We start from the raw sequence: 72,089 nt of genomic DNA, 5'->3' as shown, positions 1-72,089 counted from the left end.
GAAAAATGTGGGATAGACAGCATCACCACCAGATGGATTTGTAACTGGCTGACAAACCATACTCAATGAGTAGTTCTTAATGATACTACATCTACAAGGAGGGAAATAAGCAAGGTTCTGTCTTAGGCCCAGTAGTCTTCAATATCTTCATAAATGACTTAGATGAGGAAATAGAAGGGGAATTCATCAAATTTGCAGATGACAGTAAGTGGACAGGAATAGCCAACACCCCAGAAGACAAGGTCAGAATCCAAAAAGAGCTTGGCAGACTTGAACAATGGGCCCTATCCAACAAAATGATATTTAATATGGAGAAAAGCAAGGTTTTACACTTGGGCAGGAAAAACCAATGGTACAAGTACAGATCGGGTGAAACCTGGCTCAAAAACAGTAACTGTGAGAGGGACCCTGGAGTCCTAGTGGACAATCACTTAAGCATGAGTCAGCAGTATGCAGCAGCAATCAAAAAAGCTAATACAACCCTTGCTTGTATAAACAGAGGCATAGAATCAAAATCACATGAAGTATTAGTACCACTTTCTAAAGCCTTAGTAAGGCCACATCTGGAATACTGCATCCAGTTTTGGTTACCACATTACAAAAAAGATGTTGAGACTTTGAAAAAAGTGCAAAGAAGAACAACTAAGATGATTAAAAGCTTGGAGATTAAAATATATGAAGAATGGTTGCAGGATTTGGGAATGGCCAATCTAGAGAAAAGAAGGACTAGGGGGGACATGAAAGCATTATTCCACTATCTGAGAGGCTGCCATAAGGAGGAGGGGGCTCAATTTATTTTCCAAAGCACCAGAAGGCAAGACAAGAAACAACAGATGGAAACTAATCAAGGAGAGAAGAAACCTGGAATTAAGGAGAAACTTCCTAACAGTGAGGACAATTAAGCCATGGGACAGCTTGCCTTCAGACATTGTGGGTGCTTCACCACTCGAGGTTTTAAAGAAGAGACTGGACAGTCGCTTGTATGAAATAATATAGGGACTAGAAGTCGCTTGTATGAAATAATATAGGGACTAGAAGACCTCCAAGGTCCCTTCCAGCTCTATTCTATTCTGATTGATTGCTTTCTCTAAAGCTTGATAAACCAAGGATATATAGAACTCTGGCAAAATTATATAATGTTGAAAATTACATTACATTACTTTTTTATAATATATAAATATCTCCTTTTCCTTTTTTTCCTTCTCACAAAACCTTTAAGAAAGGATACATGGTAGATGTTGACTTTGTTGCTAAGTTTATGTAAATTGAAGTGCTTATATGTATGCTATAGATAAAATTTGAACTATTTGTCAGAAAAGTGAACATTGAATAATGTATTATTAGTACAAAATGAAGTGCCAATCTGAATTAAAGAATTTCTTCCAAAGTAATTTGCCACCTGATTTTCTTTATTCAAAGCATGGAAAACTAGGGAAGTGTTTATAAGAGATCTATTCATTCTAGAACATAGAAAGAAAGCTATTCAAAAATGGAACAATGTGTTGATGAACAATTTGAAAAAAAAATGAATCAAAACACAAGCATAACCCAATGCTATTTCAAAAAAAAAAAAATTAAGGTTAGTCATATTCACTTAGATCTTCTGGAAGCAAGAGAAAAAGAAAGAAAATAAATTTTTTATTAAACATGTTTAAAAGGTAATAAAACAGACAGATTGTTGGCTTAATAACTGAGAATGGGAGAAAAGAGCTATTAATTTAATCTGTATAGCCAGAGATATATCTCATCTGCAGATGGGATGAGAAATCAACTTGTTAAATATTTATTACTATAAGATTCTGAAGAAAATCTTCATAAAGTCAATTAACTCAGGTAATTAAACAAATAAAACAGAATCATACATTATCTTCATCATGGCAAGCAATTTTTATATCTGATTTATAAAGAAGGGGGTGATCCAGAATTACAGAAACCTATATATTTACCGCAAGACTAAATAGGACTAAATAGTCCTCTATATGAATAATAAGCTCTGATCAAATACTATTTATCCAAGAGAGATCTATAAAGGGCAACATATAATGCATCTTGAATGCATTTGATGGTACCAGCCAAAAAATAAGATAAAGCAGAGACTATTTTCTTAATAGAGTAAAAAACCTTTGGACTGGCTCTTTAATTCTGTCATCATTCAAGAAGATGAACTATGGTCCATTATCATTGATTGGAGATAATTTCACTTTTTCAAGTGTTCAGATCTGCTGTATCACAAATGGAACAAGACAAGGGTGCCCTCTTTTCTTCTCCTTGTTACTGGCTCTAGAACTATTTGGAAGAAAGGTTCAGCAGAATAGTAAAATTTCTAGAATGAAATGGCAAATAAGAATATAGCAGTGACATTGTACTTAACAGTTCTCTAAAGGATTCTCCACATTTGTTAATGGAATATAAACAACAACACATTATGGACATTCACATTATCAGCAGCACATTCAGTAAAAATAAAACATTTACTTACTTATTTAGAAAATTTATATGGCTGCCCACTCACTCTAGTGACTGGGAAGCTTACAAAAATATGATTAAATTGAATTTATACAAAGACAAACAATACGTCAAATAAGTAACAGGTGTAACATTAGATCTAAACCAATTATATCCTCAAGAATTAATTTACTAGAAATAATAAGCATTTGTTTGAAAGAACTAATTATTTGCAGATTTGGAAGAGCATTCAGATAGGCATACTCAAATGGAAAATAGTAAGCCTACCTTAGCTAGAAAGAATAACAGTAAAAATTATTATTAAAGGTTAATTTCCTATTACAAATAATCCAAAAAGAATTACTGAAAAATTCAGGAATGAACAGCAAAGCCAAGCAATTAAATCTAATTAAATAAACACCCAGGAATTAAACATAGGATTTTACAAGTGGGTGAGATAAATTGTACCAAATCTGTAAGGCTGGTTATTTGAGCTGGATTACAGACTGGATTATACCGCCATATGATTGTGTCATTCAAAGAAGTAGGACTTAGAGAAGGCCTACATAAATATCTTTGGATCAATAGGAAAAGAATAACTACCAGTATTAAAAAAAAACTCTATTAGAAGCAGTTTATAAAAAGTATGGGACACACAAACACACACATGCAGGCACACAAACATAAATCCAGATAGGTTTACCTCTTATTTATAAGAATTTATATGTAAATTGGTACTAAAATGCAATTCAGAAACTGAACAAGTTAAATGCATGTAGTTTAAACAGGACTGTTCACTTGCTTGGGAATAAATGGAAATAAATATCAAATTCATACAAATCTTAGTGAATTTTCACAAGAAATTTGATTAAATGATTATTATCCCTAAATAATTCAGAAAATTATTTAAAATGTAAAAATATTTGTTTCACTATACCTCCGTCCACAAGAAAACCAATAATTTTAAATTTCCATTTTAGGGAAAGTTGTTGAGAAGGTCACTGGACTGCAGCTGCAGGGAACCCTGGAGAAAACAAATTATCTAAATCCATTTTAGTCAGGTTTTGTGTCACAATTTAGTATGGAAATAAGCTTCGTCATACACGGAATGATATGGAAGAGCTGGGATAGAGATGGTTCATCCTTGGCCCCTTGACCATAATATCTTCTGAATCAGCTGCAGTAAATGGGGGGAAACAGTTTTATAGTAGTTTATAGCCTACCTTTGGGGCTGGTTTCAACCAAAGTGGTTGGGCATTGGCTAAAAGAAAGAGTATCAATATTTTTAAAAAAGAAATCAATTTTCCAGTGCGACAAAGCATCTAAATAGCAAACTGATAGTTCGCAGAACAGATGTATAGAAAAAGGCTAATTCGTGCATATAATCTTATGCTTTGTTTAGTAATTCAATGGCTTCTTTTTCTTAATTAAATGTAAAGAAGGACACAATTTCATGAGGCATAAGCTACATCAAGTGATGAAGAAAAAGAAATACTGCGTAACTAGAACTGCAATTAATATTTACAGTAAGTTTGCAAGTATATTTGTTAAAATACTTTGCTAACATCTAGGAAAAAAATCTCTCTCTGAAATATTCCTTTCTGTTTGATTAAAGCAGACCACTGTCTAAAATATTTTAACAAGCAAGTTATAGTCATGTTCATAAAATGTATTTGTTGTTATTAAGTTACTTTTTCCTTTATGTTCACTTAAAACAGAAAAAAAGAGGGGCTTCTATTTTTCTCAGATAAAGCTGTTCCGAAGAAGAAACCATTATGATATATCTTATCAGGCAATTATGGGAAATAAGTCAGAAAAGCTGAGACTATTCAAATATCATTCTCAAGTTCCAAAAATCAATCACCAGCATTGCTTAGAAAATAAAAAGAAACTTTCCAGACCCAGGAGACAGGGAATGAAGAAGAGCTCTTTCTAGAAAACTTCAATGGCTTTTCATGAAAGCAATATTGACTCTCAATTACCTAGAGACAGAGTATTGTTAAAAGGAACAAAGAAGTGACACCTGGAGAATATCTTTCTCTAAATAGCACTTTTGATTTACTTACATGCTATCTGATATTGTGACCTGGATGGTTGATTTAATCTAAACTTCAAAACACATATACCTCAATAACTCCAGGAAAAAAAAGTGCTAGAAAAGAAGCATTTTGCAATTTTTAGTATGCAAAATCTATAGCGTGATCATGCAGATCCATATTCATTGGCCAACAATTGATATAAGCCAAGCATACCTATAGAACTTTAAGAATTGGCCTAGCTTCATTATTGAATTATGTAGAGCACCGTAGAAAGAACTATGTAGTTGTAAAATTTAACAGCCAAAATGCTTCATTATGAATGGAGACAGGAAAGGAATGTTTTGTGGAATATATGCAGATAACTGAAATCTAGGACAGTAACTAAAAAAGAAAGAAATAATTTTGTATCAATACATTCTCTTTCTTCTGAGCAATATGTGCTTATGATTCTAAATATGTGTAAAACATGAGCAAAATGCACTTTGTAATATTTGTGTTTGACTCACATTCTATTCTGGCTTTGGTAACTGGTTTTTGTAGTTAGTCAGCCTTGCTTCATTATTTGATGGCTTCCTCCCAAAAGTCATGTTCCGTTTTGGCAAGATGCTACATATTGGCTGCCATCCTTTCTGTTTCATCTATCAAAAACAATGTATTCCTGCAGCTCTTGAAGCTCAAATTAGATTCCTGAATAGGATGTTGAAAATCAGGATTGCTATGAGCAGCTTTCCCCAAAATACTATTCCATTTTTGCTAAATGGAACAGTTAAGCGAGTAAGCTGAACAGACATTAAACAAACTGTGTTATAATATTCTGCCTTGCATCTGTTTTTTTATAAACATCTATCATTTCCATTTCTAGAACACATGCTGTTTTTAGGGAGATGTGAATGTTATTTTACATTTGAATTTTGTAACAAGCCTTAAATGAATACTTACTGTCTAGTCCTAGCAATGAGTTTATTTTTAACTTTATCAAAGAAAAAAAAAATCTCTATTCACATTTATTTACCTCAATTCTTCAGATTCTTTAATTCATTGAATTTCTCTGCAGCACTCTTATCTTTTGGCTTATTTTTAATGTCAATTGATTAATAAACTGATCGCTGTCCCAAAGGTGCTTTTCAAAGGGCAACTGGACTTTCTTTGTTTTTCCTTGAAGATGTTTCACTTCTCATCCAAAAAGCTTCTTCTGTTCTTTAAACTTCCTGAATGAGAGGCGAAACATCTTCGAGGAGAAACAAAGAAAGTCCAGTTGCCTTTTAAAAAGCATCTTTGGGACAACCATGACCAGGATGATTGAGATTCTCCATAGACATCAAACCAATTATTGCCTTGGTCAATGTTGACTTTGATTTTATACAGATTTAGATATACATTTATATATGGTGGCAATGTGACTGTGACATTGTCACCCCATTGATCACCAGGATTGAGTTGGCTGATCTGGTTGGCTAGATGCACGTCCCCTTCCTCCCTTAACATTCCATCCCTCCCAAAACTGCATTTTTGGTGGAAGAAGTCAACCATCCCAAATAAAAGGAGTGTACTGATCTTCAGTTTAACAGTATATGATAGCTCTGCTCCCCTGCTAAAGAAACGCCACAGAAACTCAAAGTCCACATGTTGTTCTAATTATTTTCTCCACTAAAATCTCTTTAATACATCTTTTATTATTTGCTTATTTATATAAATATTCCATACCAGTATTACTTGGTTATCTTCATCTTGACAAGACTTCCCTTTTTTGAAGTGAACCTTCTAATCTAGCATATCTTCTCTATCATTTCTCTATCACTGTGTAGTATTCATATCAACGTCTTGAATTTGATGAAAAGTTTCTTGATTAAAATTATATGTTAAACTTTATTTTTATGATTTTTAATAATTTCTCAGTTAACCTGACCTTTCACCTTCCTTTTTATCAATCCTTTCTGTTAAAACAAGTGTTGCCTTTTTAAATAAATTTTGACTGTACTTCCTTGGAAATTTTCCAATTAACAATATGTTAAATTTGATGGCACTTGGTCAGTGCATAAAGTCTACAGCTATAGAAGCAGAAATCAGTGATGGTCATGTTCTGTCTATATCCTTACACTATTATTTGCACATCTAAGAATTATTACATCTAATACTTCATCTTTGGTAACCATTCTGGTAAGATACAAAAATTAAATAATCAACTTACTCTGATTTTTCACCATTTTTCTATAACTTAACTTCATTTTCCCGAAAAACACAGTTTAGTCTAATACATTTATTTACAGATCTGTGCTCATTAATGCATCATATAATCTATTTAACATTCCTTTCAAATGATTTAGGATCTTAACCAACAAACTAATATTATCTAAGTATTAAAATGCATAATAATTTATGTCCCCAATCAGCAAAACACTGATTTCACAAGAAGCGTTTTACACAATTTCCATATTTTTAGTAAAAAAAAAAAAATACCTGTCATTCTTTCCAAGTACACCATGTCAACAAAACAGATATCACGAGCCTCACTGAAAGACAGCACTGAAACACATAGCACATAGCAGCACAAAGACAGGCACTAAGCACCAGATCTATAGAAGCAGGGGTCTACTAGACAGGATCCAAGGTGCAGTCTATGCCTCAGAAACTGTCCGGCAGGGTATAAAATTGCAGGCAGGAACAGCATACACTGAACAGAGTAACCAAATAGTTGTCATCATGTATAGGAGCATCTGTAAATTGAAATGGGAGATTCCACAGAAGCTCTTGGTAAATAACAGGCTAAGATTTCCAGATCCATTCAGGTACTGCCTAGTCAACCAGATATCATGGTAGTAGATAAGGACCAGAAGATAGCAGTAGTGATAGATATAGTTATGTCAGCTGACAACAGTATCAGGAAGAAGAAGTATGAGAAGCTATAGAAGTACAGGGCCCAAAGGATGAACTAGAAAGCATGCAGAAAGTAAAGGCCAAAGTGGTTCCAGTGTAATAGGAGCAGTCAGGACTATGATGTCTAGGCTAGGAGAGTAGTTCCAACACATCACTGGAATATGATGTTCTCTGTTCACTAAAAACAACTAAAACACTGTGCAGGACTTTCAAATTACCAGGCCTTTGTCTATGTAAGTTCTCAGTCATCCAGGTCATCCCAAACGTGCTTTTTTTTCTCACAAGGCAACTGGACTTTCTTTGAAGACGTTTTGCTTCTCATCCAAGAAGCTTCTTCAGCTCTGGCTGGATGGTGGTGAATGGAAGGATTTATACTCCTTGCAGACAGCTGGTCATTTGCATTCTTTTAGCAAGTTGTTGGAGCCCCTGGAGGCTTTAAAAAAAAGTACCATGCCTTTGGTAGAGGACCTGAGAGGACCTATAGGAAAGATTACACACATAAACATGTATGTAAATGTGCAGCGTATATACACAGTATATAGTTTATAATAATTTAAAGAAAGATACAAAAGATATCATATATGTGATGCTCTTTCCAACTGGGTGAATTTACAGCTACTTTTCTTAATAACCTGCTGCTTCTCTTATTTATTTGCTTATACATTTTAATTAACATGTTAATTATCATGAATTTTAATTATTTTTATTCAGACATTTTATCTGTGATTTTAATGCATTGTAAGCCATCTGAGAAAACTTGTTGAAGAATGATTCTCACATTTTAAAAATGCATGCATATGAATTAATAAAACATGATGTGTATACTGATAATGAGCCTTAATGAAGATGTAATGTAAAAACTTTTAAGTTCACACTGTCTACCTTGCATTATTTATTTGTTTGTATAATATTATTTTCTATCAAAGGCCTCAAAACAGAATACCCAATTCTCTCCCCTCCTATTCTCAGTAATCTATGAAATATTGTAAATAAGAATGGTAAGTGGTCCAGATGTATTCTGGAAATATACTAACTGAATATTCAGTCTTGATCTCTCCAGTTCTAACACAATCTGTTATATTCACTATTAGGAATTCTTTTTGAAATACATGTGCTTTGGCTTACAAGTTTAGACTAAGTAATAATACTCATATAATTCATCTTCCTATTAAAATGCAATTAATCATCCAAGGACCTAGGTTTCTACATGTCCTGAATGTTTTAGCCCCAGAAATCTCTAAATTTATTACCAATGTGCAATTTTTAATGTGACAGAAGAAGAAATTTTTAAATAAATCAACTATATTCTATCAAAATGAAAATAAGTAGTTATGTTGGCCACTATTTTTTGAAGAATGTGATCTCTAACACAGATAGTACTCAAGTTACAACCATTTGTTTAACAATTACTTGAAGTTACATTAGGGATGGAAAAAATGACTTATGACTAGTCCTCACACCTACAACTACCACAACCTTCCTGTGATCGTGTATATAATCATGAGTCAGACATTTAGCAACCATCATGCATTTAGAATGGTTATAGATCATGTGATCAACATTTATGACCTTCCCAGTTATGCTAATTTGGAGCAGCTTGTGAACATACCTGCACACTGCTGATATGGTGACATTCAATATTCTAACTTTAATATTCTTGTAATATGATGGCTTAATAAATTTACTACTTTTATGCTTATAGTAGTGTTGACAAAGCATTCCTGCCTCTAGATTTATAATGATTTGAAAACGTGCTGCTACAAGAACAAAATGGTACTATTATTAACAAACCAAGAGCAGCTCTGTATAAATCACAAAGATTTATTTCTTTAATGATATTATATATTACTTTCTCTCTCTGCCACTTAACAATATAAATCTGTATTACTACTCTTAATCTGTCAGAACCATCTGTCCTTCTGGAAGAACCAAGGAACAGCACTACTGCAAAATATCTGCACTTGGGAAATATAACAATTCCTAACGTATTATAACATATTAACTTAAAAACAAATTCTCCTTACATACTTTTATTTTTTAAAAAAGTATCCATTAATTGCATATTATAGCACACTGGCTCAATAGCAGAAAGAATGAAAACAAATTGTTATATTAAGGAAGGAAGTTTGAAAACCAATCTTCCCATACTTTCTCCGTTACCCAAACTGCTATTATTATATATTAAACAGATTTCTTGATTTTTTTTGTTCAGCAGGCAAAATTTAATCCAGAAACAGCATCATGATCTCAAAATTACTGTGTTTCAGTTACAGGCAGTCCTTGATTTATGACCACAACTGAGCCCAAAATTTTTGTTGTTAAGGAGACATTTAAGTGAGTTTGGCCCCATTTTACGAGGTTTTTTGCCACAGTTGTAAAGTGAATCACTGCAGTTGATAAATTAGTAATCTGGTTGTTAGGTGAATCTAGCTTGCTTTTTCTGTCCAAGTTCAGTAATTATGTATCCTTCAGAATTTTATGACCATATAGGATTGTCTGCAAAAAAGATACTTTCTTAATTTCAAATTCCTTGTGATATACAATATTAAAATCCAATTCACTGTCCCATCTTTGTTATGATGACCTTGGGCTTGTAAACAAGTGAATTGTACTCTAAACAGAATATTGCAAATTCATTTGAGTCAATCCAAGTGGTGATGAAAATGCATAATGATCAGCTAGACATATCAGGAGGAGTGTGACTCTCAGGAAATTATAATTTTACTAAGACAAAAACAAAAAAAATAAGGATGGATTGATGGATGGAGTATAACCATATTTATTTTATGGTTATTTTCATTTTAAAAAATGCAAGTCAATCTCATCTCTTTTGACTTCATGACAAATTCATATAGTTTTCTTGGCAACAGTGTAGAAGTGGTTTCCATTGCCTTTTTCAAAATGAGATGAATTTCTGGTGATTCTACCCATGTAGTTTTCTTTGCTGTGTCATAGAAAAGGTTTGCCATTGCCTTCAGAAATGTGTTTGTGTTTCCTTGAGCAATCAACAGCCTATAATTTCAGGGTAATGCCCCATCCAAATGCTAATCAAGGCCAACCCTATTCAGTTTCCATCACAAAGGCACTGCCAGCTATTAAATATATAAAGATACCCTGGACTTCTGCTTAACTCTGGTGACTTCATGCAGTTTTAGAGCACAGTTTAGAAGTAATGTACCATTCCATACTTCCAAGGTATTCATTTACTTACTTACTTACTTACTTACTTACTTACTTACTTACTTACTTACTTCATCAAGTCTACAGTCCTGAGATTTTCCGAAGGTCTTATCGAAGTATTAACAAAGCCTGTCCCTGTTTAGCATACAAGCCCAGACATGTTACTACCTGCTAAAATTCAATTCACTTTAAATTACTTTAAATCATTTTAATTTTTGTTTCAACATCAGTCCTTGTTTTGTGTTCTTTTGCGCCTTTACTCCTTTAATTTGGAGATTACCATTCAAAGTTTAAGTAAGCACTCAGGCCAAAAATGTTACTTACTCTTGAGTTAAAGTCAATCATATTACTTGACTCCTATTCAAAATGAAAGATTTAAAATGTATCAGATGATAAGTCTAGCCCATGACATCCATGACTGAAAAAGAAGGGGGATTGTCATTTAAAGATGACAAAAGTTTCAGATTTAGGCTGCGCCACATGATTCATATTATCCAAATATTAAATGATCACAAGACTTTTGATGTAGAAATTACAATTATGTAATAAATATAAAAAATAGCCAAGAAAACAAACACATGACTCCACTGAATAAATCAACCCAAAATTCTCATTCAAGGCACAAATTACCAGGCTCAAATTATCCTATTTAGGAGAAAGTTACCTACTAATGGTAATTGGGATCTGGAATTCTGTTACTAATGATGTTGTAAGGCATGGTGTCACATGACCACACCAACTTACAACCGCAGTTCCATAAATCCCATGCAGTTACAATGTCCCATGATTGCCCTTTCTACTTTCTGCCAGGTCCCATATTGACTTTGCTTGTGGGAAACCACAATGAAGTTCACAAATGGCAATTATATGATTGATAGTGCCACTGTGACATCATAACTGATCCAGTTACCAAGTGCCTGACTTGTGATCGCATGACTACAGAGACATTGTGACCTCCTCAGCTATCCATCATAAGTATTTTTGTTCAGTGCCATTGTAACTTTGAACATTTACATTATGAGTGGACATTAAATCAGGACAACATATATGTGATACCTAGCTCTTTGGAGAAGGGTTTAATTCTGGGAAAGATGGAAAGAAAGAGAAGGGGATAACCAGTAGCAAAATGAATGGACTCATTTAAAGCAGCAAATGCTGTACTACTGGAAGGTCTGAAGGACCGGGTTAGCAATAGGCAGGGAAAAAATTCTATCCTTATGATTGCTGAGAGTCAGTGCCAACTTGATGGTAAATAGTTAATCAGTCAATATGCTAAAATCTTCATTTACACTCTTCAAATCTTAAGATAATAGTTGCAGACTCTGTACATTGCTGGAGCTTCTGAGACATGTAATCACCAAACTGGAAGATATTAATCTACGGCTGTTAAACAAAGACAACACACCAATGTTTTCTGATATTATTTTCCAAATTACTTTATTAATCATATTTTACATGCCATCAGACCTATACCCTGAAGTGCAAGTACATGTTTCTGAGGTATTGAAATTGGAGAAAACCATGCACAAGTTTCATGTAAAAAAAAATACAGTGCTTATCAGGTAAGATATTGGATGGATATTTGGAACTCAGAATTAAGTAACATGACAGTTTTTTTAATATTAAGATATTCAAATAACCCTGACATTTTCTGTACATTCACACAGCCATACACAACATTGTTTAGAGCAGTGTGCACAGTACAGTTATATAGTTTGTTCACTGTAATGCTGAGTACAGCTCCAAATTGTTAGCATAAAATTAACACCCAAATTGCATCCTATCATGCTATGCTGTGTTCTGCATTATGTAGCCTATGACTGGCATACACTGTCAATCAATATTTTGATTTATGGTACAGATTATCTCTAACTTTCCATTCTTTGATGCCTGATATTAAAAACTAAACCATTGGATAATAAAGCAGCAAAATCCAGAAGTTTTGAGACTCTATTTCTCTAACTTTAATTGGCTGAGAATTCTTGAAATTATAGTCCTAAAACTTTTGAAAACTTCCAGGTTCGGAAAGACATGTCTAAAGTGTATCAGAGTAGTTTGAGGTGTAAAGCAAAAACAGTAATAATATTTGGCTTTGACCAGTTGTTTTCAAATTCTTTTTCCTCAGTCAGTGATCTGCTCATATTAAAAAGCCTGTTTCTCTGCATGTAAAACGTGAAAAATTAATTTACCCATGAGACAAAATCCACTTCAGATAGTTTAGAACAGTATTTTCCAAACCTCAGAACTTAAAGATATGTGGCTTTCAAGTTCTAGAATTTTCCAGCCAGTGTGCTGAGTTGAAGTCCACACATCTTAAAGTTGCCAATTTTAAAAAACACTGTTTTAGAACAAAAAAGAGTCATATAGATTAAGCAATTAAAATCAAATATTTCAGATCATAATTCAGAAATAATCTTTGGATTTATTTCTAGGATTGGTATTAGAAACAGCAATTGCTAAGAAATAGGTAGCCTGTCAGAGTGCAACAAGACTGAGAGTGACAGTACGCTAGTCTTGCTACACCAATGGCTACAAGCCACCATGTAAAATTACTCACAATGCAGCAAATTACAGTAATGCTTTGCTAGATTCTCACTGTGGGAATTTTAAATGGGAGATCCTAGTTTGTTGCTACTAGCACCAGTTGTCCATGAATGTAATCAACTTAGTTACATTCCACTAATAACTACCACTGATCCAGGAAATAGAAACAGAACACCTTCTATTTCTGTTTTGGTTGATATGACCTACATTTAGATCTGATTTTTATCAAATATGCAGAGTAGAACTGGATGATAACATACCTCAAATTTGTTTCAGCTGTAATGTTAAAGGTAAATAAAGCTGCTATCAGTCAATTTAATGAAAAAATTAGGATTATGAACTAATAGCACTATAACAAGTATTTATGTGAAAATTCATTAAACTTAGGATATTAATGTAGGGATCCATTAATTAATAAAAGTTCAAGCAGGCCATTTCATTAGTGCAATGTGCAGACTGATTTTTTTAAGCTTAATTTGCTGAACATGTGGAGGTTTGTCCAAACTGTTGTTTTATAAATGTATGCAAATCATTCCTTCACAATTTGGAAGTAAAAGAAATTTGAAACTATATGAAAGGTTTTGTAGAGCAATAAGCTGTGCTATAAACCAATTTAACAAGCTGTAACCCAAAGTTTCATACTTAACCAAAAGTACATCCTGTATACAAAAGTTTAAATTACCTTACTGTAAATCAAAATGAAAATCATAAATCTTGCAGACACTTTTGCTTTCCTTTCTTAAGTAGTAGTAAGTTTGGACAGCCTTTTCTATAGATTGTTCCATTAATAAGCAGGAAAATATTGAACCTAAGTGAAAATCTATTTTCACCATCTTAGAGATAGAATGTAGAAGGGAGAGGAAGAACACACAACTAAGTAATGTTCATCAAATAAGAAGTGAAATACCATTTTTTTTGTTCAAAATCATTCTATTAGCTATTTTATGTTTCACATTATCCTGCCCTTGGAACATCTCTAGGAGAGGAGAGGAGAGGGGAGGAGAGGGGAGGGGAGGGGAGGGGAGGGGAGGGGAGGGGAGGAGAGGAGAGGAGAGGAGAGGGGAGGGGAGGGGAGACACAGTTTCTACTGGCTTCCTGCAGTTGACTATTTAATTTAATTCTTTGTAGCTGATCATATTAAAACAGAAAAGAAGAAACCAGTTTAAAAATAGGGAAACAATTTTAAACAATTCTAAAGAAAAAAGAAACAAAGAATAAGAGAGGGATGTCCATGCCCTGTCCTGCCCTCACATATCTAAAACAATGAAGAGTTTCAATCTATATTATTGAGTTTTGAATTTGCAATATAAAGTATTTAGTTTAGGCAGGGTAGAGTCAAAATATTCATTATTCTATAACAGATGCTATGATGAAACAAAGCAAAAGTTTATCTTTACAACATTCAATCTCATTTTCCAAACTATTATAATCATAACCACTTTTTCTTTTGGGTATTCTCTAGTGTTTTGTGTTGCCCAATATGAATTCAAAATTATATGTCTATAAATATATAAAAATCAAAAATATATGCCTCTAGAGATATGAATAGAAAGTTTTGACATACAGTGTATAATCTTGTAGAAAGTAAGTACAGAAACTGTCTTTTTTGAAAAGGATAATTGAAATATGAAAGTTTCATAGCATTCTGGTTTATATAGATGTATAGATTTAGACAAGGATTTTGCTTTGTTTAACCTTTATGATTCAGTTTCTATTATCAATTATCCCATTGGCAAAACATCAAAATACCTATTATTTCACATACATGGTACATCAATGACAGAAAACAGCTACAATGTTAATTCTATTACTTTTTATTTATATAAAATCCTAACATTACTAGAAAGAATAACTGGAATCTGATAACAATAAAGTGATACCTTGGTGACACTTCAAGGCAAATACATTTTATGGCAATTGGAGAATGTTCAAATTATTTGTTCCTTCTAGTTGAAAACTGGATTTCTTAGACCACTCAAAATAAAGTTACTGCTATGCCCTTTTCTGTAGAAAAGAAGGAAGGACAGTACACAAGAAATGGTGCTGATAATTCCTAGAATTACTATTCCTGAAATCAATGCACTGGTGACTGAATTCAGCTGGAAAGAGAATCCATTTGAGCTTCCTACAAAGGAAAGAAATAGAGAAGAAAGATTTAAAATATTTCACAAGCTCTGAGAAAAATCCAGCTAAAGTTATTTGACTTCTCAATATTCATAGTTAAAGAATCAATGGGCAAAAATAACCTTATGCAGGAACAGTTATAGAGATTTCAGGTGAAAAGAGTCAGAATCAAAATAAAATACATAATTTGTGAGATGGGAAGTATATAAATTTAAAACTAAATTAAAACAAAATAAAACAAAACAAAATAAAACCAAGAAAGTGAGTTCTCGAAGTGTGTTCTCAAAGAAATTATAAACCTCATTTTCTCTCTGGAATTGGCAGACTTTATTCTCTTCCACTGATTTAGGTGAAACAGATTTTTTTTTAAAGATAATGGCGGTAAATCAGTGAAAAAGTACCCAAGCATTTCCCATTCAGCCTTGCCTTCAGCAGAATTCTGGGTTGAGCAGCAGTTCTACTTTATTGATCTCAGCTCAGTGCCTTCTTTCTTAATATTAGGGCACAGCAACATTTCCACATCATTTTTTTTCTCACCAGCTTCCATGGAATTCAGCTAGTGATATATCTAATCATGACATATTATGTCTAATCACAATAATATTAACAGAACTATGACTGGCTTTTTAAATATCATGTGCTTTTTAAAAGATGGGATCTACTAAGTTTTTAATTGGATGTTTAACATTTTCTATCATTTAAATTAGCAGAAAATGTTGCAATTTATCAGCCTATATACAAAGTATTTGACTAGTAATTAGGATAACATTCAAATATTTCTTTTAAAATTAGGGGAAATTTATTGCTATTGCTATAACTTACCAAGCTGTGAATTGTTGGTTGGGATTTCCTCTGTTTGAAATACAAAAGTAGATTCATTTTAGTTTGAAGGTATTCATTTTCTTGTGTTCAGACAAAATCATTGATATTTTAAACAGGAATGACTGATCTAACACCTCAAGTCTAAATTCACAGTTAAGAAGATATTTATCAAAACAAAAATTTATGCCAGGTTTCAAAACAGAAAACTCTATCTATAAGGTAAAAGTTATAGCCATTTTACTATTATAACATTCAAAGTACAGCACACTGTAAAATACACTGGAATGAAATAGGAAAATAAAAATGTGGGCTTTTTAGTTGCTTTATTGCCCCTACATAATTCATATGGTGATGGCTTTAGGGATGATGAGTCACTGAAATGAAGATCCAGCTATATTTATGCAGGTTCTCTGCAGGATTCTGATCTTGCATAATCTGTTTTCTGAATCTATGAGATCTATGCAGGCAGTCCCAAGTTGAGAACAGCCAATTTACAGACAACTCATGCTCTCAAACTGATGAATCTATGAAGCTGCACAATTTAAATCTATTACTCAAAGCAAAACGAAGTCCTTGCTTCTAAAAGCAAAGCTATCCATGTTGCTTTACATCTCTTGTTCCTCTAGTGCAGTGTTTCCCAAACTTGACAATTTTAAGGCATGTGGACTTCAACTCCCAGAATTCCACAGCCAGCAATTAAAATTGTCAAGTTTGGGAAACACTGCTCTAGTGGTTTTAGAGGCTTCAACTCAAGTCATGCTTGAGTCCTGCAAAAACCCTTTTCTAATTATGACAATTGTCAAACAAGTTTACATAAAGAAACTTGTTCCAGAGAAATACTTCAATCTTCTCCTTCATGAGCAGCTGTCAGTCAAAACTGCCTTACATAGACATAGTAGTCATATGAGAATTAAACAATCAAATACAAGTGTAGAATCAATTCTTGAATAAGAAACCATTCTTGAACAGGAAATTATCCACATTATATTTTAGAAATCACGTAGGATGGTTGTCCTTACCAGTTCTCGTAATTATGGGGCCAGCAGATATTACTGCACTTCCAGAAATGCTCTGAGAGATCCAAGTGGTTCGCTTCACCACATCTCTTTTTTTTCTATTACTGCAGGTCTAGAAGTTTCAATCAAAGTAATTATGATTCAGAGCAGGTAGAAACAATGTTTTTCTTTGGTGTTCCATTTTAACTTTGCATAGAAACTAAAAGCAAAACCCTCTTGCTTAAAAGAATCTTCCTTGCAACAAAACATTTGAAAACTGTTGAATATACAGTAGTTTATTCTTGATTATTTCTTAACATATTCTGAACTTCTTTTATTGTATAATGGTTATATATTGCATTGTCTTCCCTTATTGTCCTTGTGGAATCTCATCTAAGAGTTTTTCAAATTACTCCTCATTTGGTTGGTGAATAGCAGATTAAATTCTGGCTACTGAATGCTTCTTTCACTAATTCTTTACTGAAGAGTCTCCATCCAGCACACACTCCCATAAAACATAAGTAGGAAATTATTTCCATAATCTTACACTTGAATGTTCTCCTCTGTATGTTCCAGGCTTTGCTGAGCTGTTGCCAAACTCTTCAGAACACAATTACCCTCTTTATAACTTACATTCTTCTACATATTCAGAAACTCTATTTTGAAGAGTTGGTCAGCACTTCAGCAGAACATGGAAGGAAACAATGAAAACTTAAAAGATTAGAGAAATATTTGCTAGCTATGGAATGTATCATTCAAACAATATTTTTTCTCAGTTGGAATACTTACAAAATAAAAAAAATAGTTGGTCAGTGATGAACATTTGAAAATATACAATACAAAAGTAGAATCAAAAGTTTGAGATACCATATTAGCACAACATGGAATCTTTGTAATAAAAATGCAATATACCCTATTATAACAGTTGTTAATTACCTGGATTACTGAGGAAAGGATATAAAACAGAGAGGGATGAGGTTCCAACAGACCAACAATTAAGCTTAAGAAAGGGGAAAGGAAGTTCTGGCTCTGTGAAAGGAAACTCTTGATTTTTGCCCTCCAGGCAGTCCTATGATCATTTTAAGTAAAAGCACCTTTAGATAAATAAACCTAAGCTAGGTGCAAAAGAGTAGCTAAAAGTTTTAATGTGAATATCTTTTATACAAAGATAAGGAAGGGTAAAAATATTTCAAAAACTACAATATGAATCCAAATTGAAACACTATTTTATCAACAGCATGTTTGTTATTTGATTCACTATGAAGACACTCAATCCACATATAAATAGAACAATTTAATTTAAACAGAATAGCTTCAATCTGGGAAAAAAGTGGGGAAAATAATAATAGGAAGGATATTGCATACCTTTCTAAATGAATATATATTTCTTACAGCACAAGAGGAAAGAAGAGTAAGTGAAAACCATTTTCCCATCCTACTTTAGGCAACTCAAACACTCCTTGTATTCTGAACATTGCTCAGTGGTCTCTGGATGTGACTGATTATACTTAATTTTCCAGCACTTCAGGAATTTGTATAAAGCCTCTCCTCACATTAATGTTTTTATTTTAGATTCAATTTTGCTCACCATAAGGTTATTGAAAGATGAATCTCAATTTTAGGTAATCATATTATATATTGACTTTCACATCACTGTTTGATAGTTTATAATTAATAATTTCCCAAGTCCTACCTGTATGTTAAATGAATAATGTATCTGAAAGTGGAAGGAATCAGCTATGAACAACAAGGTTCACCAAAGCTAACAGAAATCAGTTTGATTAATTCATCTTAGTGTAACCACCACATTGAAGACTCATCTATCATTGAGGGTATGAATTTTATTACACACTAAGTCAACTACTTTTTAAAAAGATCATCTATTAGCATCCCCTAATGTTAAACCTTCCAGTTGCAACACTACCCAAACTCTCTGAAACATACTGGAACAAGAAAGGGGCAGTCATCCGCTCTGCACAACTTTGTCACACAGTGTAGAAAAACCGCAGACATTTTCTGGTTCTTATGTTTCACAAAGCGGAACACCTCAAAAGAAAATCGGCCCATCTGACTCTTCCCATTTTCAATTATAGTTGTCTGAGGGTCTTTGTCACAACTGAAAAGGAAATAAATGAAACTAGTAACTTTCACTGCTTGAGAAATACCTTTAAAAAAGAATAGCATTTCATCAACAATACCATATTTTAGAAATTGTTGGCATTTCTTTCTATATACCATCTGAGGATACAAGATACAGCAAGATGCAAGAACATCTGCCTCTGAGAAAAACCTGCATTGGATATTACCTAGAGTTTTCACATAAGGAAAACCGATTTCCATGACAACGTATATATTACACATTTAAATAAATGAATAACCTTTCTTTTGAACATACCCTATTTGTATTGTCTTGTTGACTATTTCAAAAGTTTAACGTCAAAGATATTGCAGATATAAATGTGCCATATGAGACTAGTTCTCTCACTACAGCAACTCATCCTTAGGCCAAATATAAACTCAGAATATGAACAAAATTAATTTGCTTCATATTTAAATATGAATTGACATAATACATATTTACAGGACTTACATGTATAGTAAATAAGAATACACTACATTTTTCACATTTCCCTACATCTTACAATCAAAATTTCCACTTAAAACTTGCATTCAAAACTACATGTATTAAATGTTTGTCCCAAAATTCTTAGATTCCTTTTTATCAGGAAAATTGTGTCAGAATCACACATGAATTTTCAATATAGTACTTCAATACCTATATAAGATTTCTTTACATCTTTATGAAGATTGTTTTTAAAAAAAAAATGGGAAAGTGTTCACTTTTCAGAAAGCAAGAAAGCTAGATTCAGTAATTTATAAAACACAGTTGTTCAATTTCTCATAGCTGTTTGGTAATTCTTGTTATCCATAAATATTTCCATGATACAGACAAATTCTTATTGAACATAAGAACAACTGTTTCAGCTCTAGTAATATATGTCAAAAATATGACCAGATTTACTGACAAATCAGAACAGACCAGTAGATAGAATGTTGGGTTTGTAAGGAAACTGTGTGCTTATCACAATGCCTATTCAACTGTCCACTTAACTCTGAAGCAAAAATAGCACTATTTATTTTCATATATAAATTTTATCTGCATGCCACATACCTGTATATGTGTGTTTTTGATTGAACATGTACATTCAGTAATATGCAAGAATAATTATAATAAACCACATCAATCTGTGCTGAACTGTTGGAAAGAATAGTGGTAATCATGCATGCAGACTGTATCAATCTGAGTCTTAAATACCATTTTAAAATGCGAAATGAAACAAATAAAGTTCCAAGAATAGTTACTGCAGAAAGTCTTTCTTCATTTCTTTCTTTTTCCTTCACTGTTTGGTGTTAAGCATTCAAATGAGTTTTATCATGGACAAAGTATTAATACCGCTTTATAATACCCTAGTGAGACCACACCTGGAATACTGCAACCAGTTTTGGTCACCATACTACAAAAAAGATGTTGAGATCTTGGAAAAAGTTCAGAGAAGAGCAACTAAGATGATCCAAGGCCTAGAGACTAAAACATACGAAGAATGGCTGCAGGACTTGGGTTTGGCTAGTCTAAAGAAAAGAAGAAATAAGGGTGACATGATAGCAATATTCCAATATTTGAGAAGTGGTCAGAAAGCCCCAAAGGGCAGGACAAGAAACAATAGTTGGAAACTGATCAAAGAGAGAAGCAACCTGTAATTAAGGAGAAAGTTCCTAACTGTGAGGACAATTAATCAGTGGAACAGCTTACCTTCAGAAATGGTGGGCGCTCCATCACTGGAGGTTTTTAAGAAGAGACTGGACAGTCACTTGTCTGAGATGGTATAGGTTCTCCTGCTTGAGCGGGGGCTGGACTAGAAGACCTCCAAGGTTCCTTCCAGCTCTATTCTATTCTATTCTATTCTATTTAATGGGGTGTATTGGGGTGTATGGGGTGTTCAGGGAGGGGTAGTACCTCTGGTGTAGAGCATGTTGTGCCTTTTAGGGCAGCTCGTACACATTTGGTCCCCACCTGACATTCAGCTCTCACCTGTGGCTCCTAGTAGCTGTAACATGTGCAGCGGCCACACCCCGGGCAACAGCTTCGACAGGCTGGCCAAACCAGGCTGAGAGTAGCCGTTATGTCTTTGACACTCGGTGAGCAAGGGATTTGTCTATCCCGAGCATGTGAAGACAGACTCTGGTGGAGTGAGCAGATGAGATCTATTAAAATAGAACCAACAGTCATGAAGGCAGTTTCTGCAAGCGACGTGGTATGCTGAGAGCACGGCAAGACATGAAAGATGCCCTGGTCAACCACTGCACCCAGCCCATCTCCAGTTGTTTCAACTTTTGTCCTGCCATTGAAATAAGATGGAAGCTGGGAAGAGAGAGTGAGGCTGATTATGCGCACCTCTCCCTCACTTAAATCCAATCCACGCGCAAGTCTTGACATCTTGACTTTCCCTAACTCTGATAAATCTCAAAGTCCTGTGGCGATAGGCGAGTGAAGAAGCAGCAGGTGTGGAATCACTGGGAGCTGTGGACGCAGACCTGCACACAGGCGGCTCAGGTCTAATGGTCACTTCTTGCTGATGAAGCAACAGCTGGATTCGGCATCTATCTGAGCGACTGAGCAGCCCTCTTTAGGATCACACTGCTCACCTCCGTAGTATGAGGAAGGGGCTAGAAAATGTGCCCTAAACATTGTTGCTTCTTTCAAACCCTGTCCAGCCTACCGCAGTTAGAGGGGATCCAATCTCATGTGGTCGAAATATAAAATTTAAGACGAAACACAAGGTGTTACCACTTATTATTGGTACATGGAATGTACGTACACTTCAAGACAATCCATTAGCAGATCGCCCAGAAAGAAGAACAGTTCTGGTAGCCAGAGAGCTTGCAAGATTTAACATTGACATTGCGGCCCTGGGTGAAACTCGTCTAGCCAATGAAGGTCAGCTCACAGAAACAGGAGGCGGCTACACTTTCTTTTGGTGTGGACGTAGCAGTGACCAACGTCATGAGTCTGGAGTTGGCTTAGCAGTTAAGAACCATCTTGTTCGCCAACTTGCCAGTCTTCCTAAGGGTGTGAATGATCGACTCATGACACTACATCTCCCATTACTAAGTGGAAAACAAGCCACACTGATCAGTGCCTACGCACCCACAATGACAAATCCAGATGAAGTAAAGGACAAGTTTTATGAAGATCTTGATGCCCTACTTTCATCTGTGAAGCACATCGATAGGCTGATTTTACTTGGTGATTTCAATGCAAGAGTGGGGTCCGATCACTCTACCTGGGATAGCGTTATTGGTAAAAATGGAATTGGCACGTGTAATAGCAATGGCCTGTTGCTATTGAAGACATGTGCTGCTCATGATCTGGTCACTACTAATACCATCTTTCGCCTACCCGCTCATAAAAAGACGTCCTGGATGCATCCACGCTCCAGACACTGGCATCTCATTGATTATGTCATTCTGCGGAGGAAAGACATGCAAGATGTAAGAGTAACTAAGGCTATGCCGAGTGCTGACTGCTGGACTGACCATAGACTCATCATTTCCAAGTTAAATATTCACATCAAGCCAAAGAATCGTCCACAGGGAAACAGAGTTGTGATGAAAAAGATCAACGTCAGTACACTGGAAAACCCTGACGTAGTAGCTTCATTAGTAAAAGATCTCGACAATCAATTCCTGGAGCTGCAAATACAGGAAAATGCTGAGAAGGACTGTGAATGTTTCCGGAACATCTTATACTCTTCTGCACTTAAGGTTCTTGGACCCTCATATAAGAAGCAGCAGGACTGGTTTGATGAAAATGATGAAGAGATTAAGGCATTGCTTGCCAAAAAAACACCATCTCTACCGCGCTCATCAGAATGACCCGTCGTCAACTGCAAAGAAAAATGCTTTTATAAACATTCGCAGGATTGTACAGAGCAAGCTCCGCAAGATGCAGGACTCCTGGCTGAGTTCCAAAGCAGATGAAATCCAGAAGTTTGCTGATAGAAACGATGCCAAACAATTCTATGAAGCCCTTAGATCCCTGTATGGACCTCAGCCCTTAGGAAGCTCTCCTTTACTGGATTCGAGTGGTGCAACTCTTATCACTGAGAAGACTCTGATTTTACAGCATTGGGCCGAGCATTTCCATTCTGTGCTGAACCGCCCATCCACCATCAATAATGAGGCGATTGACAGGATACCCCAGGTAGATATCAACTATAGCCTGGATGCCCTACCATCAGAGGCTGAAACCTCACAGGCCATCAGTCAATGTTCCAGTGGTAAGGCGCAAGGATCTGACGCAATCCCAGTGGAAGTCTATAAGGCTGGAGGTGCTGTGCTTGTTGAAAAACTTATCCAGTTGTTTCGATCTTTCTGGAAACAAGGTTCCATTCCTCAAGAACTGAAAGACGCGTCCATCGTGCACCTCTACAAGAGGAAAGGAAATCGACAAGTCTGCGATAATTATAGAGGAATATCACTTCTCTCTGTTGCAGGCAAGATCTTTGCACAAGTGTTGCTAAATCGCCTGATTGACCATCTGGAACAGGGTATACTATCTGAGACACAGTGTGGTTTCCGCAAAGAGCGTGGCACAGTGGACATGATATTTGCAGCTCGACAGCTCCAGGAGAATTGTCAGGAGCAGAATCGTGAACTTTGTGGATCTCACCAAGGCTTTTGACACAGTTAGTCGTGAAGGACTATGGCACATTATGTCGAAGTTTGGGTGCCCTGACAGGTTTATTCTGATGGTACGACAGTTCCATGATGGCATGGCGGCTCGTGTTCTGAGTAACAGTGGAGCCTCAGAGGCCTTCCCTGTTACTAATGGCATTAAGCAAGGCTGCGTGCTGGCACCAACCCTGTTCAGCATGATGTTCTCAGCCATGCTGTCAGACACCTTTCAGAACAGCTCAGTGGGAGTTAATCTGAGGTACAGAACCGATGGGAAACTGTTCAACCTGTGAAGACTTCAGGCTGTCACCAAGGTAAAGGAGACTGTGCTACGAGATCTCCTCTTTGCTGATGACTGTGCCCTTAATGCAGGATCAGAGCAGGAAATGCAAGCCAGCATGGACAAATTCGCAGCCGCTTGTGACAACTTTGGCCTCTTCATCAACACAAAGAAAACTGAAGTGATGTACCAGCCAGCTCCAAAAGCCCAATATCAAGAGCCTACCATCACAGTAAAGGGACAAAAGCTGCAAGCAGTGGACCATTTTACGTATCTTGGTAGTACCCTCTCCCGTGCAGTGACAATTGACATCGAGGTCAACTGTAGAATTGCCAAGGCAAGTTCTGCATTTGGCAGATTGCGGACTAACATGTGGGACTGCCGTGGAACAAGTCTTGCTACCAAGCTTAAAGTTTACCAGGCGGCAGTGCTAACTACCCTACTGTATGCTAGTGAGACCTGGACAGTATACAGGAGGCATGTTAGGCAACTGAACTACTTCCACATGACCTGCCTTCGTAGAATTCTGAGGATCCGGTGGCAGGATAAGATACCGGACACAGATGTCCTCTCCAGAGCAGGCCTATCATCAGTTTACACTCTGTTGATGAAAGCCCAGATGCGCTGGGCAGGCCATGTTGTAAGGATGCCAGATCATCGCATCCCTAAACAGCTCTTCTATGGTGAGCTGTCTCAAGGAAAGCAATCGCACGGGGGACAAAAGAAGTGATACAAAGAGACGTTGAAAGCTTCTCTTAAGTCCCTGGATATTAACACCATCTCTTGGGAACTTCTGGCGCATGATTGACCGACATAGCGCACCTTGGTGTACCAGGGTTGCCAGACATATGAACACAGAAGGACAATCTTGGCACAAGAAAAGCGAGCACTCCGCAAAGCCAGAGCTGCAAATGCTGAAGTAACAGTGTCTACATTTCTTTGTTCAGTATGTGGCAGAACATTCCGTGCCAACATCGGTCTTATTAGCCACCTATGGACACATCGTTGATGGCCCATAACCCACAAGATGTCAAGGTCTTCATCAAAAATCGATGGACGAACAACATTTAATGCTAAGCATTTAACATCTGTATAAATAGTAGATGAGACACTCAATCATGCAGCAATTACAGGGAATGCTATGATTGGCCAACCTGGACCTATCACACGGTCCAGGAGTCGAGCACAGGCGTTAACTTACATATAAATGTTCACGCCCATTGATTTGTGTACGCCCTGATGAAGTTGGCAGGAGCCAACGAAAGCTAGGTTGCTAATCTTTTAAAACTTTTAATGTTTTTATTTAAAACTTCTGTTTTATATTAAAACTTTTAATGTTTTAACTTTTCCTGGTGATCATATTTTATTCTCACCATGTATACACCTACACCCAGGAATCATGCTTCTATTTTTAATATCATATATATATATATATATATATATATATATATATATATATATATGTGTGTGTGTGTGTGTGTGTGTGTGTGTGTGTGTGTGTGTGTGTGTGTGTTTTCTGAGGTTTTCGCGGGTATTTGTATGTAGGTCTTTGGTTGTTTGGGTTTTCTCCCACGTAAAATAGGAAGTGTCTTGGCAACGTTTCGACGAAGTCCCATTCGTCATCTTCAGGCTGGTGCTTTCAGCTTCGTGCTTTGAGCAGCTCACCAGCCTGAAGATGACGAATGGGACTTCGTCGAAACGTCGCCACTATTTTACGTGCCCAAACAACCAAAGACATATATATATATATTATATATATATATATATATATATATATATATATGGTTGCTAACAAAGAATAAAGAGAGAACTGGTATAGCTATTTCGAGTTCCATTAACTCTCTTCAGCCAGACTTACTCTTCTGAGATTCGAACCTGGGCTTATCTGCATGTTAGGCAGTTGTTATAACCTCTAAGCCACAGGTTCTCTCCCACTCTGTTAGCTATCAGGAGAGAGACAGGGGGAGGAGATTTTTACCTTGAATGTACACCCTGTCAACCCAAATATGGTAAAAATCTCCTCCCCCTGTCTCTCTCCTGATAGCTAACAGAGTGGGAGAGAACCTGTGGCTTAGAGGTTATAACAACTGCCTAACATACAGATAAGCCCAGGTTCGAATCTCAGAAGAGTAAGTCTGGCTGAAGAGAGTTAATGGAACTCGAAATAGCTATACCAGTTCTCTCTTTATTCTTTGTTAGCAACCTAAAAATGTAAAATGATGTCGCAGTTGGCGACTGCTGCTTGTGGATGGCTCTAGATTGAGCTGATACAGGCAAAAGAAAAAGAAAAAGAAAGAAGATTTCTTTCTCCCATATTTGGGTTGACAGGGTGTACATTCAAGGTAAAAATCTCCTCCCCCTGTCTCTCTCCTGATAGCTAACAGAGTGGGAGAGAACCTGTGGCTTAGAGGTTATAACAACTGCCTAACATGCAGATAAGCCCAGGTTCGAATCTCAGAAGAGTAAGTCTGGCTGAAGAGAGTTAATGGAACTCGAAATAGCTATACCAGTTCTCTCTTTATTCTTTGTTAGCAACCATATATATATATATATATATATATATATATATATATATATATATATATATATATATGTGTGTGTGTGTGTGTGTTGAGTGTGACTTGTATCCACCTATAATATTATTCTCCATAAATTTTTACTTTGAATTCAATGCAAATTGGAATCCGTCAATTGAGAATATTTGCTTAGTATATATTTATTGATGAAGGCAAATAGAATAGCTTAGACTTAGCAGATAGCCATTATTTACATGCATATTTCTGCACTGATTCCAATGATTCAATTCCTTTAGTCTATATGCATTACATATTACTTTAACTGACATTTTAATGCTGTAAATAATTATTAAATGGAATTAATATTTTATTTAAGCAATTAAAACTTTTGAGTTTACTTTTAAAACAATCCATATATTTTGTATAATCCATCACAACCATGTAAAATATAAACATGCTGTTTAAAAATGTCTACCTAAAGAAGAGATCATATCGCAAATTGTCATTTGGATTTCCAGATGGAGTAGTGTAGCAGTAATCCATCAAAACATTCCATCTGCCAAAGAAAAAGAACTAACAGTTAAAACACTATTTCTAATTCATTAAACTCTTTCGTGTATATACTGTGTTTTAGTAACTGTACAACGTATGTACCTTTTTTGGGTAAACCCTTATAAATGGATTTGCACAACATGTTAAATTGGGTAGGGGTTTTTTTATTTTGATTTATTGTTTGTTTGGTTAGCTTATGGTTCTATGTATTGTAAAAATTAGTAATCATGTTAAGTATTCATGTTCAAATATCTAATGAGCTGTCACAAAGAAGAAGGGATCAAGCTGTTTTCCAAAGCAACTGAAGACAGGACAAGAAGCAATGGATGGAAACTAAATAAGGAGAGAAACAATTTAAAAAGGAGAAAAATTCCTGACAGTGAGAACAATTAATCATGGAACAGCTTGCCTCCAGAAGTTGTGGGTGTTCCATCACTGTAGGTTTTTAAGAACCATTTGTCTAAAATGGTATAGGCTTCCTACTTGAGTAGGGGGTTGGACTAGAAGATCTCTAAGGTCCTTTCCAACTCTGTTATTCTGTTTTAAGTTAATGCTTCCACTGACATTGGCTGCCTTCTGAACAATTTTTTTTAAAAAAAATAACTCATCCTAGAAATGGCAGGTATCAAATAGCAGTATTATGCTAGAAATTACTACCTACTATTAAGATAGGAGACTCCTAACTGCTGAAAGATTAATAGATATGTGCACCACACAATTCTACATTTTAGCCATACAACGTGTATTTTTATCCCCTAAAAATTGAGGTAGATTCTGCGTTTGAATATAGAAGAAAATAACTGAATGAGCACCTGCAGATTGTCTGGATTCATAAATCCTACTTACAGTAGTGGCCAAAATTGTGGAAACCTTTTGGGGAAAGTGTACAGTAGAAATGCCATCTTTAGTTAAGTTTCCACCAATTTTTCTTCTAATTTCTTTATAACTGTAGCCTTGCTTACTTAATAACACTATTTTACATCGCTTTCTGGCCTACTAGTCGACTCTTTGCACCTTTACTTTAATTTTATTACATTTTACAAGCTCACTAAATGAAAGAACACAAAAAACCCGAACCAACCTGATAGCGATCACATAACACACTGACAAATGTCCTCCTCTCAGCTTCAATACTTGACATCAATAACTGAATCCTACTGTGATATGATTGGCTCATTGCCAAAACAAGATGACACCTGATTGGCTCTCTAAACACTCATGCTCATTGGCTACAATCAGATGAAGGAAAGCTACCTGATATCAACCTAAGGAAGTTGTGCTTCCTTTTTCTGGTTATTTGGCTATAACTTTTCATAGAATACAGTACAGATAATTGACCAAACTTTGTTGCATTACATTCTTGATTAAATTATCTTTCCATTGATATATACTTTTATGGTACTACTCCAAAAAAAAAAGTGGTGGTGTTAGCCATCAAACCTCAAAAATACACTTTTCCCAAAAGATTTCCACAATTTTGGCCACTACTGTAGTTATAACATGGGTCTGAATTTGATATGATGTGAATTGAGTAGCCATAGTTTAAAATAATGTAAACTATGAACCAATTAAAGTGTGACTAAGTACAGATTTTTGACAAGCTGAAAGAAAATCTCAGTTCTGAATATCATACTGTATGTCATATGTCTAAACTGTGTGCTCAAGTTCTTTATACATTTGCAGTAATTAAAGCTGTCAATTCTTATTTAAAGAATTGGACAGCATATAATGGAAAAAATATTTTTGTCCAATATCCTGATATGTTATCCATGATAAATTAGAGTTAGTGATACTGGATGAGCTAAACCATTGATCTGCTTTTATTCAAACACTATTCAACTAAAGGTTAGATTTCTTTGTTGCTTGTTTTGAAGAGTTCATGGGAGTTGTCTTTTGTTCAGTTGGGTTTTGTAGCTTAGCATGTTGGATGAACCTAGCCCATCTAATTATTTATTTAATTCAATCCAGGACCAATAATAAAAGCAAAGTACAACAAATATGGTAAATAAAATAAAATAAAACATTTGGTTCATTAACAGCAATGCTGAATGAACTTAGAAAACAAGCTAGCCAATAATCAGGCTGGTCAAGCACAATTTGTGAACTCAACCAGTGTGAACGTCATAGGTTCACAAGTCATTATAGCACAAGGAGCTTGGACGGAGATGTGTTAGGAGTATTAAATGCAAAGCCAACTGATCCTTATAAATGGCAGTACCTTCCATCTAAGTTTGTTGCTCTTACAGCTGCAAAAACTTTTGTTTTCAAAGGTAGTCCTGTATTAGGTATAATCAGCTGTTGGCTGTAGGTAGAGTCCTACAAGAAAATAGTAAATGCAAATATTGTAGCAATATCATAACACAGAAGTCACAATGAAATTACAGAAATGTAAAATGTAGTCTGCTTGGAGCATAGCAACTCTAATAGAAATGAAATACGATAATTCATAGTTCTCTGCAAGGCAAGGAACTTTTAGTGCACACTACTTTTAAATATCAGTGGAAACCCTAGGAATTTCTCTCCTCCTAGGAAAGGAAAATAGCATTGAACAAAATGTAATTTATAATTTGTTTATACAGTTTCCCTCAAAATTGCTCCCCCAGTACTTTTTTATCCACTTAAAAGCAAACATAATCACTAACCAAATGACTGTAAAGGGACTATTGAGAAAAATACTAAGAGAAGACTAGACTGATTTTCCACTTCTTTCTTAAAACAGTAGTTGCTGTAGATATTTTTCAGAGGAACAGTTGTAGCCCAGGTTCATGTGTCCATGTTTGCAATAAAAATTTAATCTGGGCCTCACGTAAAACAGAAATCCATGATGATTTTTCTCGTTTGTTGCAATCATTTAAAAATAAATGGAACTTGTGCAAACAAATAGCTTTTGGCTTTCACTGATTTACATTGTGTATTGTGCTCCACATAAAACTGGAACAGTGCACTGACATAATTCAATATGACCAAATGCACTTGCATGAATGCTCTTAATGTTGTAGTTTATAGGGAGCATATGTCAGGATTTTTAGAGATAAGATCTTCAGAAAATTTTGTGGCAAGTATAAATGATACCAGACAGTATGTAAATGAACTAAATCAAATATTAACCAAGATAAGTGAATGGTTAAAAAGTGTCACATTGAATTTATATATCAAACTATAAAATACATTAACATACAAATAATCTGTCTCTTCAATTTAGCAATGTTTTTTTAAAAAAATATTATCTAGAGTTCTCCTTAATACCAAAATGATATTGAGACAGTAGGAACAGTTTTATAATCCCTACTTTTTGCTAATATACAAACCAATTTATGTTGAAATTATTGTACTAAACTCATTGGCATTCAAGACAAAACAAATTTAGATTTTTACATCTTATTAACTACATATTTAATACTTGGTTTTGATAATTTGAAATGTTATACTAGAAGACAAATTGAATTCTAGATGTTGAATTGAAATTTGAAATAAGATTAGGTAGCAACTCATTTTTTAAAAAATAAATAAGCAAATAAATTACACTTAAAATGCAGCTTTATACTTGACCTTAAACAAAACAAAGTATTGAATTTACTAGGATATTTCCAGATAAGTGTGCATAAAACTGCAACTTGATAAATATTTGTTCTATTATATCGAGCTATCCAAATTTTGCAAAACATCTCTATGACCTTTATTTTGGTGTAATAATTTGTAGGAGTCCTTAACTAATAGATTTGAAGTTACCCCATTTTGATTCAAATTAAAGATTGCTTAGTTAGATAGTCTCTCTAGCATCCTTTGAATATATGAACAAATACTTAAACTGATTACTTTGATTCACAGTTTGAAAGGTCTTCTCATATTTATCCCATCATGGAATTTTAAACAAATGTACAGGACTCTGAATTAATTTCTTTTGCAAGGATGCTTGTATTACATACATTACAATTCTTTCATAAAGTTGTATTTATCCTCTAGATACTAGCTTTAGTTACTAGCTGGAATAATGAATTTCAAAATAATTGTGCCTCAATTTAAGAGTTATATCTGATCCCACTTAAACCCTAAGTACAATGTACCCTGTATTGGATAGTGTTTCGGTGGGATCATTGAATATGTCAAGATATACTATATATGGAAAATACTGGGAGACAGATATAATTTTGACACATTTCCCATGAAATGCTTATATTATAGCAACATCACAGATAAAAATAGCATCAAATCTGTCTACTGTGAGTGAAATTAGTAAGATTACTAATATATCTTTGGTCTGACCATTGCTTGTTACAGAGACATTTTTGACAATATTCTGAATATTGCGTCTCTATCAAAATTAAAGTGGATTTTTAGGGTTAGGGCTTGGATTTGCTCCTGCAATACAGGAAGGAAAGGTGTCTGCCAGGCTTGCCATAATGGATTGCTGAAAGCTGATAGTTTTCACAGAGTTTTCTTCCAGCAAAAGGATAAAAGAAGAGGAATATGATAAAAAAAAATATGGTTACAGCATAATTTACCAGAGGGTCATCAGTTTTTCTTTTCTTCCTTGTTAGGTATTATTGCAATGATTAACTTTACAGTTTTAGCATTTCATGAATTCTATTGCACGAGGGTATGTTTTAGTTTAATTAGTTTAAAATTCATAAAAATAAAAATTCCTATAAATGCCTAAAAAATCAGTAGGTTGCAAGTTTTAATATCCAATTAAATGGTGAAAACATCTGTTAAAAATCTGGAGTTCCTGCTTTGAATGAAATCCTTCTATCTTAGTCAAGCATCAAAACCAGGTAACTTTACAACTGCAAAATTACAAGGTTATATAGGAATGCTGTGCTGATAAAAAGAAATGTATGTACCTGAGAAGAGTAGCAGCCTGTAGAGCACTTAAATTATCACTTGGATTTAATTACCTATCATTTTACTAAGCCACATTTTTATGACATTGATATAAAAGATATAGATCAAATTATATTTTAAGTTATGTGCCTTGTTCTTCAGCTTGTTCTTCTAAATTCTGGCATGAATTCAAATTGTTGACTGTCCGTTCTTTTTGACTCGGGGGGGGGGGGGGGCATTACTGTTATCTCCTTGTAATGATGCTTCTTCCAAATCTGTTTTATTTCCTATGTTCCCTTTTATATTTTTTTATTAAATTGTTATGTCTGGAAATGTCAAAGTATATTTACAGTAGCATTTGCATTTATTAAGTGATACTGTTGTCAAAAAAAGTAGGGATAATGAAGGGAATATGCCAATAGCTTTTTGTTTTATTAATCGCAGAATGCACGCTTGCTTAGTAGTATTTAAGTCACTCAGAGGCAGTAGTGGATAATTACAGTAAACCTTAATTCATTAAGCAAACACAGCACAGCACTAAAGTATATTACATTTTAATATATGGAAATTAGTATATTTCATATTCATGCTTAATTAATTATGCTCCTCATAGAGTAATATCTTGACCCTAACACAACCATTTCTCAAAAGTATCCCTTGTTCACCAAGTAATCCTAATAAATCAAATAGTAGAGTTATACATATGTATGAATTCATTAGGAGCACCAACACCGCACAAGGAATTAATCCAGTGCTGCAACCCTCTACTTAAGCAGAATGTCAATTTTGTTTTGCAAATATAATTCTCAAACTGAATGTCAAGTATCAGCTTTGACAAATTTCAGGTACATTTAACATACTATCAGCATTTATTTCTTTTAAAAGAAAGAGAAGCCATTCTACCAAATATGGATCTTCACTTCTAACCTTACAATGTGGAAAAAGGAATATTTACAAGAAATTATAACCATGATTTTGCAGTGCAATGCACTGTATAAGGCAATATAATGATCTTTACTTTCCTTACAAACATTTCATTCCAATATGTGAAAGTTGAGGACAGAAGAGTGCTCCAAAGTGCTACACATTCTTTTTCAGAATGCCTCACATAGATTATTGCTTAAGGAGCTACATTATAATTACTACACCTCTGATCATGAGTCAATTTGGGATAATGAATACACAAACACCACCTGGGCAAATTGGTGTGAATCTACTCTGTTCCAGTATGTGTCCACCCAAAGATCATATCACAATCTATTTATCAGGAACATCACAAAGATGACAACACAGGGGATTGTGCTGAAAAGGGAATAACTTTTGTGATTTCTATAAAAGACTTGCTGCAGAAAGCAAATGAGTAGAGAATGGATATTGGAGTCAGCAAACAATGCATCTGCCCTGAGCCTTGCAATAAGACAGCTATTAGTAACCCTCCTTCTCCCATTCACTACGACTTTGGGAGTGGAGAAATCTGACAGGTGAACAGAGACTTTTATTTTACTGTTTCCTTAACAAAGAGTTTCTTGTCACCCAAATTTCTAGCACTAAATGGTTCCATAATGGGCTTATCTGAGCTAGCATTTCTGCTGCAATCCTATAACCATTATTTCCAAAGCACTCATGAATGGGCAGACTAATTTCTTATCAACATCCTTTCATTTTATTTAAAATCTGTCAACTATCTGTTTAAAATTTGGCACACCTCTTTCCTACCATATGGACCACTTTCAATTTTTTTTATCTCAGAATAATGTTACAAGCCCTTTATTAGCACTATCTAATTTTAAAGGTTCAAAATGCATATACAATTTTTGTCAAATTTGATACACTTTTGACAAAATAAAGGTTAATTTATTTTGAAGCTTTAAATTCATTATATTTAAAACAAAAGAACCTCTGTTCTTTTATGTTTTTCTCATGCTAGACTATGAGAGAATGTAACCCAATATATAAATAAATGAAGATAGATTATAAAAAAATCCAAAAGAAATTATACAAATTCTGAATAGCAATCCCCTAGACCTATGTAACCCATTTCCTAATTCTTTGATATCATGCCTAAACTATAAACAAAAATGTGCCATTCAGAATGAACATAGCCTTTATATTTTTAAAGTAGTGTACATGGCTTAACAGTGCTGTTGTTCTTTTCATACCCGAAGTAAGTGACTGTGTTAATTCTCGAGTTATCCAGCTGAAAAAACATGGTTTTCTAATGTTTGGGGTATGAGTCAACTGGAAAGATAAATTGATATATGGTAACTCACCAATTACATGCTGTAAAACAATTTTGTTAAATTCTTTGTTTTTAAGGAAAAAACTGATTATAGTTAGAACAATATCTAACAGATGTTACCATCTTAGAGGTTAGCAGCTCATCTGCTCTACAAGGAGGGGGTGGAATCCAAGATGAATAATTTGTATACCTCTTTGCATCAAAAAGCTATTCACCAATAAAGCTTCCAAAATGTTTTATCACAAGAAGCAAAGCTAGTTAAACATTAGATTTAGCCTACTTTTATTACTTTTATAAATAACTCAAGGTAGTGGATATACATAATACTGTTTTCTCCTCCTATTTTCTCCACAACAAAAACTCTGTGAGTTGGGTTGGATTGAGAAAGAGTAATTAATCCAAAGTTACCTAGGCAGTTTTCATGCCTATGGTGAGACTAAGACTTACAGGTGTCTGATTTCTAGAATAGCATTTAACTACTATACGAAACTGGTTCTCATTTACAAGATCAGTGTATAAAACTTACTGCAATAGCATTTTGAGCATAAAAATGAATACAGAATACAAATTGGCAAAAAGTACTGGCTATGACTAGTTCTAAGAGAAGATCATCATGAGTTTTAATGAAACTAATTTATTTCAATTTTTTCAGGACAATATAATATTCCTTCTTCTCAAAATTTTAAGAAATTTGCTCCTTTCTCTCTGATTGTGTTAACATACATTATTTTAAGAGTGGAAGTAATAGTTTTAATACAATCGATTTTAATCTAGTCTGTAGAACAGCATATCACTAGAAAGCAAAACAAGACATTTGTTTAACTACAGTTACTATTATTCTCTATCATACTTATAGCTCATTCATTATACTCCAAATCTAAAGAACAGACCTTTAAATCAACTGCATGAATTATATTCTAGGTCCATGATGAGAAGAATAATAATCTTGAAAATTTAATTGTAATTTAGTAAAATACCAGCTGAGAGATAGAAAGATGATTTTTTAAAAAAATTATATATTTGAATGAATAAAGAAAAATTCTAATCAACACAAAATAAGATTTGGAGGATTAGCATTGGCCTTATAAGTAAAAATCAGTTAAATTCTTCACATTTCCCACTCAATGACCCTATTTATTCAATACAATTTTTTTTAATTACATATATTCAAATTTAATTATCATGCTAAAAATAGAAAGCATTGTCTGCCATCAAGAACAATGTAAAATATTAGCTGTCTCAATAGAATAGAATTAACATTGATTTATATTAGGGGTAGATTTTTTGGGGGGAATACTCTCACTATTGAGAGTTAAAGTTCTGAAATGACACAAGTTGCTTCCCCAAATTTAAAAAAACTGTAATTATATTTGCTGTATCAATACTTATGACTATATATATTTTTAAATCAGGTCATTAGTCTAAGCATGGTTAGGATAACAGGGAAAGTGCCTTCTTTTACAATGGAAGTGTGATTTGTGAAGCAGCTTCTGAAAACCTTGTGGAACCTCCACCCAGGCTGAATAACTGAATAAGTTGAACTACTGTTGCCCAGTGCAGATGGTCCAATCTTAGTGCAGATTAATCAGAATTCCACTGTAAACTGAAAACAAAATTGGAATTATTATTACTGTTGTTTATCTTTATCACCATCATTATCCAGATTATAATCCTTACCTATATGTTCAATATGTTTCATTTTATCCATGTCACTGTTTTGTCATCTTGTTTCTTTTAAGTTAAAATTTGAACAAAACGTAAGAGACACAATACTATGGTTCCATATTATAATTATAATTAACACCAATAATAATAATCATTTTGTTTATACACTGACAAAAGATTTGGGTCAAGAATTCATAGTTCAAAATTTCCTTCTGAAGAAAAGGAAATTGGATAGCATGATTTTGGATGCATACTTGGTTTGAAAATATAATCAAAGGTTTTTATATCAAATTGGATCAAGCTGAATGCCAGAAAGTACAATCCTAGACTCTTTGCTGGTCCAAAAATGTATTAATGACTTGGAAAAAGTTATGGAGAAAATGTTTATCAATCTTTCCAAATTTGATGACATAGCTAATATACAAGATGACAGAAATAAAAATCAAAATAATCTTGCTTGAGATATGTTTGAGATATTATTCTACACAGAACAAAATTTAACAGAGGTTCAAAACAGGTCACTTATCAGATAAAACTCAGATGTTCCTGTATAGGATAACACTTGGTTGATAGCAGTACTTGTGCAAAAGATCATGGGATATTCATTGGTTATAAACTGAATATGAGCAGTGCGACACATAGCTATCAAAGAGACAGAAACAATTTTATCAAGTTTCATTTCCAAATCATGGTAGTTAGTGAGTTTCATTTTATTCTAATTTGATCAAAGTGAAATTCTAGCTACTGTACCTTTAAAGGTTAGTTTCATTTAAAAGAGCCAAAAGGAATGATTAAATACTAGAAACTAATTGTATGAAAAAAAGGTTAAAGGTGATTCAACCAGTTTTATTTTGGAAAAAGAAGAATAATATGATAGCACTTTTTAATTCTGAAAAGAGAGGGTGAACACCTACTCTCTGCAGAATCCAGAGCCAAGAGTCACAACAGAAAGAGGAGTCAGCTCCTAGGAAGAAAGGAGCCAGGATTGCCCAGAACAGCCGCACATCGAGGTTTCCCACGAGGACCTCACCAGTCAGTGTTCTCTTGCAGGTTTTAGAGCTGAGCAAACTGAGAAAAAGTCATCTTGTCTAAATCAAGGTTTGGCATCTTCAGATGTACACTGGGTTTTCATATTTCCTCTCTTAACTACCTTAGGAAATTGCTTGTTAATGGCTTTTGGATGTTAAAGACTTTCAGAAGATTTCATTAAACCAGATACATTTCCCTTTATCGCTGATGAAAGAAGTTTCATGCAAGTTTAAGGACTTTAATTTTTTTAAAATAAACAGCAAAAAGATGTCTAGAACATTTGTATAACAGAACAAATATGTTTAGAACATTTATTTCTACTTACATTGTAAAGGAGCAGATTCAAAGTGCTTATAAATGTACCATTGTTCTCTCTTACAGAAATTGCAGCTGATGACCTATGAATAAATTAGAAAGCAAGGCTATTTAATATGCCACACATTCAATGCTTTTTCTTATTTAAAAAAGGCATATAAGCTAATTTTTTTATTTATCAAATTTTGCAACTGCTCATCTTCCTCACAGAAGGAACAATGAATGCATGAAGCAAACAGTTAGGAAATGAAGACAAAATAGTCATCCAGTAATTTATAGGATAGCATTTATTTCTGAGCCGTGCATTAAAATTTTGTTGTGTAAAAATTAATCATATCTAAAATAAATCAGTTCAACAACTGTTTTGTTCAGTTATGTGCAGCGAAGCATCTAAATATCTGCTTTCTGGTTAATAAATATTTTGGAAGCAAATTTTATTGTGAAACAACAGACGTAGTTCAAATCAAACAGTAAACTAAATCCTGGGAATCATGTTCTTTTAATACTGTTTTTCTCCATTTTTTCCCCCTTCTCTAAATTCTCATGAGTGATGACAATTTTATATATGCAAAGGGAAAATGTTAACATTTGTCTTATGCTGGGAATGTAATATGCTTATAGAACACAACCAATTCCACTTCTCTAAAATCTGAGCGGTTTCATAATAAAAATTGAGCAATCATAGTAACTTTCAATTTATAAAACAGTAGTCATTTTTTAAATATCAGTCTAATATTCATACTTACGAAGCAAGTTGTGTATTGTTGACTAGGTATTCCAAAGGATAGCTACAGCTAAATTTATACAGAAGTCCTGGTAAATAGCTGATAATTGTTGGTGGATCTGGGGTATCTATATATCCTGAAATATTACCTATTTGGACTGTGGATGCATTGCCATATACATTGATACCTGCAACTGAGGTTACCTATTAGGATAAAGCAAGAAAGTTGAAATTACAGAGATGCAAAGCTTATAGTAGAGAAAAATCTATAAAATAATATAGATAGGAATTTAGTGCTTAAAACATCTTTATGGCCTTATCTGAATGACTGACTCAACAGTGCATTCCATTTTGGGTTGACTTACCCAACCAACCCTATTGCTTTTCTTTGCAATCATGAGGGGAAAAAACGAAGCTACAGGTAAACACTTTGGCAAACAGGCAAAATGTTATGATTTGATGAAGAATTTTGGTCCTATCATAAAGTCTGTTGAGTATTTGTGAAATTCCACTTTAAAATGTTGGGATATATTTGGCCCTTTTGTAGAAGGTAAGCAACCTCACAAATATTTGAATAAAATAGCTGGTAATTCCTTCTTTTAATCAACAGCCCAAATGAGGCAATCATCCTTTATTTTTATCTCTTCAGAGGTGCCTGTTGGAATTGTAATACATTCTGACATTGTTACTGTGGTTTTAAAGTTCAAATCTGACAGAACTGCTAAGCAATCAAACTGGCAATGTTTGTATTTAGAGGAAGAGGGAAAAAACTGAAAATAATATGGCCGTGTTGCAAGCCAATATCATTTGCAAATTCATACAATTGGTCCAACTCACAACATTTAAGAATATTTCAGGTAAGTCTAGCCTGAATTAAAATCCTCTCCATTCTGTAAGAATTATTTTTGCCACCTACTCTACCCCATCCATACTATACCAACTGAAATAGTAGAAAGAGACTTTATCACTGCCAGTCAATTCTATCACAGTCATTCTCTACCACTATAGGTGTTTAACCTATTTCCGAAAGTACAATAGATAAATTCTGTATGTTTGGATTAATATTGAGTTTAATATTGATTATTATGATGATTTCTTTATCTATGGCTAAAGCACCTCTTATTTTACCAGCTTTAAGAAAAAGACATGTCAAGCAAAGTCTATGTATACTTAATTCTTAACAACAGCTGTGACTGATGCTGAATCATACAACTAGTAATGTACTCAACTTTTTCCTGCAGCATTTTTGTGTAAAAAAAATCTTCTCTGAAGTTGAGAATTGTCCTCACAAGAATATTTTTATTTTGAAAAACAGTTTAGAGTGATGTCAAGCCTTTCCTGGGGTTATGGAGGAAGGAGATAAGGAAAAGAAATTTCTATAAGCCCTCCTATAAATTAGTGGCAACCAAGTAGAACATAGGGTTTACCAAAATACATTTTAATTATATACAAAACATCCTGGATATTACTTTTCTATTTTTTTATCTTAACTTTCTATAATTAGACTTGCTTTTAATCTTGAATCTCTCTCTGTAGTGGTCATGGCCCTACCCAAACAGTAAATTTTTCACCTCTTTTGTTTCTCCTGATTAATGTCTAACACTTTTGTTGGTTGCAATCTATGAAAGCTTAACTCTGAGACATTTATTATTTTAAACTCTCTTCTCTCCCCTTTCCTAAATTAAGGTTGATTGCTATCCAATCATTTATCTCTTCCTGCTGATGCAGTACTAATCTTCTTTCTTAGCATTCACTATTCTTCCAATGGTATCTGTCAGAATTATCTGGGTAAATGCAAGAATCTCTTTTCCACTGACTTCTTGCATCAGTTAGCTCTACTGCATTTCTAATGACAATTTCTGCATTCATTTCTTATCTACATACTTCTAATAACAAAAGCAATCACTGTGAATGCCCTCTTACACTTCCAAATGATGTTGAGTAGTATATTATTAGGCAGTACAGAAGAAATATATCATAATAGGGCAGGGATAAATATATAGATTTTTATTACATACAGGTAAAAGCTTCATTGCAATGATCTTACATGTCCTAATGAAAAGGGGAGGGAGGGAGGGATGGGGAAAGAAAGAAAGAAAGAAAGAAAGAAAGAAAGAGAGAGAGAGAGAGAGAGAGAGAGAGAGAGAGAGAGAGAGAGAGAGAGAGAGAGAAAGAAAGAAAGAAAGAAAGAAAGAAAGAAAGAAAGAAAGAAAGAAAGAAAGAAAGAAAGAAAGAAAGAATCTTCTTGGAAGACTCTAAACATTTAAATCTAAACATCATAGATCTTACTTATCTGCTCCTTATTATGGAATTGAGAATATTAATTGCACAGAAAATTTCTTCCTTACTAGCAAACTAGAAGTGTCAGAATCTAAATGTAATATAGAAATCAAATATAAACTGTATATTAAAATGGTATATGGTGACAGAGCGATTAATAGATGACATTTTCCATTTCTGCCCTCCAATAAGAGTTGCTTATTATTACTGTTTTGTTTCATAAATTGAAATTGGCGATATCATGATTGCATTCCATAATATTAGAACCAAGGGCACAAAGGAATAAACACTTCTTTGAAATGAATTGGGAAATCTATCACCAATCAGAACAATATTATTCTTTAAATTAAAAGCATTCATATTTGTATGTCATGCCCTCATTTCACACAATTTTAGGTGCCTAACAACACCTAACAATTGTATGTAGCTTCTGAAGATTCTTGTCTTACCATTAAAGAACTTCCACAGGATTCCAGAGTGCTGAGATTGATTATGAAAATTACCACTGCTGGAAATGTGTTGTTGTTTATAAATCCCCTGCAGTGAGAGTCCCCGTGTTTCCCATTTAGTGCTAAATCAGTTTCAGAGTAACCAGAAAACAGGACAGTGCAAAAATTAATCTTCATAGTAATTGCCTGAACTCCACAGTAGACGTTGATATCTTGTTCTGCTACAATAAAAAAGGAACTATTCAGATTATGTTGTTATATTTTTGAATGTTAAATTAAAGAAATAAGCCTAATTTCAAATCAATTTTAAAACAGACAATATAAGAAGCAAACTAAAAATAATAGCAATAATAACAAATGGAGCTCTCTTACCAATGAATTCCATAAGATGGTGCCATACCTGAGAATGCTACACTCTGCATCTTAATAACATGACTTTAATGTGACTTCATGTACTTCCCTGAAGGGTGGAAATAAGCAGATCCTTCTCTTCATTCCACATTTAGTTAGTTTTCTCTCAGCATACATAGAAAACAAGCCCCAAATATCTCTAAAAGTTTCAGTAAAGCACTATATTGGTATCATTTATATTTTGCAGATAATTCTCCATTAAATAGCCATGCTAAATAGCAATCATTTAATGCAATCAGAGGCAAATATAAGTTAGCAATAAATAATTAGAACAAAATAACAGATTTCAGTTTTAATCAGCACCAAAACATGGAGTTTTATATACAGACAAATGATCTGAAAGCAATAATTGATGAAACACCCTTACAACAAATAGTCAGATGATTAATGATTCACAATACTAGTTTATTTATTTTTGGCAAATAGCAGTTATAAAAAAATTGCAGGTTATAATTTTAATCAATACAATCAAGGAAGCTGAGATAGCAGAAAGTTTTCTAATAACATTTTAGCACAATAACAAATGTATCTTCTATATTATAAAACATTAGATGACTTAGATGAGGGAATAGAAGGGGAACTTATCAAATTTGCAGATGACACTAAGCTAGCAGGAATAGCCACCACCCCAGAAAACAAGTTCAGGATCCAAAAAGATTTTAATAGACTTGAACAATGGACCCTATCCAACATGAAGTTTAATGTGGAGAAAAGCAAGATTTTACATCAGGGGTCTTCAAACTTGGCCCTTTTATGACTTGTGGACTTCAATTCCCAGAATTCCTCAGCCAGGCACGCTGGCTAAGGAATTCTGGGAGTTGAAGTCCACAAGTCATAAAAAGGCCAAGTTTGAAGACCCCTGTTTTACATTTAGGAACGAAAAACCAAAGGTACAAGTAGAAATTAGGCGAAACTTGGTTCAAAAACAGAAGGACCTTGCAATCCTACTGGATGATCATTTAAATATGACCTAGCAGTGTGCGGTGACCTATACAAAAATAGCTAATATAATCCTTGTTTGCTTAAACAGAGGTATAGAATCAAAATAATGTGAAATATTAATACTGCTTTATAAATATCCTTAGTAAGACCACACCTGGAATATTGCATCCAGTTTTGGTCACCACATTACAAAAAAGACTTTGGAAAAAGTGCAGAGAAGAGAAACTAGGACAGTGGTTCTCAACCTTTTTAATGCCGCAACACCCAACCGGTCGTAAGTCGAGGACTACTCAACCGGTCGTAAGTTGAGGACTACTCAACTGGTGTAGCACCATTTGCAGAATGGGACTTTTGGTGGGCTCAGCAGGGCAGAGACAGCCTGGACAATTCCTATTGGCTTTTGAAAGCCAATAGAATTAGACTCTATTCAAGAGAGTCTATTCTATTGGCTTTCAAAAGACAATAGAATAAAAGGGAACAGCACAGCTAAGGAAAGGGGGGAAAAATGGCAGACTCCGTTGTTTGGCAACCCCCGTGAAATGGTCGTTCGACCCCAAATGGGGTCCCGACCCATAGGTTGAGAACCACTGAACTAGGATGATTAAAGGCCTGGAGACTAAAACATATGAAAAATGGCTCCATGAACTGAGTATGGCTAGTCTAGACAAAAGAAGGACTAGGGGCAACATGATGGCAGTATTCTAGTCACAAAGACAAGGGGGTCAACTTATTTTCCAAAGCACTAAAAGGCAAGATAAGAAGCAATGGATGGAAACTAATCAAGGAGAGAAGCAACCTGGAATTAAGGAGAAACTTCCTAACAGTGAGGACAATTAATCAGTGAAACAGCTTCATCACTGGAGGTTTTTAAGAAGAGACTGGGCAGTGACCTATCTAAAATGGTATAGGGTCTCCTGCTTGAGCAGGGGGTTGGACTAGAAGATCTCAAGGCCCCTTCCAGTTCTATTCTGATTGATTGATTATAAAATCTAATCAAAATAAATGAGTGCCATCAACTTACAGTAACATACATACATATTGCAACTCCATATTGTATCCTTTATCATAGCTGTATTTGTTTAGGACACCAATTTAGTAGTGAGCATACAGGCACATATGCATATGCATACATATGCAAGCAGTTTCTATATACTAGATTGTGTATAATGTCCAGAATTCAAAACCTTTCAAGCCTGAAATAGTTGCTCCATATTTTGAACAGATTTGTGTAGCTTTTATGGAAGTGTTTGAATTTGAAATATGGCCATTTATAGATAGAATAGCTGTAATGTTCTGTGTGAAAATTTTGCACAACCTTACTACATACTGTACATTGCCGGCAATGGAGAAAAAGCTCCAATACATCACACGATGTCACATGATGTCACGAGTTTGACATGTCTGCTCTAAATCATCCAAACAAGGACCTACATTATGTTGACCCAAGGGAGCAAATGTCCTAACTCAACTTAAAAAATAAAATATTGTTTACATATATTTTTTTGCTTGCTTTTCTGGATCACCAGTCTATGGTATGGCACTAAGGGAACATCACGACCCCATGGACAACGTTCCTCCAGGCCTTCCTGTCCTCTACCATCTTCTGGAGTCCATTTAAGCTCACACCTACTACTTCAGTGACTCCATCTCTGTCATCCCCTTCTTCTATTGCCCTCAATCTTTCCCAGCATCAGGCTCTTCTCCAGTGAGTCCTTCCTTCTCATTAGGTGGCCAAAGTACTAAAGAGCAGTCAGGGTTGATCTCCTCTAGGACGGACCAGTTTGATCATCTTGTAGTCCAGGGGACTTGCAGGAGTCTTCTCCAGCACATAGTTCATTATTGATATAACTATTCAGTGATATATGTAGGAAACACACTTACTTGTGTTCCAGTCCAACCATAAGGCCATTAGTCCAGTTCTTCTCAAAGACAGCCCTTAGAGCCCATAAAGAATACCCACAATCCTTATATTTATAAATATTACACTATTACACTATTTTCCAAATGCAATAATTATCGGTTTCTATAAAAAATGCCACATTTTCTGCAGCTCTGCATCTGCAGAATTAAAAATATATCTACATAGATGCACTACTTCTTTTTGAAATTTTCTGTAAAATGTCTAAACTGACTTGTTTTTGGAATGTAATATAATGCAGATTTTTGCAGGGTACTTTTATAATCTCTTTTCTTTCCATGAATAGGTCACATGCCATTAAAATTATCAACTACTGCTTGTTCATACATGCAAGGAAAACTGCTATTTTATGTTCAGGCTCTTGTTCCCTTTTTGTCCATCAAAATCTTTTTTTGTCTGCCAGTGAGTTTCATTTTCTCCTGCTTTTATTCTGTCTCATTCAGAATAAAAAACTTGTGCTGTATTGTGCTATTATTCCTGCCAAATGGGTTAGGGTTAGCATTATCAATCAATGGTTGACAGTTACCTCTATGCATTTATGTATCTAATTGTAATAACAAGGATATTAAACCAATCAATTTTCATCCATAGTGGAGAAAAAAAATGAACATGAGATTTTAGCACTAGCAGAAGGTAAAAAAGTAAAAGATCCTTTGTTTAGCAAAGTCCAAACTTTTTTCCAGGATTCAGCAGGATTCTGTTTGTTGCCTTTTCATCTTCTTTTTTGTATTTCACTCTTGTTACAATTCACTTTTTTCTGTGACTGAAATAACTCTTCTATTGTTGTTGATTTCATTACTAAGTGTTAATAGCTTACTATTCCCTCTGTGGTAAGGTTAACTGCTGTTTTGCAAAATCTGTTTCAGCTGGTTGTCTTGTATTTAAGGGAATACTTAAAGGGTGACTAGTATCAACAAGTTAGTGGAACAATTCAATTACTGGTAAAGATCTATGTATTCCATCGATGGTTTGAAACCAAATATAAAGGATAAATCATGTTTCCCAGTCTTGGTGAGGAATGCAGTCTCTTTGTAATCTGCCCCCTTAGCCTAAATAACTTTTAAAGGAGACCTGCTCACAGAAGTGAGCCTGACCAGAGAGAGAAGCATAGAAGCCAACAATCGTGAGTAACTGCAGAATCTGACAGATATATAAGAATGACAAAGCAAGAACCATAAAGTCACAGTGTCTCCTTACACATGTACATATGTCACAACACACATATGAAAGGGACAGAGATTGCATCTTGCCATTTGCCCACAGTCTATTGCTCCTGCAGACACACAACAAATCAGCATTATATGTCTTATCTTCAAAATATATAACACTGACACTGTTGGTAAAATAGTTTTTCAGTGAAATCTCTTCACTTATCTCTTCACTTTGTATACTGCAAGTCTTAGAGGCTGAAAGTCTCCATCTTGATTTCTTTTTCTTCTATCCTACAATATTCAATAAACTAGAATTTTTAATCCAGTATTGTTTCCTAAGTTCTCCTTACATGATTCTCCTTCTAGTCTGGGATTTATTGGAGCATTGTACTGTTTGTCCTTTGGTATCTCATGCTGTGCTGTCAGATGGCCCCACACAGCAGCTTCATGGAATGTTAATCAAGAGCTTAGAAAGTACAAAAACCTGTGGAACACCATAAAGCAAGTACTGAGGATGAAACCCTTCTTCCACAATCAACAGTAACAGGAATCCACCACAGGAGAAGAAGCAGAACCAACACAGTACCACAGAATCTCTAACTCCAAAGTCAATCCAAAAGGAAACAATGACTGATGGCATCAAAAGCTACTGAGAGGTCAAAAGCAAGGATGGACAAAATGGCCCTATCTTGCTCCCACTAGACATTGATCAAAAGAGCAACCAATATTGTTAAGTTTACCCAGTCCTGGATCTTGACTGAAAGATAAACAGATAATCTGCTTCTTTCTGGATTTCGGGTCTACAAACCTATTGTGCAGCCACCTTCTCAACAACCTTCCATAAGAAGGAAATTTTAAAAACTGGACAAAGGTTGTCCAATATAGTTGGGTCTAGCAATAATTTTTTGAAAAAAGGGTGAACCACTACATCTTTAAAAGATGGTGACACAACACCCTCTCAGAGAAGAATTTACCACTGTCAGCACCAAGTCAAACATAACCTCCCTGGAAGTTTTGGCCTTAGCCACTCAAGTTTTGCAGATTTTTAAAATTCTGCCTGACACAGAAGGGCTGAAGATTATGAAAAAGATAAGCTTGTGCTTGCTCAGTAATACATGTTTTCCTGCAATATATATTTTAAAACTATAATTTCCACTTGCATGCAATGAAAGCAAAAGTCTGGATGCTTATTGTACATATTTGCATCAATTAACCTGTTCTGTGCTTATATATATAAACTGTTGAGTCCTCGGTTAATGGCAATGACGGCGCGAGACATTCTTGTTGTTTCAGGAACGCTTTATTGGTCTTCAGTAGCCCCGTTACAACTCAAGGCAGCACAGATCTCTCAGCCTCTCTTAAGGACGTTCCCCAGGCCAAAAAGATACATTTCAGTGCGCTGAGCGCCTCGCGCATGCGCGTGAGTGCTGGCGCCGACCAGTCTGGTCCCGGGCAGCTTGCAGCTGCCCAGGACCGTTGCAACGTCCCGAGCCTGCCTTCGCAGGCTCAGGACACAACACCCCCTCCCCCCGACTAAGACTACATGAACAATTAACGCGACCTCAACACGAGCGTGGTAAATCCACTTTGCTCGAGGTACCAAGCTATTGTTTTGGGCATTACTCCCAGTGTTTCCTTTTCTGGCTTTCACAGAAACACACTCTTATTGTTTCTGCCTGGCCAATAAGGTTATAAAACCTTCAAGATATTTGGGAGACCTCTTATCTCTCTGTGACCTGCGTAGGCCTGGATGATTTCCATGTACACCTTGTCCCATGGAGGTTATAGGTTCACCCCCCTTCTCAGACCCTGGTGGCCCCCGTGGACCATGCCCTGATGCCTGGCCTGCTTGCTTGCCCACCGGGCTCATCAGGCCAGGACATTGCTCTCTAACCTGGTTGACCTGCCTAGTTGCAGGTGATCTGGCCCTTCTCTTAAGCTGCCATTGTTGGGTAGCTCTGAATGGCCTCTCAAGCCCACACTGGACCTAACGTGAGGCTGGCTTCCTCCACTCCCCAGTTCCATAGGAGGACTGTCTGTTATTTCAGCATTGTCCCAAAACTCAGTTGCCCCCTCCGTTGTACCAGAGGGTTCAATGTCTAAAATTGGCCCTTCTCCCACTTCCCTGTGGCCGTGTCCTTCTCTGGGAACTGTGGCTATGTTGGGCCAATTGTATTGATTGTGTGCCAGCTCTCTTGCAATGTTTGAGTTATTAGGATGCTCCCGGTTATTCTCCCTGACTGGAGTGCTGAAAGGTGTAAGTGTGTAATGATTATGCCCCCGGGGTGACTCCCTGGCTGGAGTCTGCACTGTAACCTATGCGCTAACTGGTTCCCTTAATTCCTGTTTGGAACACTCGCGGAATCTTGCAATAGGCCATCTGTGGCCTCATTTTGAGAGTCTGAATTCTGCCAACATCCTTCCCTTTGCTCGTAGGGGTCCCCCTCCCCCCCTGGGAAAGAACCAGGAGTTTCTGCAGGTGCGTCCAGCCTTGTACGCAGCTGGTCAATATCCAATAGACATCTTAGTCTTGCAATGGTAGTACTACTTGCAATTACCTATGAGAAGTTAAATCATCTATATATAAATAAAAATGTAAATGTTCTTTTGTTCAAAATCCTAACTCTCCAAAAGTTGTTCACCAATTGCTTTGAAATTTTGACACAATGTTTCATTCGAATATGGCATGTTTTTATGTTTTGATATACTTACTATTATATAGATGTCACACCTGTGACAGGTAAAAACATGCTTTTTTGAAAAACACGCTACAATTTCAGACAATCTCTGTATCTGCACAGACAATGGAACAACAAAAAATATTGTATATCCACAAGCATTGTGAAATTAAACATATTACAAACATGCACTTTCTCTTTTCTTTCTTTTTTATTTAACCAGACTGAGCCACAGCAACGCGTGGCTGGGTACAACTAGTTATAAATAAATCTGTTGTTCATCCCAAGCTTCTTCACATGGCAAGAGCAAATAAACATACAATACCTCAGCTAAGTGCTCAGATGATATTGCATCATCTATTGTCCGAGTTTTCTTTTGCAACATTCTTCAATTCATAATTGTTTATTATGGCATCATATTTGTAAAAAAAGTTCAAAATAAACACGTTTGACTCTGATATAGTAATTACTATATGCCAGAGTGAAATCATGCTTCTTCACAAATCACCACTGTATCCATGACTACAAATATATCCTATGAACTTAACATACTTTTAACCCACTCCTTAGAATTTTCCAGAGTATTTTCACATTTCAGGATAAAGTTGTCATTTGAAGTTGAAAAAGAATGCAACCATTCATCCAACTAGTTTGCCATATAGACATATTCCATTTCATCTCTGACAACTTGTGAAAAGAGAATCTTGATGTTTGAAGAGCAATGACCAAGTAGCTTACTCTATCCTATTGGTATTTTCAACACTAGTCACCTACAGCACATCTAAACAACCTGATAAAATTTGAATCTGCATGGATATAAGATTTCTCAATAGGTACAGTACATTACTCTTACAGTGGATAACATATTTTATGATCCATATACTGCTAAATTATTCTTCAAATCTGCTCTTAATGCTGGTTGCTATAAATTGAATATCCATCCGATTTATAACTGTGTTATATACCTATTACTTTTTTTGCTACAGCTCAGTATTGAAATGTCTGTCAGCTACTGAAATATTCCAAAAAGTAATTGTGTTAATTACTAAATTAAAAGGCACGTTTAACATTAGTGGTGACACATGATTGTATGGCACCACTTCATCTGAACATAGTTTTCATAGTTTTGACCATTTGCATTATGTCAATCTGATCTTAATTAGAACAAGCGTGAATTTAACAATTTAACAATTGTTAAAATTCTTTGGCTATGTGTTCTTGGCAAATAGTGTTGACAAATCTCCACAAAGTATATGACATAAAAATTGCATTGCCAACTGTTCCCACTTACATATGCAGTCTGGTGAGTTTCCTGGTCTTCCAATCTTATTTCAGATTGTCAGAAATCTTAGAAGGAAAGATTACACATGGAACTACCTGAGACCTACTATTTGCCTCTAATGTTGTTGTGTCATATTTTAGATCTACAAAAGCAAATGGAAATCATGGTAGATGACAGTCATCCCACAAATATTGCCATAAGGCAAAGTCTACAGTGTTATATAGCCAACAGAACTTACACAATTATGGAACCGAAATATAATAATATAAAGAGAATTTCTTACTGCTGCTCTGGTATGCTCCAATTTTGTTGTGTACTTCTTTGGTTCTTTTTTCACTATCATAACTGATGAAAAGTTTCTTCAGCCAATATGCAACAATCCATCTTTTCAGCCCCACTGCTTACTGAACAATTATGCTCAAATTTCAAGAATATAGCTGCAAAGTTCTTTATCTCTTAGGAAAAATTATAAGCTAGTTCTTTCTCCAAAAAACTGGTACTAGATCAACTTCAATGACACTTTGAACTTTGTTCAAATGCATACCATATCTCTCCAAAACTTTATCACTTTCACAGGTAGATGCCATTATATGATGGAATGGAAATTTTTTGGAACAGTAGTAGTAATAACTATCCTGCTTGAGGTGAAGAGACAGTTCTAAATAGACATTATAGGAAAATAATTTCCAAATAATAATAATAATAATAATAATAATAAAGTTGGAAGGGACCTTGGAGTTCATTGAATCCAACCCCCTGCTCAGGCAGGAAACCCGACACCATTTCAGACAAATGGCTGTCCAGTCTCTTCTTAAAAATTTCCAGTGTTGGAGCATTCACAGCTTCTGAAGGCAGGTTGTTCCACTGGTTAATTGTTCTAACTGTCAGAAAGTTTCTCCTTAGTTCTAGGCTACTTCTTTCCTTGATTAGTTTCCATCTGTTGCTTCTTGTCCTGCCTTCAGGCGCTTTGGAGAATAGCTTGACTCCCTCTTCTTTGTGGCAGCCCCTGAGATATTGGAACACTGCTATCATGTCTTCTCTCGTCCTTCTCTTCGTTAAACTAGACATACCCAATTCCAGCAACAGTTCCTTATATGTTTTAGCCTCCAGTCCCCTAATCATCTTTGTTGCTCTTCTCTGTACTCTTTCTAGAATCTCAACATCTTTTTTACATCGTGGTGACCAAAACTGTATGCAGTATTCCAAGTGTGGCCTTACCAAGGCATTGTAAAGTGGTATTAATACTTCACGTGATCTTGATTCTATCCCTCTGTTAATGCAGCCCAGCACTGTGTGTTGGCTTTTTTGGCAGCTGCAGCACACTGCTAGCTCATATTTAAGTGATTGTCCACTATGATTCCGAGATCTTTCTTGCCTAAATGTAGAACCTTACTTTTTTCACCACTGAATTTCATTTTATTAGATAGTGCCCAGTGTTCAAGTCTGTCTGCTGAAGATTAAAAAATAGATATCTTCTACCCCACTCACTCCTATGAGTTTCCTCCACAGTTGTATGCATCATTTTTGTAGTTCTTACATGTACATGTTTGATGGATAACAAAATATTGATCTTGCTTTTAAACTATTTGCAAAGATGTACTCAGTAAAACATTTTAGAAATGAACAGTGAGAATTACAGTAGAAAAGGTGACTGGACAAAAATATTGAAAATCTGAAGAGTTATTTATGATTTCTTTTATAAACTAAATTTGTCTCAAGAACCAGTTTTAGCTATGCTAGAATTATCTTTATCTTTTACATGTTAGGATAAATATTGCTGAACAAGAAACATTTAATCTTCTCCATGCTCTAATTATTTTTCATGCTACACCACTATTTGGATCATTAATTTAAACAGGGAATTTATTAGATCATCATTATAATTTAGTGTATTTAAAATATCAAATGATTACATATTGACATTAATCAGTATGTCAGAATGAATAATAGCACTGTGTTTTCAATTACCTGACAATACTGGAATATTGAACACAAATATACACTTTCTAATTATGGCAAGGAATGACAGTGTCTCTAGATCAATTTAATAGTAGTTTCTACAGGAACAGAAGAGGTTTTATAAATCCAGAAATCTATTATTAAAATAAGTGAAGGGGAATGGCAGTTACGTAGTAATTGATTTTTTTTTCCTGCATAAGGTTTCAATACAAGGGAACAGGACTTGGAAGAACCTATGTATGAATTTTTAAAGAAACACTGCCCACTAACTGACTAACAAAATACATTAGCTTATGTATTTTTAATATTGTTGCTTCCCAGATGTGAAATATAATGAACATTTAACTAAATTATGAAATGAGATCATATCTGATACATTTTATCTACTGTAAATATAATATAACCTGTAATATATAAACTGTAATGATACACTCTTGATTGGAGCCATTACCTCAATCTTCATGCATTTAGGATTCTTTTAGCACAGAGGTCCCTGCAAATATAATTCTATCCATCATTTTTGTATGAAATAGTCTTTATGGTTAGTTTATATTATGTTTGAGTGCATTTCCAGAATCCATGATGCAGATAGTTAGAAGCTCTGACAAACTAAGAACAGGACTAATATAAATTGGCACAGTCTCAATTCCCCACTATTTTTTGTTATCTATAAACTGTGAATATATGCACAGGACTCTTCATTTCATGTTATAATAAATGTATTATAGAATGTGCAGTTGACATTACTGGCATTACTGTTATCATAATTACTTCAATGTATAACTTGCTTAGTTACCAAAAGGGCTAGAATAAAGGAAAAAACCAAAATGTAGGTAGGTACATATGTAATTAGGTAAGGAGATAGGGAGGTGTGGGGAGGAAGGAAAGAAGGAAGGAAGGAAGGAAGGAAGGAAGGAAGGAAGGAAGGAAGGAAGGAAGGAAGGAAGGAAGGAAGGAAGGAAGGAAGGAAGGATACCAAGTTTTAGAAATAAAATTGATTCCAACAAACAAATCACACATCATTTATCACCACCTATTAGTGTTTGTGTTTATAATGTTGTATCTATATTTTGATAGGTTGTTATGAAAGAAATAGCAAAAGTCTAGTCCATAGTAAGATGTTGGAAATATAAGAGTGTAAAAAATTCTTGCTTATCCATCATCAAAGAAAAAAGACTGAATATAAGAAATTAAGTCAAAGTAAGAAGCCAAAACTTTGATTTCAGATCTTTTGCTATGATGTCTGCTATAATTATCTCCTTTTTTGAACAATCTAATTTAAAAGTTACTATCTTTTGGCAAGAAGAGTTCATAAATATTTGGGAATCCCAAGGTACCCAATGATAATCATTTTTAACAAAAGCTATTACCAGTATTAATATATTTTAATCAGTCAGTAACATTTTAGAGATACCACTAAACTTCATTTTTTGTTGTATTAAAACATCAGGAGAAGAACTTTTGGAAGCAAGTTTTAGTTTTGTTTTTCTCATAGTCTTTTCTGCATAACATCTAAAAGCCAAATGACTGCTGTGACTTGTAATTAACATATTTTCATTCATTCATTTCAAACATAATACTAGAACAATCTATAGATATAGATATAGATTTATCAAACTATATAAGTATAAAAAGAAATTTAAAGTCATAAAAATAGCACAGAGAAATAGTTATATATTTCTGGAAACTTAATGAAAATAACTCACAGCATTGTAAATTTAAGTGAAAAGTATGACATAATCTTATTGAATAAAGCTTTTTACAATGTTCTATATTTAATCATAGAACTGGTTGAAAGTTATATAAACTCTGTGACTCAAAAAATGGTTATAAATCAATGCCAAAACAAACAGTACTTCTATTAAGGGAGTTACTTATACTATACAGCGCTATGAACAAATTTCCCATATGTTCCTATTTTAATTATTTATGCATGGGTAAAATAATTTTGAAAATGATATTTATATAAAGAATGGGAATAAATATTGTCCTTCTAATGGATTTATTATGCATGACATATATGTATGTATGACTTATAACTGATTTTCAAATATGGTTTGGGAAGACTGAATCTAATCTGCTTCATAATTAACATACACATACTTTTTTGTTACCATTTATAGTAGATAAACACACACGTATACAGAAGTCTACACTGGCCTTCAAATCTGTGGATAAAATTAAATTAATGCATCAGCATATGCTCCACTCTCAATGTGTATAATATTAATGCTACAGAAACACAGAAGGCCAGCTTTGAACTATTTATTGTGATATGCTTATTTTTATTCAAGAACCCAGTGGAACTTTTAACTATAATTTTCTATATAAAGATGCATCCTTAATAAACCCAATCTTCCAAGACTTCTTTTCTACACTCACCTCAGCTATTTCCTGTATTTAAATCTAGAAATGATTTAAAGAGGAGAAATGAGCAAAAATTGAGGAAGGTGCCCTAGGACATTAGCATAATACCATATGCACAACCTATTCATTCTAAAGGCAGGGGTAAAGGAAACTGCTTCAATTCATTGACATAATGAAAAGAGTTAATTATCTGATAAAGCTAATAAAATATTTTAAAGGTGTTTTTAGTGCTGAAAATTCTTATGAATGCTTGAAAGGCTATTTTGAATCTTAAGAATGAATGCAGTGGAGAACTTCAAGCAGGAGCAATTTCATTGTTAATGTAGTAACACAGCTGTACAAAACACTAGAAATAGCTGCTTCACTATGGACAGGTGCACATATAAAGAATCATTAGTTTCATTTTTACAAGCTTCATACATCTGCTTTGAAAGTTGCCCATGGCTACCTCAGCAGGGATAAAGGGATGCTTTGCACAGCCTTATAATATCCAGAATAACAGTACAAGAGGGGGGTCACTTTTACAATTTGTTCTTACTCCATTATTGCTTCTCCATAGTCAGTTGTGAACAGTGGTCTATAAACACCAAGACTCAGCATTTAATTTGTTTTACTTGAGTCTCCATAAAAATAAAAACAAGCATCTGGTTCCTCTGAATCAGAACATTCTTTTTATACATATCTATACTTTAAGATACATAAAAATGAAAGACTAAAAAAAAGAAACACAAAGCAAACTAAATAAATAAAACAGAAATATAGTGAAAGTCACTTGATCCAAATTTTAAGCAGATCATTAAACCTTGATAACGCAAGCAGTATATTGATCAGACTTCCCATTATACTGATAGCCACTTTATAGATGGAAAATGAATACAGATTGTAATAATGGGCTGTACTATCTTTCCAGCATTGAAGAATAAACTTTTTATCCAATTATTGTCAACTATTTATAAACTCAAGTGTGCAGATTAGTTAGACATTATTAGTGCTAATAATGTCTAATTTATGGCCTCAATGTTCTATTGATATTGGGCAACAATATTGGAAAAAAAGGTTTTTGTTTCAAAAAATATCACTACATCAATAGCACTTAGATTTATATATTGCTTCATAGTGATTTACAGCACTCTTTAAGTGGTTTACAGACTCAGCATACTGCCTGCAACAATCTGGGTCCTCATTTTACCAACCTCAGAAGGATGGAAGACTGAGTCAACCTTGAGCCAGTCAGGATAGAACTCCTGAAGTACTGCATTCTAACCACTGTGCCACCATGGCTCTTTATAAAAGTATGATAGTATTGCAGCAAAAACATTAATGTATATTATCTATGGAGATTCTTAGTCATCCATATCATGGTTGTTCCAAAGATGCTTTTTTCAAAAAGCAATTAGACTTTTTTTGTTTTTTCTTGAAGACATTTTGCTTTTCATTGAAGAACTGAAGAAAACTGAAGAAGCTTCTTAGATGAGAAGTGAAATGTCCTCAAGGAAAAGTCCAGTTGCCTTTTGAAAAAGCATCTTTGGAAAATTAATGTATGTTCTATAATGTGCATCCTATACCACTCAAAACCAATAGCCTTTCCAGTTCTCATAGATTTAATGGTATCATTGCTTGAAGACATATGAAGTTCATATAAAAATATTATGTGACTAAGTGTAATATTTGAAAGACTATATTGTTTAAAATGTGATCATTATTTCTTATAAATGTTTTCCCAAACAATAATAATATGCAAAATATATTTTTTAAAAAAATATAGAAAGCTAAAAATCAAATTTCTACTGGGATTTCCTTATGAGGCATATTTAAAATGGAGTACATGGATTTATTTTGTTCCACACAAAGTGTACAGTCTTTCTATAAGTGATAAATTAAAACCATAATCATTAAGACCACTATCATTATCATCAAAATTGTCCTTCCTCTAATTCAGTCCTGTAGCAATAAACTTCTCTAAAACATCTGGTGTAAATACTTATTCATGTAATAATCTACCTATAAACAAAAAACTGCTAGAAAAAGAATTCAGATGTTGTTGTTGTTGTTGTTGTTATTACAGCCATCCAGATGTTTAGACTGGATTTGGTATTTTTGTCTACCTATCGAATTCTTATCAAGGACCTGAGATAGGCAGATGTAGATGTTTGATGGTATTACAAATATCATCACTGGATGGAAGCTGTTTCTAGTAAAGCCGCCTTTTGCAATTGACCGATGGCAAATTTGTTAATGTCAAATTCCAAATTATGCCAAATAATAATAATAATAATTATTATTATTATTATTATTATTATTATTATTATTATTGATCATCGCACAGTCAGCCAGATGTTCAGACTGGATTTGGCAGGTTGCTGGAATTGGGTATGGTTTAATGAAGAGAAGGACGAGGGGTGACATGACAGCAGTGTTCCAATATTTCAGGGATTGCCACAAAGAAGAGGTCAAGCTATTCTCCAAAGCACCTGAAGGAAAGACAAGAAGCAATGGATGGAAACTAACCATTATTATTATTATGGATCATCGCACAGTCAGCCAGATGTTCAGACTGGATTTGGCATTTTGTGTACCTATCGAGTCCTTACCCAGGACCTGGGATAGGCAGATATGGATGTTTGATGGTATTACAGATATCGTCGCAGGATGGAAGCAGTTCCTAGTAAGGCCGCCTTTTGCAATTGACTAATAGCGAATTTGTCAATGCCAATGGTGTTCAAGTGGTGCTCCAATTGTTTTGGGGTTGTACCCAAAGCGCCTATGACTATTGGTACTACCCTTGCTTGCTTTTGCCACAGTCTTTCTATTTCTATTTGTAGGTCTTTGTATTTTGTTATCTTCTCCAGTTCTTTCTCGTCTATTCTGCTGTCTCCAGGCACTGCCACGTCCACTATCCAGACTTTTTTGTCTTTCTTATCGACAATTGTTACGTCCGGGGTGTTATGTTGCAGGTGCTTGTCTGTTTGAATTCTGAAGTCCCAGAGCAGTTTAATTTTGTCATTTTCTATGACTTTCTCTATTTTATGATCTCACCAGTTTTTGCTTACAGGCAAATGATATTTTTTGCAGATCTTCCAATGCATCATTGTTGCTACTTTGTCATGCTGTGCAATCTTCTTGCAACAGCTTACCAGGTGGTCCACTGTTTCTTCAGCTTCTTTGCATAGGCGGCACTTACTGTCTGTTGTTGTTGTTATTATTATTATTATTATTATTATTATTATTATTATTATTTAGTTATCAGATGAATTTGCCTCAGTAACTTTAATTTCTGAACTGTCAAAGGATGGGAGGAAGGCATCTGGAAAAAAAATCATTATCATTTTTGCCTTCTGTTTGAGAGATCTCACTTGGCAAGAGTGAGAAATGCAGAAATTTCACAAGAGAAACACAGAAGGCTGGATCTACTGTAAGTGGAAGTGGAAACCAGCTTCAAAAATAACTTCTTTTTCAAGCACCCACTTGAGCAGCAGTAAAAGCAAATGGCATTTTTTTTTTCTCTCGGAATGCTGCTATAAGCTTATCTTGCTCATCATTATAACAAATGTTTAGAAATTGGAAATTATCTCAGTGATAATTGAATAAATGGATTGCTTCATTTTGAATCTGCTTGTTTCCTTTCAAAAGATTTTCCACATCTGTAGCACAGCAATTATCACAATATTTCAGCAAAGTATTTCTTGTTTTATATGAATTAATCTTCAGAATCTTCAGTTCTGCCATGTTTTGATTTAAAGCATTACATCAAGTTCTAAACTTCAGATTCAAATTATGCACAAACATTTATCTGCATGAATTCTTTCATTCTAAAAGCTTGTAAATAATGTGAAAGAACTTTCAAGGCAATCGGAAGCCCTACTGAATTTTCTTGTTTTTCTTTTGGAGGTTGGAACCAGCTTTAGCTAGAGGTGTTCACTGATCAGAAAGGTGAGTAGATACTTTGTTTTTTCTGCCATCTCTATTTTGGACTAAAAATATATGGCATATAAGCCAGAAGTTTAGACAGAAAAAAAATCATGTTTTCTGTTCCCCATTAAAGAATAAAGCAATCTAGAAGTAAAGAGATTACCATTTAATCCAGGATTCTAAATCTAAAGTTAGCATCCCACCACGTCAAAAAGAAATCACAAATCATTTTCAGTTATTCATTATTAACTGCTCAGGTTCACTAAGTGCTGTAGTTATTAAATTAGTATTTAATGAATTTTAAATTTCTTTTAAAGTTCAATTATTCTTCTATTTTATTTTGTAATTCTTTTTTTCTGAGATTGTATAGACAATCAATTATTTTTAATATGCTATGCTGTTAATTGTATGGTAAGTTTAATGTATAAAAATAGGATTAATCAAACCATCCTGAAGGTGTATTTTAATAGATCACTGCTTTTAAAATATGGCCGAGTTAACTTGGGAGCAGAAAGAACTCCACTAACCATTTATTGAACATGCTTCCCTTTGATTTAACAGTCTCAAGATGGCAAAAGAATGCAAATTTATATCATTTAACATTCTGCCTTTAATTATTATGTACATAAGGCTCAAATAATCTATTCATATTCGTGACTTGGAATTTTTGTAATGTTTATTGGGAAGATCGATAAGACATTTTAATTAAGAATTACTGGCAGTTTTTAACCTTTCATGATCAAAACCTTTAGGATAATATTCTTACTTAATGGTAGTCACAGAACTAGCAACTGTATCTATGTGTTTTGAATTCAGTCTTAAAAACAAAAATCATGAATTTTCAATCATACATCTAGAATCTTCCACTATTGTTGGAAAAATGTGTTGATATATTAAACTCACTGTTTTAATGACAACATGAAACTCTTATTTTTATTTTCATTAGTAGCAGTCACACTTCAATGAAGCAGAGCTTATATTTCTATGTTTCTTCAGTGGAATTCAATCCCTTAATGAATACTCTCTATATGCTTCTTTGACTACAAAGATTGGTATTTATTACAAGTAAGTATGCTTTCAAAGCAGGGGAATAAAAACTTTACATTTAAAATATGGTAGTAAATACTTACCAGGAAACCTGCTATGTAAGATAGCATCACAGTTATATCCATTGAATTGTGCAGTCACTGACAGCAATTTTCCAGACAGCAAAAGCAGGAGCCATATTTGTTCCATTGCAAAACCTAGGAAAATATTAGGCAGATCATATTTGAAATAAAAGGCTTCAGAACAGGATGCTATACTTGATCTGATTTTAGAAAGTCTACAGCAGACATGTCAAACTCATGACGTCACGTGACATCACACAACTTATCGGGACAGTTTTGTCATTGCCAGCAATGGGGTGGGCACGGCTTCCGGATGATGCATCCGGCCCATGGGCCGGCAGTTTGACATCCCTAGTCTACAGTATAAGTAAAGTATTCTTATAGAATGTGAATGTCTGCCTGTAATTCTTTAATTAAGAAAACTCTATTTTCACTCTTCTTGCATTCCATTCAAAATATTTTATTTTATAATTTCTTTTCTTTCAAAATAAAAAAAATATATTTTGTTTTAAATTCCTTTCTTTCTTACTGTGTACTTAATTCTATGTGGGACTATGAATAAAATGTTTAAACATAATTCTTTTATTTTCAGGCTTATAACAAAGAATGACTGGATTATTGTCAGTAGTGACAATTGATTTAATTGTTACATCACTTGTTACAATTGTTATATCACTGTTAAATATCACTTTTCAGGTCATTTAAAATAAATTAATAGTGACTAATATGCAGGAAACCTACCAATAAAAAGCTAGAACTTTTTAGTGTTTTGTTTAATAAAAATAACTGGCAATACATTTGTTAGGGAAATGCAAAATTAGCATTAACATAATTAAGTAGACTATATAGAAGCTAGGCTTTCTGCTTTATCAGATAACATGATTCAGACAAAAAAGTGGGGCATATACACCTTATATTTTTATATTTGCTATATCAATGGTAAGCTTCTATGCTCATTTTTACCTGTTTTTATCTTCATTAATGAAATAATGAGAACCTATTTAGTGGTTGAGGCACCGAGCTAGAAGCCAAGAAACTGTAGATCTAGTCCAGGGGTGTCAAACTCGCAATGTCACATGACGTGTCGCAACGTATCCTGACTTTTTTTCTATTGCCGGCAATAGGATGGGTGCGGTTTCGGCATGACGCATCTGGCCCATGGGCCAACAGTTTGACACCCCTGATCTAGTCCCTCTTAAGTCAGGAAGGCACCTGTATGACCATGGGCCAGCCACTTTCACTTAACCCTAGGACAGTGTTTCCCAAACTTGACAATTTTAAGGCATGAGGACTTCAACTCCCAGAATTCCACAGCCAGCAACATATTATAATATATTAACATTACAATATTACACATTTTATGTGTATCTGGTCCCATTTGGTTGGAAACATTTTGGCCAATGTAAATAAAAAACAAATGTTAAAAAAATAGTAGTTAGTAGAAATAATATATTTAACTTTTTAATTCATAGCATATTGTCAATATTAAAAGTAGTATTTATAAACTGAAGAATTTATTATATAAGGTATTATTCCTAATTATCAAAAAAAATATAAGTTTTATCACAGTACTACCAAAACCTTATAAGTGTCTTTCAGGTAATAACCTCACCAACAACACAAAATAGCCACCATTATTTGTTCAGACCACTAAAATCAGTCTATTATGCTGTTCAGAAACAATTTTTAAAATACTATATATGAAACATGATATTATTTAAGTATATTTATTAAGATCTCATCAGTATTGAAACAATAGAAAATAATACCACTATACTGAGTACTCATAATAAATATAAGTAAATTCAGCTGGAACTATCCCCATTCAGATCTGTTTGGATTTCCATCCTTATTTCTTCATGGTTTTGCTTTGACATTTTCCAAAGGTGTATGTTTTGGGAATATTTCTGCAATTACTAATAAGTACATATACCGGTACACTGGATATGTGGACGCTGAAAAGGAGCAAATGTCATTGTACTCACAGCTGCCATAATTAATTAACATTTTTAAATGCTCTGCATATTTCATTCTAATGAAACCACTTTGCTAAATTGGAAGCAGTCTGAAAACTTTGTGTAGTTTCCTTTGGGGATGACCCATAGATCAACATCAAATGCATGCAGATGGCTTTCAGTCTGACTGATACAATCTTTGGGATTAGAGTTTTGTGGAAGAAAAGCTGTTGCTGCTATCTCTCAAACAGTCAATACCAGACTGGAAAAATAAATACTATTCAGAGAACATGCAAAGATTCATAGGGTCAACATTCACTAATTGCAAATGTTTCTATAGATCAAAGTAATTGTCATGGTGCCTTTAATTATTCTGTATATTTCTGAGGAAATAAACAAAAGTATGAATATCTGTCTTTCATTAGCAGATGAAGGTTTAGCAATAATAATTATAATTCATTATTAAATTACGGCTATTGTATTATTGATATTGCATTACCTTTCTTCTCTGAGTTATAACAACTGAAATAATATAAAAGCAGGTAGAATAAATAATATAAATGTGAAGTCATTTTTTCTGAGTTTGAATGAAAAGGCTGCACCCCATTATTGCTTCACAGGTAATTATGATCTCAGGATTGGGAATATAAAATCTTGTCTTTGTTCATATAAAATCTAGCTGTAGCATTTCATATCCCAATCTAAACAACCAAAGTCATGAGTACCTCTGATATTTGTGTTTTCTGATATTTCATTAAGTATATAAAAATATTTCTTAGTTTTCATTATTAAAAAGTCAAATTTCATGGTTGATACTTTTTTAAAAAAATGTCTATTTTTATAGAATTTATTTATTTTAAATCTTGATCAGTATTCATTTTGGATTTAAGAGATACTTTGATCCTGGAAGCAATTGTTGAAATATGCTTTGCCTAATTTAAAAGGTGCTTAATTTAGCATCAAATGTTCTGTATAAATAATATGAATATGATAAAACTGTATGTACACTTTATTTTTTGAGAAAAATGAAAATCTTCCCAGAATACAGTGAAGCTTATTTCAAATTCATCTTTTCTATCACTTAAAATGTCCTTTAAAAATGTCAGAAACTGAATGATAGTTGGTTTATTATTCTTCCAATAACTGGATTAATATCCAGCAGTGACAGTAGAATCTTGTTTTAAAATCTCACATTGTAACGTTCCTTCCTTTGCCCTTCAATTTTGAGTACGTTAGACTGATAGCATAGTTGACATACAGATATCTGTTCTCCCTGATTCGCGGAGTTTTGTTTAGATCTTCATCATCATCTCAAAATGACTTCCACAATAAGGCCCTTCTGTGAACAAAAAAGTCCCGCTACCCAGCTAGATTTCAGAAGCACCAACTGAAAAGAAAAACAAACATTTCTGCCCATTGGAATTTTGACAGAAATTGATTTCACAATGCCCATTATAACTTCTAACATTGAATATAAACCGCATGATAGTGAAAAAAAGTTCAAAAACTGTTCACAATCTTTGATGTTTATTTAAAAAATGAGGTAATATTTTAAGTGGCTTCTATAAAAAGTCACTTACCCAAATCCTTTGTACCTGCTGAGTTAGCAATACTCCATGTATCCTGTTCTGCTACATGTAATCAAGTGTTAAACATCACAGCTTAACAGAACCTTTGCAGAAAAATTCACCAGTTCCTCAGAAGAGAAAAGAGGTACCCATTATGGATTTTTTTATTATTATTAATTATTTATTTAATATTTAGGTATGTCTGGATTTTAGATTGAAAGCTCTGTCAGGTCTGAAAAAAATTAACTGTCTTCATGCTCCGACTGAAAGTTGAGTAGGTTCTTTATGATAGCTTTTTTTCTGTTTTGTATCCCACCCATCCCCCCCTTCTTTTTTCTGATGCTTTTGATCTCCAGCTTTCCAAGGTAGAAATATTTCAACAGGTCTGTGTGGGGTAAGCAATCAATCTGGAGATATTATTCTGTCATCAGCACATTGAAAGAAAGTCTTATCTGTAGGAAAAAAAGATAAAAAGGGGAAAGAAATGAGCAGAGAGATAATATCGGTCACTAGCTCGCAAGGTTATCACTATACTGTTGTGCTTTGTGAGAAATTTCTAACTTCTTTTCAGTAGTGTTCATAGTCTACAACACAGTGGGAAGGAATGAAAATGCATTCGGTACTGAGATCAAATGAGATACAGGGCAGAATTTTTACTGTAAATATCATTGAAATAATATTTACTGTTTATTATAAACTAGGACAGATTTAATATGATTTGCATTTGTAGATAATTTGTATTTGCAAAATAAACCAACTTTAAGACATTATTGTCTTTTTACATGTTTCCAAATTTGTATTTTTAATGTAGTGATGCATAGTACTTGAGAATTTATACACAAAATTGTATCAGTTCAAAGAAACTATACAAAACAGCATACAACGCTAAAATTTGTCTATGAAAATTCACAGTCATCCAGGTCATGGTTGTCTCAAAGGTGCTTTTTTCATGAGGCAACTGGACTTATTTGTTTTTCTTTGAAGACTTTTCGTTTCTCATCCAAGAAGCTTCTTCAAGGAGCTGAAGAAGCTCCTTGGATGAGAAGCAAAAAGTCTTCAAAGAAAAACAAGAAAGTCCAGTTGCCTCATGAAAAAAAACACGTTTGGGATTGCTAAGATTTGTTTACAAAAAAATTGTTTACACAATTTTATGCCGATTTTTAGTTCACTTTTGTGGAATGGAAATGGGAAGAGGAAAAAATCTTTATTTGAAAATACATTAATATGATAGAAAATGAAACTGAGTTTTTCAATATGCATTGTCAGAAGGGATGAAAGGAATTAACATACCAAATAGGTTATTTCTGCCTTAGAAAGATTTAAACAATGATTTCATCCCTAAACCCTCAGAATTTTTCTTCAAAATAATTCCTCAAAATAATACCAATTAAAACTAAGGTGGCCCTCTGGCCAATAGATATTATACAATTCTGGTGAAATAAAATGGATAATATAGATAATAAACTAAAGTTTAATGTATAAATATAAACCTGTAGAAAAAGCTATTTTAATTGGAGTAGTCAAATATCCAGCCTAATATGGAATGTCAGTCCAGAAGAAATATAATAATAATAATAATAATAATAATAATAATAATAATAATAATAGTAGTAGTAGTAGTAGTAGTAGTAGTAGTAGTAGTAGTAGTAGAGTAGTAGTAAAGTTGGAAGGGACCTTGGAGGTAATCTAGTCCAATCCCCTGCTCAGGCAGGAAACCCTATACCATTTCGGACAAATGGCTGTCCAGTCTCTTCTTAAAAACTTCCAGTGTTGGAGCATTCACCACTTCTGGAGGCAGGTTGTTCCACTGATTAATTGTTCTAACTGTCAGGAAGTTTCTCCACCTGGTTCTCAAGCAAAATTTAAAAGAATGAGATGTAGGAGCAGAGAGAATTGGAAAAATACAAATTGCTGTTTTTGTTTTTCTAAAGTGTTAAGAAGAAATGAAATAAGGAGTACAGTTCTTTAATACAGATAGAAACTCTAATCAATTTGGCTAAGCTTGAAAAACTAAGTGGTGACTTAGTTAATGTTTGACTGGAACACTTAGTCTTCCAGTCAAACACTAACTAAGCCATCAAGAAAAATTAGGCTTGTGGAAGAGCATAACGGTAAACCATTTCTGTAATATTGCTAGGAAAACTGCATGGCCATGCATTCACAGATACTGAGCTGATCTCAAAATAGAATTAACCTTTTATAGTGTTATCAATATTTTTATGTTCACTATTCAACAGTTTTGTTCTATTTCATTTTTTCTTAATACTTAATTTTTACTCTGATTATTTCTTTTCACTTCTTGGGGCTTACTTTAATCATATGCAAGTTTATACACATTTTATTTTTTAAAGGAAAAAAATGCTACTTCCTGAACAATAAAAATGTACAGAACTACTTATAAATGCCAATAATAAGGTAGATCCTACCTACATGCTTGTAATCTATGTAGTCTTCTCTTTATAGATCTTGCACAGGAAGAAAAAAAACTGAGTCAGGAGGGAGAAAAATATCTCAAGTACTTGTTTTTATAATTAGAGCCAATAAGAATAAAAAATCTTCATGTAAATGGTGGAATGGTTGTACCCCTATAAAATAATAAATAATCTTCTTATCTTACAATTTCAGAAATTGCTCTGCAGGCATACATAATATAATTTGTACTCTGAGTTTCTCATTGAAAGTTCAAAATCCTTTTCTCATTTCAGCCAAAGATCAGATTCTGCAATTAGTAAAAACATGGATTTATTTTTCTTTTCCTTTTTTTCCCCAGCTTCAGCTTCACAGAAAGAGATGCCTGATTAAATGACTTGCTGCCAATGGAAAAAAAAATAGAATAGAAACCCACCAACTAATATATATACATCTTATATGTAAAAAGCAAGCTAAATTAAATTTCATAATCCTGTTAAATTTTTTCAAAACTTCACAACCCTAAATAACTTATCATTATCTCTCATGGTTTCAGCTATTATTCTTCCTTGCTAATTAGTTTATGAACAATTGTAATCATATGAGTTCCATTGGAAAAATTATGATGGGTGGCCAGGGGTTCTTTATTGAGGAAAGTCTTATTTCTGTTATTTATCTAGCATAAAAGTCACTATATGTTACCAAAATTCAGAATTTCAAAGGCAGTTATTAGATAGGTTCCATCACTTTTATCCCTTCTGAGCAACTCTCATATCCCTCTGCATGCTTCTCTTTTTTCATATTTAAACAACAGCAGAGATTCATTATTTGGAATGTTTAATTTATCACTTTTGGGGGGGGAATGGGAGACATGCATGATTTGTTCATAGGGACTGAGTCAAAAGAAGGAAAAGGTTGTTTTAATTTTATAGTGTGCTAGATATGACTGATCTTTTTGAAAAATGCAGAATGATTACTATGATACAGAAAACAGAACAGATTTGATTTCTGGGAAAAGCTTCTAACTTACCAAGATGGTAGACTGCTGTAACATCATCACCATCATCATAAAGTTGGAAGAGAACTTGGAGGTCATCTAGTCCAACCACCTGCTCAGGCAGGAAACTCTATACCATTTCAGACAAATGACTGTCCACTCTCTTAAAAACTTCCAGTGTTGGAGCATTCATAGCTTCTGGAGGCAGGTTGTTCCACTGATTAATTGTTCTAACTGTCAGAAGATTTCTCCTTAGTTCCAGGTTGCTTCTCTCCTTGATTAGTCTCCATCCGTTGCTTCTTGTCCTGACTTCAAGCGCTTTGGAGAATACTCCCTCTTCTTTGTGGCAGCTCCTGAGATATTGGAACACAGCTATCATGTCACCCCTCGTTCTTCTCTTCATTAGACTAAACATTCCCAAATCCAGCAACCGTTCTTTATATGTTTTAGCTTCTAGTCCCCTAATCATCTTTGTTGCTCTTCTCTGTACTCTTTCTAGATGGGTTGTACTTCACAAAAACTGGCAAAATATATTTGATCAAAACATGGAACAATTAAGAACATTTTAAACTATATGTAAAACTGAAAATCCTGCAGTAATGGCCACATGGTTTAACAGGTCCATTTAAGCAATACATACGATTCCTATAGATTTGTGATCTATAAAAATGAAGTGCTGCTGAAATAAGGCCTTTTAAACAATTGAAAATAGTAAAAATAACATGGCTTACAATATTCATCATCTTCACTGTTAATACACTAAGAGTATAAAAGTATGGGAAATAAAAATTAAATACTTAGTGTAGATGGTCAAATATGATTTAATAGATAATAAACAACTGGAGACTTCTCTGCAGAAGGAAGACAGCAACTGAAAAATAGTTCAAAAGGAACAGACTTAGTTAAAAGCAAACAGAAATTGCACTAAGTGCTAAGCATATCTATTCCTTTTCAGACGTTCAAATGGATAAACTTTGCAGTACTATAGAAATCAACTAGAACAAAATAAAATAGAAAAAAAATAATGGCAATGATGCTGTTAGTACCTACTAGCATGATCTTAACCAAAAAGGTGTGAAGGATATTTTCCAAAAGCAAATTTCAGGTATTTTAAAAATACTTACAACAGTTCGCTTCGTGACTGTTCAAAGTTACAATGACACTGAAAAAAGTGCCCTCCAAGCCACAGCCGAGCAAGACAGCGCCCGGTGGTACTCTTCCTCCTGTCCGAGGTTTTCATTGTTGTGAGCATTTTTGTTGAGAATTGGCAGGGGGGTGGGGGGGTGTTTGGTTTTTATTCCAACCATCCCCCCACCTGGGTGGTTGCAGCAGGTTTTGGTCACTTCACATGACCCTGGGACACTGTGACCGACATAAATATGAATCAGTTGCCAAGCATCTGAATGCAAATCACAAGACCCTGGAGATGCTGCAAAATTCCAGCTGATCAGCACTTCTTCTGAGCTCAGCAGAAGCATCAGGATCAGTGTGGCTTTCCAGCTGATTGGTGCTTCTTCAGGGCTCAGCAGAAGCACCAGGATCAGTGCCGAGCTCCAGCTGGAGCCTGGCGCTGATCCTGGCACTTTCACTGAGCCCTGACAGCCCTGCAGCTCCAGCCATCTCTCGCTCAGGCTTGTGCTGTGCCGCCACTGGTTCAGCTCATTCCCCTCCTCCACTACCACTTTTCTAGGATGGTCACATACCTTCTGCCAGGTGCCAATGTACCACAGGTGGTACCTGTACCACTGGTTGAAAAGCCCTGTCCTAGAGAGGTGGTATGTCCGCTTCATTGGTTATATTCAAGTGAAGGCTAGGAAACCATCTCTTAGGATCCTTTAATTGGGTTCTTCTACTGAACAAGATCAGATTCAGTGCCCCAAATAGACCTCCCAATTATATGATTCAGAGATAAATATAGTGGCAGCCCTCAGCAACCTGTTTTTATGCAATTAAATTCCAGTTGAAGATTAACACAGCACTGTGCTGAATACATGTGAATATTCCTTCTGAAGAGGTAAAACACAATTTCTCATAGAAAATTTCAGCCTTTTTTTTAGCAAGATTTATCTCAAGGTGTATAGTATATAATACAAAAGCAGATCATAAAGATACAAACAATAAAATTAGCAAATTAATCAGACATACATCACAGTAGCAAATGCCTTTATCACAGCACATAGATAAATAAGTAAAATCTGTTTGTGATTGCCAAAGATAAACATTTTGTACTACTTAGATCTTGTGAGATAAATATTTTATTAAAAAAGAACGATATTTATTCATTACCACTAGCAGAATATTGAGTTCTCAATGTGTCAAAAGAAATGGAAATAAAGTCCCTATTCTATTGATTCCTTTAAATACATAAAACAGTATCAGCTATTCCATTCCCAAATAATTTCAACTTCATAAATTGCTTATATTTTTATTGCTGTATGGTCTTTACTTATAAAGAAAGAAGTTTGCTATGTAACCAGCAGAGTTCTTTAGGGCCTTTCATGGCAACTGTGAACAGATATTCTAAGCAGAACTAATAGAACTGCATATACCGTATATGCCAGCGTACAAGGCGACCCGGCGTATAAGACGACCCCCGTCTTTATAGCCGGGCCACATTCCTAGAACGTCATCTTATACGCCGGAAACTACCAGTATTTCCGGCGTATAAGACGACTCAGCGTATAAGATGACCCCCATCTTTGGCGCCGATTTCAGTGCTCGCGGAAGTTGCCTTATACGCTGGCATTTACGGTAACTGCCTCATATATCACAAGAGTAGAAAACAAAAGACAGACTTAGCTGTATCTGAAATACATCTATTACAAAGTTCTTTGCTCATTATTGGCAGACATTTCCTTTGTTCTCAGATGTCCATGAGGGACTCTGAATGCTTACACCTGCACTTTGCTTGATATTGGTAATTCTAATATCTAATTCTAACTTTCCAGAAAATTTTATAAGATTTAGTTTCTTTTTTCTTTCTTCCCTGAACAATTTGAAGTGGTGCTTGTTCATATTCTCATATCATAGAGAATGCCTAAATTTGGCCAATAGTATAAACAAATAAATAAAAAACTGATATTCAGAACACTTTGCTAAAGTAGAGGAGATAAAAGAGACAAAGCAATATTCTTAATCAAATAAAAGACTAAAAGTTTTTCACTCATTCGCTAATACTAAACAGCAACAGTCATTGAACTGATTAAAGTTTCAGAAAGCATAAAATATGGCACGATATAAGATCCATCTTTGTAAACATAATTTCCTGTTCATTGAAAAAAATGTGGTTTGATAAGCTATTATTCAAAAGAGCTACAGACATATCTCAGTTAATGGTATGATAGAACAGTGAGTATAAGCTTAATATAGTTATTTTTTTAAAGAAAAACTTTTACCTTCAGCTAAATAAATCAATTTAATTGGAATTAATGTTATTTTAAAAAACTGAATGGATTGATACTCATTTCATTATTTCTTATATCATCTTTCTTCCTGTTGAAAGTTTTATGACATGGGTGATGCTGAGCCAAAGTAAAAAGCAGTCAAAGCTTTTCTGGTATCTCCTTTTTTCTCTTTTTATCTTCTTATCAGAAAAAGGGCAGATTACTGTTACCAGGGTTCTGAATTACTTGATTGCAAAAGGCTTTTAAACGTTATATTAAAGGCTATATGTTACAAGTAGTCTTTGACCTACAGTGGTAATTGGGAATGGAATTTCCATTGCTAATTGATCAGGTCATCCTTTACTGATAAAGTAATCCCATTGCCATCATTCAGAGAGGATCAAGTGTCACAAAGCAAGGACCTTCTTACAACTTCCTGCCTGCTTCAGTCAGAAGGGAAGCTACAGGAAGTGGCAAGTCACAGGTGCAATGCAAGCAGGCTGGCAGGCAGGTACTGGTAGAATCTGCTGCCAAGTGCACAAAGGTGCATGGGTGGCCGGCATGAGCGCAGCAGGGCCAGGGGTGACTGCTGCCAGGTAAGGTAGAGTGCACAAATGTGAATAGAAGTTCAACTTGATGCAAGCACAGTGAAGACAGGGGTGGCTGCTGCCAAGTGTGTGAAGTATGCAGCTGGCCACTATGGACAGAGGGATGTTGGAGACACATTTGTGTGCACTATGAAATACAAGATCCCTCACATCTCATATTTTATATTTGACTGTTCAAGGGAAAAAGAAGTGGGACTCTGAGCAACTTACTAGAGTAACTTCACTTTGCACATGGGAAACTAGCAGGGGAGGTCACAAATGACAATCACATATCAACCATGTGTGAGCCCATTGCTGAGCTTCTAGACTGCAATCATGTGACTGCGAGAGTGCTGTAGTGCTTGGGATTTTAAAGACTAATCACATGTACCACTTGTTCAGTGCCTTCATAATTTTGAACAGTCATTAACAAGTGGTGTGGCATTATTTCAAAAGCCATGTTAAGCACTCAAATTTGCAAATCTCCCATACTTAACTTAGGTCTGTTCTAATATATAGACAGTAAATATTGAGTACAATTGCTTAGAACAGGGGTGTCAAACTCGCAACGTCATGTGACGTGTCACAACATATCACGACTTTTTGTCCATTGCCGGCAATGGGGTGAGCACGGTTTTGGCATGGCACATCTGGCCCACAGGCCGGCAGTTTGACACCCCTGGCTTAGAAGGATGCCTATAACAATTAACACAAGGAACTGATAAGGGTAAGAAAACATCTAGTTGAAAATTCAGACAACAAACTGGTCAATGAAGGAAAAGGAATAGCTCTAGAAAACAGGACCACTTTCTCCTTCTAGAACTAAGAACCTGCCTAGCAATAAAGTAAAGAATCTCCCCATATAGAGAAATAGCATAAATGAGGTCAACACCTTGTTAAAGGATAATGAGGTTTAAAAAAGTATAATGAAGAAAATGCTTTATCAAATCTAATTAATTAAGTAAAGCATAGTAGATAGAATAAATAACTTAAAATACTGTATAAAGAATATTTCAGGAATAAAGTTCAATTGGGATAGAGTGAAATAAAAAAATAAAAGGTTAAGATAATGCATAACCCAAAATCAGTCAAAAATAATAACATACATGTTTGTTAAATATCTCAGCAGCAACATTTGTTTTCTAATAAGAGTGATTTCCCAACTAGCAGTTGATTTATATGTTACCTGACTTGCCACCATCCAAGAATCTTTGACAATGTTCTGTAAGAAGCCATGAAGAAGACTTTGAGAAGACATCCGGAAGCATTTAAGTCAACAGATACTGAAGCTCGTGTTAATCTGAGGGAGGCAAGAAATTATTAGAAAAAGTCTTAGAGTGCCTCCTACTCCTCCTGCAATAGAGAAGAAAAGGAAAGAGAAGAAAAGGAAAACATAGATTCTATTACTATTTTGACTGATTGATTGATTCATTCTTCATTCATTCATTCATTCATTATTACAGCTATTGGAACAACCTGCCTCCAGAAGTTGTGAATGCTCCAACACTGGAAGTTTTTAAGAACACTGAAATGGTATTGAGTTTCCTGCCTGAGCAGGGGATTGCACTAGATGACCTCCAAAATACTTATGTCTAATTTGAGGATTTGAAGACTCAAATATAAATTCAATGTTCTGCTAGCTGCCAAATCTTTTTAATTAAAGTATAATAATAATAATAATAATAAGTGTATTTTGTTATCTTCTCCAGTTCTTTCTCGTCTATTCTGCTGTCTCCAGGCACTGCCACATCCACTATCCAGACTTTTTTGTCTTTACTTAACAGTTGTCGATAAGAAAGACAAAAAAGTCTGGATAGTGGATGTGGCAGTGCCTGGAGACAGCAGAATAGACGAGAAAGAACTGGAGAAGATAACAAAATACAAAGACCTACACATACAAATAGAAAGACTGTGGCAAAAGCAAGCAAGGGTAGTACCAATAGTAATAGGCTCCTTGGGTGCAATCCCAAAACAACTGGAGCACCACTTGGATACCATTGGCATTGACAAATTCGCTATTAGTCAATTGCAAAAGGCAGCCTTACTAGGAACTGCTTCCATCCTGCGACGATATCTGTAATACCATCAAACATCCATATCTGCCTATCCCAGGTCCTGGGTAAGGACTCGATAGGTACACAAAATGCCAAATCCAGTCTGAACATCTGGCTGACTGTGCGATGATCCATAATAATAATAATGGTTAGTTTCCATCCATTGCTTCTTGTCTTTCCTCCAGGTGCTTTGGAGAATAGCTTGACCTCTTCTTTGTGGCAATCCCTGAAATATTGGAACACTGCTGTCATGTCACCCCTCGTCCTTCTCTTCATTAAACCATACCCAATTCCAGCAACCTGGAATTCTAATTCTAGGGTTATTAGGAATAACAGCATACGTAGTAATAGCATTGGGGAAATACTCATATTGTAGTAGAATACATACAGGGAGAGACACAAAAAAAGAATAAAACTAATACAAACTAAAATAGAGGATAAAAAGAGAAAAAGGAAAAAAGAAAGGAAAAACTAAAGGTGCAAAAAGAAAAAGAGTAACGGAAAAATAGAAAAGAAAAAAAAATATTCTTTACAACTGCTATAAGTAAAATTTCCATTCGATATTTTCATCTACATTATGACACTCTTCTTTTCATAATCTATTAAAAGCATTAAATTCATGAGGATTTTCTAGCCATCAATAAACACAGATTTTGTGTTTTCTCTAAACAGGCAAGTCCATTTAGTGATTTTGTTATTTTCACCAACCATTTATCTGGCATAGGTATTGCCAATTTTTTCCATCTTTATGTGTACAATAATCTTTGTATAGTTATCATATA

The 72,089-nt window shown here is 34.6% G+C and overlaps 1 protein-coding gene across 2 annotated transcripts; it reads right to left on the bottom strand.

The window, feature by feature from the left end:
* Positions 1–14,384: 14,384 nt before the first annotated feature.
* ZPLD1 (zona pellucida like domain containing 1) lies at positions 14,385–70,591 on the bottom strand. 2 transcript variants are annotated; one of them, XM_039322446.1, is made up of 11 exons: positions 70,440–70,591; positions 58,376–58,489; positions 40,629–40,849; positions 37,922–38,103; positions 37,186–37,258; positions 29,325–29,422; positions 27,030–27,110; positions 18,968–19,139; positions 17,048–17,156; positions 16,029–16,058; positions 14,385–15,207 (listed from the first exon to the last, which is right to left on the bottom strand). In XM_039322446.1, exons 1-11 carry the CDS (start codon positions 70,519–70,521, stop codon positions 15,029–15,031), a joined length of 1,341 nt encoding a protein of 446 aa, XP_039178380.1. In that variant the 5' UTR covers positions 70,522–70,591; the 3' UTR covers positions 14,385–15,028. The 2 variants fall into 2 exon arrangements, with proteins under 2 accessions (XP_039178380.1, XP_039178381.1); XM_039322447.1 differs by lacking the exon at positions 70,440–70,591 and adding an exon at positions 61,890–62,122.
* Positions 70,592–72,089: the final 1,498 nt, after the last annotated feature.

This window comes from Crotalus tigris, unplaced genomic scaffold (assembly GCF_016545835.1).
Source record: "Crotalus tigris isolate CLP2741 ecotype Arizona unplaced genomic scaffold, ASM1654583v1 scf7180000024115.3125172, whole genome shotgun sequence".
Taxonomy (NCBI): Eukaryota; Metazoa; Chordata; class Lepidosauria; order Squamata; family Viperidae; genus Crotalus; species Crotalus tigris.
The sequence above is the reverse complement of the archived record's forward strand: the minus strand, read 5'-3'. Positions and strand labels throughout refer to the sequence as shown.

Excerpts from the sequence above, each read along its gene's own strand:
- ZPLD1 (XM_039322446.1), bottom strand. The coding sequence starts at position 70,521 with ATGCTTCCGGATGTCTTCTCAAAGTCTTCTTCATGGCTTCTTACAGAA. Across the intron at positions 40,850-58,375 it reads CTTACATAGCAGGTTTCCTG|CAGAACAAGATATCAACGTC; the intron begins GTAAGTATTTAC and ends TTTTTATTGTAG. Across the intron at positions 29,423-37,185 it reads TGAATCTGCTCCTTTACAAT|GACTCTACCTACAGCCAACA; the intron begins GTAAGTAGAAAT and ends ATTTTCTTGTAG.